The sequence below is a fragment of the Brachypodium distachyon genome, chromosome 2 (genome assembly GCF_000005505.3).
Source record: "Brachypodium distachyon strain Bd21 chromosome 2, Brachypodium_distachyon_v3.0, whole genome shotgun sequence".
Classification (NCBI taxonomy): Eukaryota; Viridiplantae; Streptophyta; class Magnoliopsida; order Poales; family Poaceae; genus Brachypodium; species Brachypodium distachyon.
Genome location: NC_016132.3, coordinates 25614227 through 25675174, shown reverse-complemented (window position 1 = coordinate 25675174; position 60948 = coordinate 25614227). Strand labels below are relative to the sequence as shown.

General features: G+C 43.5%; 7 protein-coding genes and 1 long non-coding RNA gene across 14 annotated transcripts; 2 read left to right on the top strand and 6 right to left on the bottom strand.

Annotated features, from left to right (window-relative positions):
• Positions 1-2177: 2177 nt before the first annotated feature.
• On the bottom strand, positions 2178-11824 carry LOC112271126. Its single transcript, XR_002964017.1, has 2 exons — positions 11106-11824; positions 2178-2562 (listed from the first exon to the last, which is right to left on the bottom strand). It is a non-coding gene; the product is annotated as an uncharacterized LOC112271126 (long non-coding RNA).
• LOC100841030 (protein N-terminal glutamine amidohydrolase) lies at positions 2976-10798 on the top strand. Of its 2 annotated transcripts, none has more exons than XM_003568508.4 (6): positions 2976-3181; positions 4280-4385; positions 4530-4607; positions 5206-5339; positions 6007-6131; positions 10385-10798. In XM_003568508.4, exons 1-6 carry the CDS (start codon positions 3057-3059, stop codon positions 10534-10536), a joined length of 720 nt encoding a protein of 239 aa, XP_003568556.1. In that variant the 5' UTR covers positions 2976-3056; the 3' UTR covers positions 10537-10798. The 2 variants fall into 2 exon arrangements, 1 of the variants encoding a protein (XP_003568556.1); XR_002964016.1 differs by having other exon boundaries at positions 3035-3181; positions 5211-5339.
• Positions 11825-11984: 160 nt separating the features above from the next.
• LOC100840422 (serine/threonine-protein kinase-like protein At3g51990) lies at positions 11985-16018 on the bottom strand. The gene is made up of 3 exons (XM_003568506.4): positions 13691-16018; positions 12415-13505; positions 11985-12292 (listed from the first exon to the last, which is right to left on the bottom strand). Exon 1 carries the CDS (start codon positions 15807-15809, stop codon positions 14034-14036), a length of 1776 nt encoding a protein of 591 aa, XP_003568554.1. The 5' UTR covers positions 15810-16018; the 3' UTR covers positions 11985-12292; positions 12415-13505; positions 13691-14033.
• Positions 16019-17284: 1266 nt separating this feature from the next.
• On the bottom strand, positions 17285-18828 carry LOC100842433 (outer envelope protein 61). Its single transcript, XM_003566255.4, has one exon. The coding sequence runs from the start codon at positions 18672-18674 to the stop codon at positions 17463-17465; it is 1212 nt and encodes a 403-aa protein (XP_003566303.2). The 5' UTR covers positions 18675-18828; the 3' UTR covers positions 17285-17462.
• A 4737-nt stretch (positions 18829-23565) lies between these two features.
• LOC100840118 (UDP-sulfoquinovose synthase, chloroplastic) lies at positions 23566-27375 on the bottom strand. Of its 2 annotated transcripts, none has more exons than XM_003568505.4 (3): positions 27099-27375; positions 24873-25966; positions 23566-24170 (listed from the first exon to the last, which is right to left on the bottom strand). In XM_003568505.4, exons 2-3 carry the CDS (start codon positions 25920-25922, stop codon positions 23769-23771), a joined length of 1452 nt encoding a protein of 483 aa, XP_003568553.1. In that variant the 5' UTR covers positions 25923-25966; positions 27099-27375; the 3' UTR covers positions 23566-23768. The 2 variants fall into 2 exon arrangements, with proteins under 2 accessions (XP_003568553.1, XP_010231460.1); XM_010233158.3 differs by having other exon boundaries at positions 24873-25957.
• Positions 27376-31537: 4162 nt separating this feature from the next.
• On the bottom strand, positions 31538-36199 carry LOC100839509 (UDP-D-xylose:L-fucose alpha-1,3-D-xylosyltransferase MGP4). Of its 2 annotated transcripts, XR_002963886.1 has the most exons (5): positions 35655-36199; positions 35407-35568; positions 35118-35333; positions 32544-33041; positions 31538-31948 (listed from the first exon to the last, which is right to left on the bottom strand). XR_002963886.1 is itself a non-coding variant. In XM_024459998.1 (4 exons), exons 1-4 carry the CDS (start codon positions 36120-36122, stop codon positions 32832-32834), a joined length of 1056 nt encoding a protein of 351 aa, XP_024315766.1. In that variant the 5' UTR covers positions 36123-36199; the 3' UTR covers positions 32207-32831. The 2 variants fall into 2 exon arrangements, 1 of the variants encoding a protein (XP_024315766.1); XM_024459998.1 differs by lacking the exon at positions 31538-31948 and having other exon boundaries at positions 32207-33041.
• Positions 36200-44122: 7923 nt separating this feature from the next.
• LOC100842122 (histone-lysine N-methyltransferase, H3 lysine-9 specific SUVH4) lies at positions 44123-58067 on the top strand. Of its 4 annotated transcripts, none has more exons than XM_024458204.1 (16): positions 44123-44838; positions 44960-45028; positions 47463-47555; positions 47674-47748; positions 47832-47886; positions 48032-48141; positions 49140-49319; positions 50832-50930; positions 51175-51273; positions 52093-52142; positions 52320-52408; positions 52755-52956; positions 53133-53238; positions 53332-53514; positions 53973-54203; positions 57743-58067. In XM_024458204.1, exons 5-16 carry the CDS (start codon positions 47832-47834, stop codon positions 57854-57856), a joined length of 1518 nt encoding a protein of 505 aa, XP_024313972.1. In that variant the 5' UTR covers positions 44123-44838; positions 44960-45028; positions 47463-47555; positions 47674-47748; the 3' UTR covers positions 57857-58067. The 4 variants fall into 4 exon arrangements, with proteins under 4 accessions (XP_024313972.1, XP_014753874.1, XP_024313973.1 ...); XM_014898388.2 differs by having other exon boundaries at positions 44923-45028; XM_024458205.1 differs by having other exon boundaries at positions 44123-44889.
• Positions 58068-58432: 365 nt separating this feature from the next.
• On the bottom strand, positions 58433-59422 carry LOC100841826. Its single transcript, XM_003566253.4, has 2 exons — positions 59029-59422; positions 58433-58938 (listed from the first exon to the last, which is right to left on the bottom strand). The coding sequence occupies exons 1-2, from the start codon at positions 59392-59394 to the stop codon at positions 58663-58665; spliced, it is 642 nt and encodes a 213-aa protein (XP_003566301.1). The 5' UTR covers positions 59395-59422; the 3' UTR covers positions 58433-58662.
• Positions 59423-60948: the final 1526 nt, after the last annotated feature.

Here is a 60948-nt window from a genome sequence, read left to right as displayed (position 1 = left end):
AACTCAATGATTTGAAGCTGGAGCCCGAACTGAGGACGGAGAAGTAGCTAGTTTTTCTAACCGAGGAAATTGAGTCGGTACATCAAACTTGTCAAAAACAAATCATTCATCTTCGATGACTACATAATTGAATTTCTTGGCAATGAAAAGTCTCCTGGAAAGAAAGCAAGTGAAGGAAGTCAGAATGGAACAAGTTGTACAAAACAGACCTTACCTTAAACTAGAAACTTTGGGTCTATGTATTTGCATGACCCCTGCGGATTTGACCCTACCTACACCCGGAGCCAATCCCCTAGCGGTCCTGCCACCACACCGCAGAACAGGAGCTCGTGTGGAACCTTGGATTTCTGGCGTAACAGCGGTGGAAGGTATCAAAATATTACGAATCCAATTTGTAAGAAAAAAGCCAAAAAAAATGTGAATTTTTACTCCTCATGCCCAGGATTACGTCCTGAGTCATTAGATAAGAATCCAAAGATAAAGAGGGAAACAAAGAATATCACTACTGTGTAAACAAAAAGTTTGAGAGTAAGCATTACAAAATCTTCAATATTTTTTTAAAGGACTAGATTACCAGTTTTTCCTTACCACACAGATCCACTAGGGTGGGTTTTGTTTATTTTGGCACCTAAAAATGCAAAAATGAATTCTTGCAATTTTTTTGCAAGAATTCATTTATAATAAGCACTCTTATCAATATAAAAAATAGGGTTAAGTATTGTGTGGGTACCTAAAGGTACCTGCTCAACGTAGGTGCAGGGGGGTAGAAAGGCTGATCCAAATTTATTGCTATAGCTATCCATTCAATGTAGAATGATTTTAATTTTAGAATCGAAGATTTATAATATAAAAATATAAAACTTCTTGGCTTTTACTGAATTTACTTTCGTTGGCATTACAACACACGTAGCAATGGTTCTGTGCAAAATTGAAGCTAATGTTGACGTATCAAAGACAATCTGACATAGCATGGCCTGCTGCTGATGCAGTCGACGCGTGTCGAAGCTATAGACACAACATGCCTAGCTGCTAGGACTTGGCGTGAAAAGGACCATCTAAGCTGACGCGAATTTGCTGGAACGTAGTGCGTGGTTCCTTTAGTGCGACCGTCGCGTTGCCTATAGTGCGACCGTCGCACGATATTACAACTTTATATATCGGAAAGTGACAACTTTGTATATTACATGGTGGCAACTTTATACACTAGAAGGTGGCAACTTTTAGCACAAATTTTTTTTTTGTCCAAACATATCAATATGAGATCTTGTTTCGAAGATCTCATCGTGACAAAATTAACCGTGAAGACGGATCATAAATCAGACGTACAGTTTGAGAGATAGAACATTTTAAGTGGCATTTTACAAAATACACATGCGTTGCCCCTCGACGCAGCTGCTCCTGCTGTGCTAGTTGCATGCATGCGGATTGTTGCGGTTGAGTGGGCTGCATGCATGCGGGCTACTGCCGCCGTACGTGTAGATGGACTAACGCGGGAACGTTCGCGCGTTATTCCAGCCTTCAGTATTTATATATTGATCAATGTCACTTGAATATTTCTTGCACAAAGCTGGAGAGATAATGGGCTAGTTCTTTTCGGCTTCCTGGACCGGCTTCTCTGAGAAGCTGCCTTCCCCCAGCTTCCTGGAGAAGCCGCCACCTAAATTTGATTAGGGTACCAAAATAGTTTGGCCTAAACTACTTTGAATGCATAGCTAAATCTGATACGGCTTCTCCAGAAAGTTAGGTGAGAGCAGCTTTTAGCAGAAGCCGGTTCTAAAAGCCAAAAAGAACGCACCCAATATTGCCGCATAATTGCACCCCTGGATGAGCTGTGGACGCATGGTATGTAAGAGTGCAAACGGGGTCGCGTGAAAGTCCCACTTCTAGTTCAATTCTCAAATCTCTTATTCAAATTCTGAGCAAAATTTTGAATAAAAGATTTGAAAAATGAACTAGAAGCGGGACTTTCGCGGAATCCCGTTTGCATGCCTGTGGTATGGTAGTAAAACAAATTACCCATAAAAGAAATTTGTTTGGACTTTTAACTCCGTATGTAGTTAAGTAGCTTTAGGTATAGCTGTAAAAAAGAGTAGCTTTAGGTATATAAGCTGACACTTGAAACAATGAAAAGATTCTTTAATATAATATATTTATAAACAGCACAGAATGCAAATTGATTATAAATGTAAGCTTATGATATATGCTTATCCATGACACAGCTTGTTTCCCAAGTCCACTCACGAGACATTTGCACAAAAGATGTATCAAGCATACAAAACGGCCAAGTGCTGGAAGTACGTCGGTGTCAAGGGCACGCATTTTTCTCTGTGACTTTCACCTCAGAGAACAAGGCGCATCTTATTGTCTATATCCGTCACCTCCAAGAAGAAGGTGCCGACAAGAGAGGCGTCCCGACGTGTTTGTGGCGTCAATGGTTGCCATGCCAATTCGGCAGGCAGAAGTGAAAATAAAGATTAGAGGAGACCAGAAGGGTAATTGAAGTGTAGCAAAGTGCCGCCGGGTACAACTTTTCTTCATATACATCACCCGTGAAGATGGTATCTGCGGGTAAAATACCATCTTAGATTTGGTCACGTGGTCATAAACAACATGATATTTCTCATAACAACATATTTTCTTAGGAGCAATGCTATTTTTCTCATAAACAACACTACACTACTTTTCTCATAAACAACGCTACACTACTTTTCTCATAAACTACATGTGAATATTGTAAACATCAACACATTATAAACCACAACATCACATAAAAATAACAACATATCCTGAAAAAGAATAACACATAAGTACGGGTTGGTTATGAACTTTTCCTCATTTTCGTACCAAAACTTGGGCCATGGAATTTTTACCTCGCTGGATGCACAGCTCCACGATTCCAAACTGAGAGGTCCACGGTTGTACGGGACCAGCACAGTCAGAAGGCCTGAGAGAGAGAGGCTAAAAAATAAGCCCATGGCCCATGCTTACGTTAGCTTGCCAAGCCCACATTTGACTGGCGAACCCGTCGCCTGGACAAGCAAGCGACGCCAATCGCCATGGCTGACGACGGAGCAGCCGCCGCCGGCGCAAACCTCTTTCCTCCCCCTCACCCTATCCATCCCGCGGAACCGAGCGATCCGCTTCATGATGCCGCTTCCTTCACCCACACCCCGTTTTACTGGTAACCGGTCCCTCTGCCCTTTCTTGATATGCAATTGGCACAATCCTGGCTCGACTATGTATACCTAATTCTTCCCGTCGTGCTCTAGCACGAGATTCTTGGTATGAGGTGATTTTTTTTTTCTGATGAGGGTAAATCTTCCCTGTCTGGCTGTCCACTTATTTCCAATAAAGATAAAGATTTTACTGAATCATTGTGAAGATACTTGAGGATGTGTCATTGATATGCTAAATAGGAATGGATACCAGAGATATAGGACCCTATTCGTGGTCTCAAACGCCATACCAGAATGCATTCGCTCTCCCTGGTTCTTGCCAAAAAAAACCGAACTATAAACAGTGGTAGCTAAATTGTTATTTTTGTAATGTAATAATGATAATGTTAAGTAAGCCACATTTTTCTACTTGTAATTGGTGACTGACTGATGGGGTTTTGTTAGTAATATATGGTGAAATGACTACTGTTTTCCACTAAATTTTCCTTTTTGTCACAGCAAGTAGAAAATTAAACTAGATGTAATATGTACAGTATTGATGTTCAGAAGAACTCAATATTGTTGCATGTTTTCAAACTATTGTGTGGGGTATCGCTGATTGTTAGCCATTTGCAGATAAATCATTGTGGCGAAGCCCACAAACCACTATAGAAAATCGCAGTGACTGTAACATCAATCACATGTTCACCATGATTAATTGACTTCCTTGAATGAAACCATTGTAGTCAAATTTGGCACTTGCTAGGTCCTAGGAATGAGATAATACAGAAATTTGTAGCTATAAAGTAACTACTAAAACATGCAACATGTCAAGAGTTACAGATGAGATCCTCTCTTGAGGGCCAAGTAATCCTCCTGTCTATAAGGGGCAGTCAATGTATCAATATGCAAGCCAGAATAATTTTCAATCTAGTATCTCCTGCCCTCTTTCCTTCTTGGTCCAGGGTTACCCCGTCCAGGCCCTACAGATTCCCTTATTTCATTCTTGTGTGTTGAATTATTGATGTTTATCCCTCGGGGTTATACAAATATTGTGATTAAAAAGCTATCATTTGCTATTTTTATTCACTGAATGACAGCTAGATTTCATTTCCACTGTGCAGTGAAGAAAATGTGTACTTGCTATGTAAGGAACTGATTAGAGCTGGACTTGCTGATCCTGCGGGCACTGACCTTTACGCTGTTTTCATATCAAATGAGGAAAAGAAGGTGAACTTATCGTGTCTTCTGTACTATGCTTCTACTCTTTTAGCATGTGAATTACTTCCTTTTGTTTTCAAGCTCCTTTTTCAGTGCAGTTAGCCCTTTTTTTAAGTTATTATGGTTTTAAATGTATTTTCTTTTCATTGCCAGGTTCCTCTTTGGTATCAGAAAGCAAGTCGTACTAATGATGGATTTGTCTTGTGGGATTATCATGTAATCTGTATCCAGGTAAAAGCTAAATTGGACTATTGTCACATTTTGCATTAGATTTGTTCTATGATTGAGCTGTGCAAGAATTTAATTCTTTTTTTATGAATTGCGTGAAATTTTACATGAAGCGTGAAACCTTAATCATGAGAAATAACTTAGGAGTAAGGGCATGTTTGATTCTTCACCACGCTTAGCCCCAACAAATTTTGGCTAGTTTGACTATTTGGGTAACAATTCGGTTTATGTCATCCGCCGCATGCTTGGCATGGACTCACCTAATTTATTGCGGTGGCCAACCAAACATCCCATTTACCATGTGTTGTTTGGTTTGACAAATGAAATTCATCCTGTAAGTATGGTAGACCTTTTCATCTAGATTTTTTTTTTATGTACGTGTTCCCTTCTCTTTTTTTTTTCTGTTATGCTTATTTGTGTCCGTAGGATGATAAACAGATGGTAGAGTGAAGATGTGATTGATGATGTAGAATTCTGATATGTCATTATTAGTGCTCAGGTTTATTATGGATCGAGGTTAAGATGTAATGGTAACATAAAAGCATTGTATTTTGTATGAACTATTATCTTGTGGTACCTACTTATTGCTGTGCATATGAAGTCTAGGCGAAACAAAGGAGAAGTTCCCGATCTTGTGTGGGATGTGGACTCCAGTCTTCCTTTCCCTTGTCCATTCATCCAGTATGTTTCTGATGCTGTTAAACCGCTATCATTTGGTGACTCCATCTATAGAAGGTAATTCTGTTGCTTTTGGTTCTACTTTTGCAAAACTAGGTAGTATCCAGTTATATAAAGCTTATATGTGTAGCCTTCTGTAAAAATAGCAACTTCTTGGCTATGTATGTGTTACACAGTTGACCAAGAAGTTGCTATTTTTACATGAAATATGTGTGTAGTGGATGGGGAGATTGTTTGAAGGTTTAGGAGTTAGGAGTTAACATGCATCCTTTGCAGTATTAAGAGGCCCTTGCTGATTTATAAATGCATCAGCATTGTAGTTGCATTCGTGATTGCAAATTGTTATAGCGTCCATGCAAGATTACATGTAAACTGTATCTCAACCACTACATATAGGTGGAATCGAAGTTATCACTGTTGCATACTATTACTACCACAATTTAGATTTATTCTTTTTGTGCGTGTAAAATAATACTGTGGTATCCTCTGTTTCAAAAAAGAAGTGTTATTATTGACCAATGGAGGACAGCATAGCCTATGTTTGTTACAGTGATACAAGGTAAAGTAGATATTGCTACTTATGTTCCCATCCTAGGTTAGATCAAACCTTCTCCATTGCTTTTCTCTATATCTAAATAGGGATTCGTTTCTTTGTGCGAGAGCAAAAATGCTTTGGCTGAAAATCAGTACTAAGTACTAACTACTTGCCATCTACTGTTTACAGGCTTTTCCGTGTAGTTCACTGTCCAGTATTTCTTCGGTCCTTTGCATCAGATAGAAGTCACATGAAGGACCCCATGGGGAATTGGATAGAGTTGCCCCCAAAATACGAACCAATTGTTGCGGAAGGTATAAAAATAGGTCGTGCATAGAATGTTTACACATCTGGACATACAATGAGAAGCAGTAAGAAAGTTTTTTTTTTCCCGAGAAAGGCAGGAGCTCTGCCATGCAATATTAGGAGAAAGAAGAAAGTAATGTACAAGAGACCGAGGTCTCAACACAAGTCAAAGCCAAAAACGAAAGAGAAACCGCCGCCCCATCGGAACAAGCGCAGTTGACCGATAGGGCGGAGAAAACACCGAACCGACCCGACTACGCTGTCAGGGGGGAGAAATCAAGCTTATGAGAGTCGATAGCGTCACAGGCCATCATGGCGACGACAAAAGCTGGGGCGGCCACAGCCTGAAAAATACGCCTGTTGCGCTCCTTCCAGATGTTCCACATGATATAAGTAGCCACCCCATTAAATTCACGTCTTCTGTTCTTGTCGATCGCCTTGGAGGCAGGAATCCACCACGCAATAGTGTCATTGTAGTCCGAGAGATTGACTTGTCGAAGGATGTTGAGATCGTAGTGGCCGAGGACAGTATGCCACACCTGGCGAGCGAAGGGGAACGAAGGAAGATATGCGTCCCGGTCTCACGAGGCTCGGTGCAAAGGGAGCAACCCGGAGTGTGTGGCCAGCCCGTAACGACGAGGTTATCGGCGATGAGAATCTTGTTCTGAGCGAGGAGCCATGCAAAGAACTTACACTTGTTTTCAGCCTTTGCTTTCCAAACAATATTAATGTGTTGGGCATGGATGGAGCCAAGGAATTGGGCCTTGTACGCCGAGCTAGAGGTGTAGATGCCATCGGACGTCCAACGCCAGTGATGGAATCGGGGGTGTCAGGGTGCAAGACCACGACCTGAAGCCTCTGCCAAAGGGAGACGAACTCGTCAAGCTGCACCTCGTTGGAGATCTTGCCCCTAAGGGCGTGGATCCAAGCCCCGTCAGTGAGATCATCATGAACAGTGCGGTTCTTCTTCCTAGTGATGGCAAAAATGGTAGGAGCGATGACCTTAGGAGCAACACCATCAAGCCAAGAGTCATGCTAGAAGGTGGCCTTACGACCATCCCCAATATGCACCACAGTGGAGGCAGAGAAGAGGGCACGATCGCACTTGTTCACCGGAGGGGGAGTACCAACCCACGGCTTGTTCGGGCAAGTCCACTCGAACCAAAGCCAACGCAAACGCAAAGCACGACTGAATCTCTCCAAGTCAGGGACGCCCAAGCCTCCGAGGTTTCTTGGCCTACAAACTTTTGACCAATTGACCAGGCAATGACCACCATTCGCCTCCTCTTTTCCCTTCCAAAGAAACGACCGAGTGATTTTATTCATCTTCTTGATGGCCCACTTGGCAATGGGGAACACCGTAATGTGGAAGATCGGAATGGCCGAAAGGACCGCCTTGGCCAAGGTAAGCCTGCCAGCTGACGCAAGCATGCCCCCCTTCCACCTCGGCAAGCGAGCCGCAAGTCTATCGATGAGGGGCTGGACATGGATCCGCTTCAACTTGCGAACATGAAGCTGCAGACCCAGGTAACGGCATGGGAAACCCATGCGGCTGCCTGGGAAAGGGAGGAGCAGCTGGTCAAGGTCCAAGTGATCGCAACAGATGGGGTGCACAGAGGACTTTGAGAAGTTCGTAACGAGACCTAAAATCTGACCAAAGGACTCAAGGATGCATTGGGTGGCGTACAAGTCCTGAGCGGTGGGGTTGATGAAGATCGCCGCATCATCCGCATAGAGAGAGACTCGAAGCTTTGCTGAGCGCAACGGCAAAGGAGAAAGAACCTGCTGCTGCGAGGTGAGGTGGAAGAGCCGGTGCAGAGGATCGATCGCTAGATGAAGAGCATGAGGGACAGCGGGTCGCCTTGCCGAACGCCACGACGGTGCGAAAAATTCTCACCCGGCAAGCCATTGAGGAGAGGGCGAGACGTGGCCGTGGTGAAGAGAAGAGAAATCCATTCGCGCCAACGACCACCAAATCCCAGAGCTGAAAGAGCCTCCAAAAGGTAACCCCAATTGACAGTGTCAAAAGCCTTAGCAATATCAAGCTTGAGAAAAAGAGCTAGTGACTTGGACTTTTGAAAGGACTGGACCATGTTTTGGACGTAGAGGAAATTGTCTTGAATGCAACGCCGTTTGATAAAGGCACTCTAGGCAGCGGAGACAAGATCGTCAAGTCTCGGAGTGAGCCGATTCGTGAGGAGCTTGGAAAAAATCTTTGCAACGGCATGAACAAGGCTAATCGGCCTGTAGTGGGAAATCGCAACGGCATCACAAGATTTTGGGAGCAAAGCAATATTGGCCGTATTTAGGAGATCGAAGCCATCGTACTGAAGAGAGTGCAAGCGAGAGAACGCCAATGTCATATCTTCTTTTATCACATCCTAGCAAGAGCGAAAGAATAGGCCCGTGAAGCCATCCGGGCCCGACGCTTTGTCAATAGGCATGGAAAAAATAGTGTCTTTAATCTCCTCCATTGAGAAAGGGGCCTCCAACTCCGAGAGGTCGAGGGGCTGGTAACCAAGGGCCTCCCAATTTAGAGCCGATCCACGCGGGGAGGTCGTACCCAAAGAAGCACAGAAGTGGTCATGAATGATCTTTTCTTTGTCTTCGCGCAAGAAGGCCGTACCCTGTTCGGTCACCAGAGATTGAATGTAGTTCTTCCTTTGTCTCGCTGCTGCCCGAAGGTGGAAGAACTTAGTGTTGGCATCCCCATGCCGAAGCCACCTCAGACGAGATCTCTGGCGGGCCTTAGCCCTCTCAACCACCGAGAGGCCAAGACAACGAGATTTAAGCAATTTTCGGAGCTCGTATTCCTCGTCGGAAAGGTCTCGCACCTCACCAGCAGTGTCAAGACGAAGAATGATCTCACGGGCAAAGGCCAATTGAAGCTTTGTGTTGCCAATCTTCAAGCGGTTCCAAGCTTTGAGAGCCTTCGCCGTACGAGAGAGCTTGATGTGAAGGCGGCGAATAGGATTTGTGGAGGAACACGGCTTGGCCCAAGCCATGGAAACCACCTCGGGAAACTCCTGCAAACTCGCCCAAAAGTTCTCGAATTGGAAACCGTGAAATCTCGAAGTGAAAAGGTCGGCATGGAGGAGCAGCGGGCAATGGTCAGAGATGTCAGTGTAGAGCGGTCTGAGGAAGCAGTGTGGGAACGTCGTCTCCCAGTCGACCGTGCAAAACACTCTGTCGATGTGAGAAAGGGTGGGGTTCCTTTGTTCGTTCGACCAAGTAAATCGACGGCCATTGAGGTTGATCTCCTTGAGCTGAGAAGCATTGAGAGCATTCCGGAACAAGGCCATTAGCCGGTGGTTGACATTGTTGTTGTTTTTATCCTCGCGCTTGTAAATGAGATTAAAATCTCCTAAACCCAGCCACCTAGGGGGGCATAGAGCTGGCAAGCAGCCGAAGCTCCTGCAGGAAGGCTCTTTTCTCGGCGTTGCCTTGAGGGCCGTAGACGCCCGTGATCGACCAAGACATGCCGTCCTCCCGAGAAGAGATGGTAGCAGAAATGGTGTGCGCAGTAAGGGTGACATCAGAAAGAGTGAAGTGATCGTCCGAGCAAGCAAGGAGGATGCCGCCGCGGGTTCCAACGGCCGGAAGGTAAGTGAAGTTGTCAACGAACGAAGGACCAAGCGTGCGTGTAAGAGTCGTACAGTCAATGGCATCGAGTTTGGTTTCTTGGAGACAGACAATGGTGGCAGCAACATTGCGGACCAGAGCACAGACAGCATCTTGACGAGCTCCTGAATTCAACCCACGGGGGTTCCAGGAGAAGATATTGCAATTTTTAGCAGCCATTGGGAAACCAAACAGACATCAGGATGCATGCATGCAACACATAAAAAGAGCTTTGACAGTTGATCACTAACAAAATAAGAGCAGCTGTGTCATCCCACGACTGCAAGTTGTAGCAACAACAATGTCTACAAGTGAAGAAGAACACACAAGGCTCATCAGCGGCCATGCCATCCCACGGCGACGAGCAACATACAGAACATAACCAACACGCTGGACTGAATAAAAAACATAACATGATGAAACGGCAACATTATCTTCTGCTAAAAAAAGTAAGAAAGTTATCAGGAACATAGCAACATTATCTCCGGTGGTCTGTTGAATTTATCATTATGACATCTGTACAGTCCATGCTTAATCTTGACTAGAGGACTTGTGTTGTCTGACTTGTATAAGAATTTATAACACGCTTATGCTGCCATGCAAGTCAATATTTTATTTACTTGGTTCCCACCTGTTGCAGATGGAAACACTAATAACCTCAATGAGTACATCTCCGTGTCTATGGATGATGTTGGGGACCTGGAAAATATGGTTAATGACGTCTACTCCAACAAACATGGTGTGGTGACAAATGAAACTTCGCTGCCCAAGTTCTTCTCTCGGTTGCCTTAATAGGAGCTCTACGAGTTATCTTGATTATTGCCTTCTTTCCAACACTTGAGTTCCTGTATTTTGTGAGATCTTATGAACGATATGTTATGCAAGTGCTATCTGGAGTTGTTAATAAATGGTATTGCACTTGCCTAATGATGTCGCACCAGGCTAAACAGATTGTTGCTGTATGGAGTAGTTGTTTTCTTCTTGTTGTTTTAATTATTGAACACCAAGGAGCTGTATCTGCTAAATTAGTTGATTGAGCTGTTTTAATATCTAAGTAACACTGCGAGAAACATGCATCTCAACTGCGCCAGTTGCTATTAGAAGTAATGGTCCAAACTACCCGAATAATAATAGCCTGTATTTAAACCACCAGTACAATAATGAAGAATCTGAAATGAAGAAGAATTCCTAGGAACAAAAAATAAATGAAAGAAGAAAACCTATTGATGTTGCCTCATTCCAACAGGATAAGCTGTCTACGTCATTTCAGACAGGGTTGGGTGAGATGAGAAGGAAAAAAAATGACAAATATAAGATACAACTCATGGATCATGGTTGAATCGAAGGACAACAAAACTTACCAAACAGACAGGCCAACAATTCACGCTGCCCCTAGTCGCAGACGATTCAGCATGACGGTCAGGCCCATGGTTTCCAAGGTGCTGCTTGCTCCAGCGCACCGGCAAGTGGCATGTCACGGCTTGTATAGAACCAACTGCAACGATACAAAAAGATGTGACCTGACGAAATTTCTAGGGCCTGTCGAGTTTTCTTCTCTTGTCATTGACAAACAGCGCGACAAGAGCACGGTAGCTGAAAAACATCTATATGGGTGATCGGTCACCAGACGGTCTCCTTTGGTCGAGTGTCAGCAGTACAATTTTTCGATGGACATGACCTACATGAGTGGTGATCTCCCAACTGCATAATTAAGAAGAAAAAAAGGAAGACTGGAAGTGATACAATGGTACAATACAAACTTTGATCTTCTTTTCTCATATTTTTTTTTCTCGCATTTTTTTGGTAAAAGGTACTCCCTCCATTTCATAAGGGCACGGCTTGAACTACTCACTCAATTCTAAAACACAATTCATATAAATTTTTCTCATTTGTTCCACGATACATCTCATTTTTTTCTTGAAACCCGCACCCGGCCAATAACTATTCACATCCATTTACTATTGAGCCAATATGAGTGGTCGGACACTAGAAACGAGAGCTGTCTTAATCCAAATGTACAAATTTATATGAGTTGTGTTTTGGATCGGAGAGAGATAATTCGAATCCGTGCCAACCTTTATGAAACCGAGTGGGTATTAAGATTTCATGCATAGAAAAAACAGGTCTTCGTATGAGGTGCGGAAAATTAGAAGGCAACAAAATGTCAAGTATGTTTTGTCTTTTAGGGGAAAAAAGGGGTCAAGTATGTAATCATGGACACGAGCACAGAAGCATACATATACGAGAATGATTCCGGATATATCATTTGAAATGGTGGTTACATACTGTTTTCAAGATTTTTTTAACGATAACTAATTATCTGAGTGGGTCAGTTCCTGCATGATCAAATGTCCGTACGAGTATATACATGATAAGGTATGGAGGCAATCAATCACTCAATCAGGGATCAATCTTCGACCATATTTGAGATTGTCAGATTGTGGATTGCTGCAGGAAATGCTTGTGTTATTGCCCACTTGTCTAGTTTCTTGATGATGCCGACTTGGCTGTAGCCTTGTAGCGTACTCACGCTCTATGCCAGGTTAACCTGCGTCAGGTTAACACATCTTAGTTATGAAAAGACAAGGAGTTTTGGAGGATTAGAATCTTATACGGACAATTCCGAGGAGCTTGGAATAAAGTATTGACCCCAAGAACTTGGAAACTTACATGAGGATTTTCCTCGTATTTGTTTGAAGTGCAAGTGCATTACACTTTCGAAGCTTGTTTTTGTGCGGTTCATGCAAAATCTCAAAAGGACAAGTCATTTAACTCTTGTGTTTTTCATACTCCTTTGCTTTGATTTTCCTGGATTCAACACCGCGGCATATTTACATTTGCAATACCTACCGCCAGCATGCATTGTCCTCCATGAAAGATGAAACAAAGGGTATCATGTATACAGTGTTATGGGTCAGAGTACCACGCATCTGCTTCCCATGTTCACTCTTACCTACTACTGTACCGCACTCCTAATCCATTGCCATTTTGAACGAGATGCAGATTTAAATCAAGCGAATATACTGTGATGTTCACAATCTGGAGCTCTCGGGCAGATCATGTCAGTATCCCCCTTCTGCTGGCTTACCAAGAATTTTTTTTCCCCTTCACTCACCCTTCAATGAACAAAGGAATAAACCACAACAGAGTGGCCATTTCCGCCATATTTTCTGAGAACTTAAATCGCAGAAATGTCCTACCATGTCATATTAAGAGAGTGCATTGAGTCGACGTGATGACGCAGGCCTCTGGGGACAACATTCATATGCAAGGACGGCAATGCCCAGTTGTTCCAGAGTCCATGTGATGAATGATATTGGCAATGAATGCACCATTCAAAATATAGATGAGAATGAGGCGCCCAATCGAAATCTGTCTGAACAGGACTCTTGCCGACCTATTGGTGCTCTTCAAAGCAAACAAACAAAACACTTGCAGTTACATTTGTGCCTGCTGCATCTGCGAAAACTGAAGAGAATGCCTCTGGAGCAAGAGGGAGAATGAATACCATGCCTGGATTGTTTTGGACAGTGTGATAACTGAGATTTAAACTAACAACAAAATGGACAGCTGCTCATCCTTGGTAGAGGTTTTCTTCAACACAGGCAATCAAATGAAGCAGTGCCAATGGCAGTATAACACTATAGCACGTCTAGCACATGGAGGAGTAAGAGTATAACGTGGTAGCAGTTCTTGATGTACCTTTTCAAGATGGAAATGCCAAAATAATTTCTCTCTTAATACCCACTCCAGCCGCTATCCTGTTTACATACGAATCATGGAGCACTTGGTGATTCTTGTATGCAGAAACAGGAAAAAAGAATCAAGGAAGCTCCAAAAAATCTACAACAACCTATATTTCAACTAAGGCATGCCTTCAACTGATAAAATTTTGGAGCTCCACAAGACTTGATTTGAAGCGGCAAAATGAATATCACTTGCTTACATGGAATGTGAGTGGCATTAACACAACCAGAGCGCCATATGATCTGATGACCTACCGAACTGTGTTCTTTTTGTTCAGACTTAAGAGTTTGGACATCACAGCTACTTTGTGAGTTGTGACCTTCATGAAATTGCCAGCAAAGCACCAACGTTCCAAAACCATGGATCACATAGCTAGGATATGAATTCAAGATCTTTACTGCCAAATCATCACAACCATGCCATTCTATTTAGATAGAACAGATATTACCATCACAGCACCAGAGGAATAAGATCTGTATCTCATCATCTTTGTCTCTGAAATCGGCTGCCAACAGTAATGCATTGACAACTGTTGTATAGTTTTAACTTTCTCCCATCTTGCATTGGATTTTCTCTGATTTGTCTTGAATATTCTCTGCATTGAGTTGGACTACCTCCGCGTTCTCTTTGATTTCCTTTGGCGTGTCCTGGATTTTCTCAGTTTTGTCAAGGATTTGCCCTGACTTTTCTTGAATATTTTCTGCTTTGTGTAGGATTTCCCGTACCTTTTCTTCCATTTTCCCTTCATTCTCTTGGATTTTCTCTGCCTTCTCTCGGACTTCATCTGCTTTCTCTTCAATTTTACCTGTTTTCTCTTGTTCCTTCCCCGCTTTATGCTTGATTTTTGCATCCAAACGTAAAACCCTTTCAGCTTTACCAAGTGACTCGGATTCAACTACTCTTACAGTTTGGTTTCTCCTCAGAATCAACACCGCATCCTTTTCAATAAGATCACTAGTGGCACGCACTGTTCTTGCCCGAGTGATGCCAAATCTTTTGCCAGCGACACCATCAATCCGAGCCATCAGCTCCAAGAGATTTCTCCTCTCTCGATCCCCTGCCTCTGAGAAAACCCTTCCATTGTTCAATGGCCGCGGTGGCTTCCTGGCACCCACCAATGGCACCAGCTCCTCCAAGGCTGCATCTGACTCCTTTTCATCATCATCAAATGCTAGTGCTGAAGTCGATTCCCTCTCTGATGCAGCAGCTCGCTTTGAGATGGTTTTCTGAACATCAACGATGGCGCAAGGGTTCCCGACCACTGCCATCCCGTTCCACACCTTGGCAGACACCGCCTTGCTGAGGACAATGAGCCGCTCAACAATGTCAGCCATCGAAGGCCGTCGCTCCCGGCAAGACCTCACACAGCTTGCGGCTAGCGCAGCCAGGTCCCTCCGAGTGACTGGGTCGCGGGGCGGCGCCACCCGTGGGTCGAAGAGCGCAACCACCTTCCCCTTCCGTAGCAGGGGCACGGCCCACTCGACCACGGAGGGCGGAGAGTACTGGACGTCGATGGCCTTGCGTCCGCTCATGATCTCCAGCAGCAGGATCCCGAAGCTGAACACGTCGGTCTTGGTGCTGAGGCTCTCCGGCGTCACGTAGGCCGGGTCAAGGTAACCCAGCGTCCCGGCCGGCGCCTGCGTAGCGGCATTGCCGGCGGCGTTGGGCACGCGGAGGGCGAGTCCGAAGTCGCCGAGGTGCGCGTCGAGGTTGGCGTCCAGGAGGACGTTTGCGGACTTGACGTCCCGGTGGATGACCGCGGGCGCGGCGTCGTGGAGCGCCCGCAGCGCCCTGGCCGTCTGCAGCGCGAGGCGGACGCGGCGGGGCCAGCCGGGGGGGCGAGGGTTGGAGTGGAGCAGGTCGTAGAGCGTGCCGTTGGGCATGTACTCGACGACGAGCAGGCGCGGGCGGCGGTGCGGGTCCGGGCCGGAGTCGGAGTAGCCGAGGAGGTTGACGAGGCGCGGCCCGCGGACGGAGGAGAGGATGCGGATCTCGTTGTCCACCTCGGCGCGGCGAGGGGACGGGCGCTTGACGGCGACGGCGCGGCCGCAGGGGAGCACGGCCTTGTAGACCGCCCCGTGGCTGCCCCTCCCGAGCAGCGCGGCGTCGGCGAAGTGGGACGTGGCGGCCTCCAGGTCGTCGTACGCGAAGCGCTCGATCTCCGGCGCGGCGGCGGCTGGAGGCAGCGCCGCGGGCCTGGGCCGCCTGGGTCTGGTGCCGCCCCTTCCAGAGCGGCGCGAGATGGGGAGCGGCGAGATGGCCGTGAGGGAGCGGCACGTGGCCACGGACGAGTCCGCCTTGCAGGAGAGGTACCCCATTCAGGCCGAGCCGTCGCGTCCGCCGGCCGGGGCGAGGCGGAGGGGGAGAACTGCAAAAGGGGATCCGAAGAAGAGAAGAGGGGGAGAAGAGAGAAGTGGAGCCGCGGAACGGCAGCGCGGAAGGCTGCGGGCGTGTTTTCTGGTGCTTTTCGGGGGCGTTGGGTTGGGTGAAGGGGAAATGGAAAGGAAGGAAAGCGGGGGCCGGGGGTCGTCGTCTCGTCTCGGGTCGGCCTGCTGCCCAGCCAGGGCGGTGGTAAAATTTGAACCGAGCGAGGGCATTGCTTGCTTTTTTCCCCTTTTGAACTTAGCAACGGCGATGCATTGCTCAATGATGGACGTGTGGTGTGGGGTAATAATTCGTAAAAGGTGTCCGACGAAATTAGAGTACTCCAGTTTGATTTGGTACGGGGAGCGGCCGGCCATGGCCATGGCCATGTGATACCGATTGGGGTAATCGTGCTCTTTTTCGCGTCGACGACGAGTCGTTGCTGCTCGTGCAGCCAAGATGGGCTGGATGATCGTGGTACCAGGTGTTGGGTTTCTGTTTCTGTTCGCGTGTCCGCTACTTGGGGCAGGTAGGTGTCAAATTCTGTGGTACCAGCAGCACGCGATCTTTGCTCTTTTTTTTCCAAGTAGCCATCCAATCCAATCCCTACCTGGCAACCTGCAGCGTTTATACTACTACTACTACTGTTATGCACACAGAAAGAAATTATAGGGGGCTCATCAGTCTCAGTCCACGGGCGCGATGTCAAATGTTACTCCTTCCGTTCTAGTAACTGTTTGAAACGCTGTTTTCCGGAAACGAGTAAAGTGGTGCTCTTTCGCAGTCACGAGAATGTGGTTGTTGGAGTAGTGTCCCTGCCCGGCATTTTTAAGAGCAGAAGCTGGACGGATCGGAACGGGGTACTGGCATTCTTTTATTTATGTTGTTGGTGGAGGACACATAACCAATTGGCTCATGTAATCTCAGTGCCTCCTCCATGACGCATGTGACAGCAACCGTACTAGTACAGTATAATACTGCTCCTAGCATATGCTATGCTCCATAACACAAGAAAGGTATAAGCTAGGATCAGTTTGTTTAAGCCTACTTTCTTTAAACGTGGGGAAGGGGTGATTTAGCCGGCACGCGACGTGCTACTCGTTGTTCCAACTCCATCTGGCCACCGATCCCAACACTTTTGTGTCCTGCATACAGTTATATGTCTGGAAAAAGAAAAGAAAAAACAGCTAATCTCATTAGTCGCTGCGTTTTTTTTACTCCATCGCTTTCATAACTGTACTGCGCTATCTTGGTCAAAAAAAAAACTGTACTGCGCTATTAGAAATCGTGACGAGAGAACGTCATGACCAATTTAGATTTGGAAATCATATGATGACTTGAACAAGGTGTAAACTTGGCAACAAAAAATTATCAAGGTTGCATGCATATGCACGTGTTGTGAAGCACAAACTAAATGACTCATCATTAATTAAGTTCCCTGTGTGACAGTGAATCAACAACACCAGAATCTTACTAGTACAACAAATACTTTCCGTGACTTTACAAATAAATGCCTCATGTCTTACACTTTTGTAAGAATAAACACGGGTACAAGAAGAAAGCAACAGAGTTAACTAGATTGTCTACCCGCAAAAAAGAAGATCGATCTAGAATCCAAGCCAATGCAGAATGAAGGCCACGGCGAGCATGGCAATAGGAAGGACCAATCCTTTCCTGCCAAACAGCCAGTTCTTTGTCTTCTTTGCTATTTCTACTCCTTGCTGTGCTCTATCCACCAAATTCATCATTCTGTCTAAATCGCCCTGAGATAATGAAGACATAGCTTGTTGAGCCTTGGCAGCGTCCTTCTTCGACAGCTTCATACCAAACTGCTCGCTCATCATCTCCAGCAGATCAGGACTCATGTTCTTCATCGTGGACGCCATCATCTGCCGCATTGCAGGGTCTTTCATAGATTTTCTCATGGCTTCTTGCAGATTGACTGTAACAGGATCATTTCTTAAATCTTCTAAAGACTCCGATTGTGCTGAGTTTCCTGCTCCTTCAAGTGGGTCTGAAACAGAGTACCCACTAGATGAACTCCGTTGATCAGTGCTTGACGGCTCTGAAGCATCTTCTTCTACAATTTCTTCAATCACAACTCCTTTACTTGGCAGGTTCGCTTCACCCCCTTCCATTGCAAGTTTTTCTTCAGCGTCTCTCAGAACCTCAGCAATTGTTTTATCCTCTGGACAAATTCCCTGGGCTTTACTCAAGTCGGAAACAGCAGCTTCCAGGTTTCCTAGTTCTTTGTAGGCCTGGCCCCTCCGGTAATACGCTTTGACATTGCTAGCGTCGTAACTCAGAACCTCTGAACCTTCATTTACACATTCCACAAACTTCCCTGTTTTCAGATAACAAGCCATCAAGTTAACGGCGCACTGCGACTGCAGAGTCTGCCCAGCCGCCGATGCCAATGGTATGTTCTTCAAGTTATCCTTGGCGAGCTTGTACTTGGCTGCAGCATCAGCGTACCGCCCGCGGCCATGGAGCTCGTTCCCCTGCTGCTTTAACATCTTGGCACCAGATACCGCGTATGACATCTGGGCGTCGGCCTGGGCCTTCATGGCGGCGAATTCCTCGGGCTTAGCGCTGGCGATCTTTGCGATCATATCGAGCATTTCCTCTGGGCTTGTTTGATTCAGCTGCTGACCGGCTCGTTCGAAGTCCTCGGTTCTCATGTTCTTGATGTTCTCGGATGCTATCTTGATTAGGTCAGGATTGGCCATGATCTGCTGCTGCATCCTGGCGAGGACGGAGGGGGACATGCGGCTCATCTGCTCCTGCGCCAGACGCATCAGCTCCGGATTCATCATCATCGTGGTCTCGTGGAGCCGATCCCGATCGATCGACCACCGAGTCGATCGAAGCTGCTGATGGAACTCGCCGGTTGTTTGGGGATTAACTCGCTCTGGTGTGCGTGTGTGTGTCGCTTTTCGATCTGCGGTGGCTGATCTGTGGATCTGTTGGAATTTATTGGGTTTGGGGCTTAGGGGAGAGGAGAGTGCACAAAACGGATTCGGGGTCTAATCCGAAAGGGACTACGAGCTCGGGCGGAGGACCCAGACAGCCAACGGGCCCGCAAAACGGATTCGGGGTCTAATCGAGTCCAGACGGGCCAACCTAGGCCCGGTAAGCCCAACGGGCCCAGCAAAAAAATAAAAATGGACCAAAACTGGTTGAGACGATGGCCAAATGTATAAATGAGTTGGGTTGATCAAAATTGAGAACGTTAATGGGCCAAACGTATTAATCTAAAAAAAGAAAAATATATAAACGGTCCGTGCCGTGCCGGGCCGGTCCGAGGGCCTGAGGTTGAACCCTAGCACGGCCGGCCTGGCCGATTATTTTATACACAATACATATATTATTTTATACGTTTTATAGTGTTGTTAATGCAACAAAATATCTTTGTTGAGAAGAGCCTCGTTTCTACAATAAAAAATAAAAAATAACTATATATTAACAGTTATAAAAATCCGAGTTAACAATCCATATCTATTTGTTATAGGCCTCTATGAAATATTAGATTGCCAAAATACATAGCACACAGATCGTTACAAAAATGCATACATATTTTGGTGAGGCATATACAAAAAATATAACTATATATTTGCCTATGCTTTTTACTCTATGAGACTTATTATAGGCGCCTGCTTATGAGCACTCGTAAATATTAAATTGATTCCCAAAATTAATACAAATTCACATATTCAAATATTAAATATTGAAAAATACAATGTCATAAAAATTATTAAAAACTAAAAAACAAATACATCAAATATGGATAGTAGTTTGTCCTACCTCAAAATTTGTCCTTCGCCCATGACTATGAGGTTTAGCGAGGGCCGAGGGGAGAGCTTGTACAAAACGGACCCGGCCGGAGTCGAAACCGAAAAAGAGAGCTTGTTCTCCGAGCCCATCACGAAGAACAAAAATCAGAAGTTTTTCATCTCGGGAAAAGAAATGAAGAGACTTCATTGTTCTTATTGTACTCCGTCTGTCCTAAAATAAGTGACGTGGATTTGTATGAATTTTTAATCAAATCCACCTCACTTATTTCCGGACGGAGGGAGTACTTCTTAGGAACCTCTTATTCTTAAAAAACAAGAAATATAAAACCTAATTCGTCTAAAAATCATACGTACTATAATGACCTTATACACATGATGATATTTCATTGAATAAATCACACACACATTCCATCTAATTCTTATCGTAGATAAGAAGGTGAATTTTATTTTTGACCCCCCATTGTCAGTTTTTTTTTAATAGTATGGACGTCATTTAGTGATATTTCTGTTTTTTTACCCCATCTAGTAAATTTTTGCACAAATGATCCCATTTAATTTTTTTCGTAAATTGAATTCACCAAAAATGAAAAAAAAAATGGAAATCTCATTTAAGCTTGGAGAGTCAGGACCGCTTAGTGCAACACCTGCATCCTTCAAAGAATCCAAGAATTAATCTTCACGGCCAAAACCAAGAGAAGAAATTAAGAGAGATCTAATCCAAGCCATGAATGGATGGATTGGGAGGCCATGAGACGTCTCAGGACCGAGGCACGTCGGCGATCAGCAGCCGCCTCAGATTAGGTAGCATTGACGACGATGGGGTGGAACTGAATTGCACAATCCACTTGTCAAAACAGAAAGGAATTCAGATTAAAAGTTTAAATGGCGTCATTAGTGACGGAACTTTTGCTAAATGGGGTAAAAAAACAGAAATCTCATTAAATGGGATTAAAGCTGTCAACTGAAACTTGAGAGTGCAAATTGGAATTCACTCTAGATAAACTTCCAAGAACGGTCAAACATCAACTTGTCACTAGATCGGTTCGGAGTCTTCAGACCTCACCTCCAAAGTAGCAGCAAAGATGAATTTCTCTTTTCATGCAACAAGAAACTGCTAGAAGAAATCGAAGATTTGGAAGGGGAAATGCTGCCAAGTAAAAATGCAACTACACTCGAGGAATGACACTGACTTTAACACTTGAACGAACTTGACTATCTTCAAAGTTTTGAGAAAACCTTTGAGTCGGCCGTCTAAAAAGATTAGGAAGTCATGAACGTTGAACGCACTTTGGCTGAGGATAATTCCCTATAAGTATAGGTCCTCGAACCACAAGATCTTCGTCAAAACACTAGAAAAGGACTGAAAACACACACAAAAAAATGTGCCAATAAAACCATCAAGACACGAATCCAAAATTTGCAAGATCGGACAGAGAAACTCTCTACCTTGGCACTGCATGGACAAGGCATCTCCACGGAAAAAAAGAACTAGAAAACCTTTAGTCTCAATGGCATCGCAACCTCTGCCGTAGCGTTGCTGACTAGAATCACATGATTCATATTACTAAAGACTTCTAGATATGTCTAAGAGACCGAAGGTCCCCCCACCGACACAATGTCCAACACCATGCACTGTGAAACATTTATAACCTTAGTGTCCATGACAAAATGACCATGTGTACAATTTAGTGAGAGGATAAAAGGGTAAGAATCTCTAAATCACCAAGGGACACGTCTTACGTTCAGTTTTACATTGCTGAATTTTGCTGCGCTGAACTTACTTTATAATCTGCTGTGGAGAAATATACACAAGAGCAGAGATAAGTTGGTTAGTGAAACACAAAAATATGCAAAACCTGGTTGGAAAAGTTGGATTGTTATAATCCACCTCAATGCTAAACTCACCCTTATTCTTCTACGCTTGAGTGTTGAATTGCTTGACTAGTTTACTTTCTTAGGTTGACCAATCCTTGTCGACATCTTGACCAGATGAAAACTTGTCGTGGACTCGGTCGTTACCATACAGGATTAGAATTAGAGACTGATGAGGACATGGCCACTTCTGATACAGCCACACCTCCTATTGCTTCAACTCCCCTCCAATCTGAATACGAGGATAGACCAGCATTCACAAGTTTTACATAAGAAGAGAACACAATGTGAATGTGGTAAAAATGAAGGTGCAACTAGTGAAAAATCTGCTAGCCACTAGGATTTAATGTCCACTTTTGTTGACTGTCCATATACATAGAACAACCTCCTTTTCAATAGTATTTCTATCTAGTTGCTGCTAGCTGCACTATAGCAGCGTGCACTATAGCAAACCGACCTAGTAGCAGCCATTTAGGCTATAGAAGGAGGGGTTCCATATGTAGGAGTTTGGTTATGTTTAGTTCAGTTTAAAATTCCTAGTGAATCTACTGCTTGTGGTCTGCTCTTGTGTTGGATTAACCATAGCTAGATCTTCTATATGTAACCCCACATATTGGCTTAATAAAAATCTACAACTTTTAGATTGCTTGCACCATTGTTCTTGCTGGATTTTCTTCCATTCTTGCAGGGACGGACCCTAGTGGTCAGGTCAGCTTGGCTTGGGCAAAACTAATAACACCTCGAAGCTGTGGTTCAGCGATCACTTGGTTAGTTGGTCCTAATGGCTGTTATCCTCAATTGTGAGAGTCACATCCCATTGGAAGATTTAGGAACTCACCGAAAGATCAAGAAAAGAAGTCTTCATCAGAGACCCATCCATATAAAGAAATTATTACTATTTTCTAACACCTATAAAGCCACATAATTTTTACCTTTTGCAATTAAAACTGTTGCTCTGATTCTGTGCAATCAAACTACTCCCTCCGACCCATTTTACTTGTCTCAAATTTGTCTAAATATGGATGTATCTATGTTTCAAAAGCGTCTAGATACATGCAATATTTCGACAAGTATTTCCGACCGGAGGGAGTACTACTTTTGCCTTTATAGGTGTTAGAAAAGGTGCATTTCTCGGTTCCTTGTCCTTGTCTTGAGTCTAAGTTTTGGTTTCTCGATGCACCGAGGTCCCTCAATAGTTAAAATCATTGACTCCCTCCGATCCATATTACTTGTATCTAGACATTTTTTAAACATAGATACATACATATTTGGGCAAATTTGAGACAAGTAATATGGATCGGAGGGAGTAGTTTATTTACCTCCAACCAACCGTTGACTTTTTCTTTGAATTTCCCCTGATTATTTCTGTATAAAGCCGTTGACATGTCATGATCAAAACAACTGCAAGCGAGGTGAGAGATCAAATCATTAAGTTGAGTGACCAAACTTACACTCGTCTATTGTTCAGCCACTTTTTTTTTTCTTTTTTCAGAGAACAGCTATCTGAACTTCGATATCAGGGTTATTTGTTTTCTTCACAATTACGATGCCATGGCCGATAAATCATTTTTCTTTTCTTTGGCACCAAACATGGCCGATCATTTATCCAATCATCACTCAATTTATCCTTTTTCTTTTGTATACCTTGCTCGTGGGGTCGTGTCATTTCAGCACCAGGTAGGCTATCCACATACAGACAGGCGTGCGTGGCTAAGCTCAGCCACCAACAAATCCATCGACACAACTGTGCTCCAGCCGCCTCAGCTAAACCGTGGAGAAATACGTGCACACGAAAATGACTAGTTGACTACGCCTACACCTCTCATCGCATTGTCCAGCGTGACGGTTTCTTTCAACAACCTACTGTCAAGTCACCAGAACTGAACCGACACACAGCCCTGTTCACTTCTCCCATGTAACTGGTAGAGAAAAGCAGAAAAATTTACCGTCTAGATTCCATGAAGAGATCCGAATCTCCAAGTGGTTAGAGTAATTTTCCCGGAAGCAGAAACTAAACAGAATGCTCTTTTCCAACACAAAAAAAGAATGAAAAAAGAACAAATGCTCTTGAATTGCAGTTCTCACCCGAGGGGCAAAAATGAAATCTTACATGGTAACAGCAATTCTCACACCTCCACTACGGCGTGCTTTAAACTAACGCACATTATTATTGCTACATTACATATAATGTCAATGTCATAGTTGACACCATACGCTATACAACAGGGAAGCTGCCCACTCTCTAGACTAGACAGAGAGGGTCTTCGGTTTTGCACCCATCTTCTTCCATGACACACTGGGCATGATCTGCGCTGTGTCGACCCTGTCCTTGTACTGGACAGCGAAGTTGAGCAACGAGTCGAGCAGCGAGTCCGACAGCAGGTGGGGCACCAGCCCAAGCTCGGAGAGCCTGGAGTGCTTGGCGTTGTAGTAGTGCTCCTCCGCTTCGACACGCGGGTTGGGAACCGACTTGGTCTGCACCTCCAGCCCGAGCTTTGCTCCAGCGGCTGTAACCAGCTTGGCTAGCTCGTTGACGGAGAACTGCTCTGTGAACTGGTTGAAGACTCTGAACTCACCTGGTTTTGCTGGGTTGGCAATGGCGAGCTCAACGCATTGCACAGTATCTCTGATGTCCAAGTATCCACGGGTCTGGAGAATATGTGGTTCAAGAACTTTGATCAGTACATTGTATGTCAGATGATGATGACATAAAAGATTTGTTTTGAAGTCATAACTAGAAGCACAAGATCAGAGTTAAAATTTGTACCTACTACGTACTTGTTCATTTTGCGCAAAAAAAAACATAGTAGTTCATAATCCATTGAATAGTTCCTTTTGAATGAGGTACTCCAATTACAGTGTGTGCGAGTGAAAGAAGATCTAGCACCTTAATTTTTCAACAGTGTGGTTGACAAAATTAGACTAAGAAAAAACTCCAAAGCTTAGCTGCAGACTAAAAACAGTCTCCAGCCAACACACAAGTTGCAACAATTATGTGTTCACGCAGTTGGGTTATCAGAAAATAAAAATAATGTAGTATATGCACGAGCATGATGCTCACTTTCAGTACTCACAAAGGTTATTTAATTCACTCCCGATTTTTGAGTTCATGAAAGTTATGAGAAAACGGTAATTGGTGGCCATGAGCTGACATGCTGAGGCTCCAAGGCAATAAAAAGGCAAAAGCTACTTTACTAGCATTTTAACTTCCAAAATAAAATTATACATTAGGAACCAAATGCATTAATTCTGAAGGAGAAGTTTTAATACAGAACAGTACATATAGAGCAAGACAAACATCAAGTGTGAAATTACATTCATTGCACTATCGACTAAGACATAATTACATACCTGACCACCTTTTCCGTAAACTGTAAGCGGGTGACCTACAGCAGCCTGAACACAGAACCTATTTAGCGCTGTCCCAAAGATTGCATCATAGTCCAACCTATTGGATAGCTCTTCATGCATAGCAGTTTCATCTGTTCTGACTCCATAGACGACGCCTTGGTTAAGATCTGTGGCCCTTATACCCCAAGCCTTGCAAGTAAATGCAATGTTGTGAGAGTCATGCACTTTACTTAGATGATAGAAGGAGCTGGCTTGCTTTGGGTACGGTAAGGTGTCAGTTCTTCCATTGTGAGTAATAGTGATGAATCCCTCTTCAATGTCAATATTTGGAGTTCCATACTCACCCATAGTTCCTAGTTTGACCAGATGACATTCTTCACTAAACTCCTTCATGGCAAACAAGACGTTAAGTGTTCCAATAACATTGTTGTGCTGCGTGAATACTGCTCGTGAACGATCAATCATAGAATATGGTGCTGATCTTTGTTCACCAAAGTGGACAGCAGAATCAGGCTCAAAAGACTTGAAGGCTTCTGAAAGGAATTCAAAGTCACATATATCACCAATGAAGAGCTGAATTGTCTTGCCAGTAAGAGATTTCCATCTGCGGATGCGATTTTGGATGGAAGCTATGGGAGTAAGTGAATCAAGGCCAAGTTGATGGTCAAAAAGGCGTCGAACAAGATTATCAACAATAGCAACCACGTAACCTTTGTTCGAGAGATGAAGAGCAGTTGCCCAGCCACAGTATCCATCTCCACCAATAACCATAACTTTTTTAGGTTTAGAGGATGAATGTGCAGATGCTTGCTGACTACCAGTAAGAGGTGTTTGTGTTTTATCTGCAGGTGCTTGTACAGAAGCACTAGCATGAGTAACAAATAACTTCTTTGATCTCTTGGAACATGATTTGGAAATCAGACTTGAACTTGAAGATTTTGAATTTTGGAATCGGATGCCATTGTGGCCGTAATTTGGTGATTTGGGGTGTGTCTTAACAGCAGGAGATGGGCTGAAACTACAGTCAGTGACCAAATGTGCCATTCTCATAATCGTTTCTCGTCCACTATAATAATGCAGATACCCTACAAAAGCTAGCATAAATAGTTTAGTGATCAGTAATGGGAAAAAAACAATGTAGTACTCCCTCCGTTCCATATTAAGTGACTCAAAATTGTCCAAATATGCATGTATCTATATCTAAAAAGCGTCTAGATACATGTAATATTTCGGCACTTAATATGGGACGGAGGGAGTATATGATATATAAATTCATCCAAGATGGCAATAACATGAAGAGCACAAAATTACAAAGTAAATAGGGAAAAGGCAACACAGTGAATTAATCAGGTTCCTGAAAGTGCAGTGTAACTATAGACCATATCTAACTGGTGTCTCGTGTTGTATCTTTAACCAGACGAGGTAGTGAGGAGAGGCAAAGAAATTAGTCATATTGTTATCATCTAGATTTTACATTCGATGAAGCCAGCAACTCTGTCCACTTATAGTGACAAGCAAAAAAAAAAATGCAGGATATATATCTATCAGCTACTTGATTTCTCCACAAAAGTAGGTATAATGTCCAGCATTGCTCAGAACTCGGTCAATATTTTCCACGAATATACTCCCTGGATTTTTGTGTGCAGTTCCGCTCCACATAACAACCAGCGAGAATAATCAGAAGCCGGACAAAGATTTCTAAGTAAGGCAAGTGGATACTTATTTTGAAGATACAGACAGATTTAAGAAAGACATTGACAAACAATCATAATTCGACCATTTCTTATATGGCTACCATGCAAACTTGATTGACCTTCATTCTGAATACACGCAGCATAGTAAAATGATGGATCTTCATTCTAAGGTTTCATGCCATGTAGTTGATTTCACCTAATTGAATTTTTTTTCCTACGAATTTGGTATAAGTAAAACAAAACTAAGACTGTAAGAGCAACTTCAACAGCCTCCTTATTTTTCACCCCTCAAAAGTCAAAACCTCATACGAGGGATCTCCCTAAATTAGAGAACCTCCCATGTCTCATACCTGTCCAACAAACCCTCAAATCCCAGTATCCCACCCCCTATAATCTACTTTTCTCGGAGTTGCTCTAAGACATCCATTTTTCTCCCCTTCGTACATAGCCATCAACTGCGAGCTTCCTGAGCTCTTGACTCAAACAAGAACGTATGAAGGAGAGGAAGACCGGGAAGGGATAGAGTTCTCACCTAAATTGCTCGAGGAATCGCCCGCCGCCGCCTTGTTCGGTCCTGCTCGGCACAGCCGCCGCCCTCTGCTCCTGCTCGCAACGCCTATACCAGCGAGCGAACAGCCGCGTTCAACCGTGCAACGCTGCTAGAGAAGAGGGCGAGCGGCAGACCCAGCCGTGGTCCGTGGAGGAGGAGAGGGAGGCAAAGAAAACAAAGAGTGGCACTGGGAGAGGGGGAGGGATTGGATAGCAATAGCAGCGGGAGGGTAGTGTGCTGTGTGCCGTGTGCGTGGAAGCGGGGGATATTCGGGCGGAGGGATTCGGATCAGCTGCGGCGAGCGCGCTAAAGAAAAATTTCGCTGGATTCACCCTCACCATTTTATTCATGCCCGTTGGGCATTTGGGCAATCAACGATTCAGAACAGGTTCAGGTTGAGGCGAGGAGAAGCTGACGGCCAGCACTGCCCTTCTCCGATCCAGACCGAAGGCACAAGTTATAAATTTATAAATTTCTTTAAGTGATTATAGGTTTCACTTTGCATCTAAACCATATATTTAAGATCTAATGACTGGCATTGGAAGTTTTTCTGTTTGCACTAAATAGATGTTTTCACCTCATACGTCGTCATAGTTCTATACCGGGTAACTTACATATTTTAATGACGTGGCAAGCATGTGTTCCTTTTTTCACGCATACAACCAGACTCAGTACTTGCCTTTTTTCAAATAACCCCTCCAATCATTTACCCTCACATTCCTCTAATCAGGTTATAACCAAATTTTTGCACCAAAAAATATATCAGGATTCAAAGGAAAACAGAAATGCTTTGTCTCTGCAGACTACAAGAACAGAAACATAAAATTATTCTACAATAACAATATGGCTTCTTTCAGTGGTTTTGTTGCACTTCTTCTGATAGCACCCGTGATAGTTTCTGCAACATATACATAAACATTTAATACCAAAATGTTACTATGAGTAAAATACACCACTAGTCCATGAACTCGACAAAAATGAACACTTTAGTCCACGAACTCGAAAAACGCGCACTTAAACCCCTAACCTGGGACTACTGTGTCATTTAGTTCAAAAACGGTTCGTCGAGGCTTAAATACACCACGTGGCCGCCACGTCAGCTTCGGCCAGGACCGCGCACTGCTACTCAAATTTCTCAGGATTTTGTTTTTGCAAAATCACCATGCGAGTCACTCGCGAGGGGCAAGGCGGCCGCGCCCAGACGGGGATCCCGGGGCCCTGAGAACCACACTGTTGCCGCCGCCTCGCCTAAGGTTGCTATCAAGCCCACAATGCTCAATTTTCACGAGAGGACGCCGGTGAAGGGGTCGCTGAAGCCGACGTGGCAGCCATGTGGTGTGATTAAGCCTCGCCGAATCGTTTTTGGACTAAAGTGTCACAGTAGTCCCAGTTTAGAGGTTTAAGTGTGCGTTTTTCGAATTCGTGGACTAAAATGTTAATTTTTGCCGAGTTCATGGACTAGTGGTGTATTTTACTCTGTTGCCAAGAAGGACAAATGCTTGCCGCCATTTGTTCCCCTGTGCAACTCTTGGTGGCAGAATCGCCGAGCAGAGGGTTCCGCAAGAATAAAGGAGGAAACTGCTATTGCCATTTGTAAATGCCATGGTGAATCTTGATTATGTTTGTCAAACAAGATGTCCAGCACCGCGTTCCGAGTGCAAGCTCTGGTCATGCGGTCTGGGCGTGAGAGAGTGGTCAGTGGTGGCTAAGGTTTCTCTAAACCAAAAACTTCTCTAAGACTCAACTCTTATCAACGTGAAGTAAGGCCTGAAAGCGCCGACTTAAACACGGCATCTCCAACCTTGCTACCTTGAAGCATAGAAGAGATTTCAAGGAAATTCCTAGTTGAGCCTCAAGCAAGTTCTCTCTGCCAGCAACACCCTCTCAACCCTATTTTATAGTTTGGTTTGTCCTGTGCTCAATGTAAATCTTTGATCCACCAAAATTCTTGTACATTGTTTCTATACCTGCGCGCTAATACATGAACACCAGAATTTGCTGGATCTTTCAGAAAATATATTTGTATACTTCGAGAAAAATACTTGTACATTGTTTCTATACTTGCTATTACATTTTTTGTGACATGACAAAGTATCTTCTTTTGACCAATAACATTTCAGTGACACATATTCACATGATTTGTTTCAAGGAAATTGCTCTTAAGTTCAACAGACTTTATAGCGTGACACATATTTCTCCTGCATAGTAGGCGCACGCACATACACACATATAAGAACATAGGGAACTCACACCAAGTTTCGTTACCGTACGTCTTTACAATCTGCCGGATCGATGCAATAGAGCCACGACACAACGACATTCTTACGATTCAGACTCCTTATTTCTTCCTGTGGTAAGTTAATTAGCAGCAACACTACTTGCGCCCAATTCAGAGCTTGTTCGTCTTGGCAAGGTACACAACGGCGCCGGACGTGGCGACTGGGATGACGACGTCGTCCGAGAAGGATTTGAGGCCAGGGATGACCCTCTTGATGAAGAGCGCGCATACGGGGGCGCCGAAGAGGACCATGAGCACGTCGATGGCGGCCTTGCCGAATGTGAAGCTGTCCACCTTGATGATGTTCTCGGTGATCTTCATGAACTCCTCCCTTGTCAGGTTCTTTCCATCCTTTCGGTGAACGTTCTGCAACGGAGGGAAACTGAATCAGCTTATTCTACCGGTTTTGCTATTTCTCGATCGTCTGATATTGTTGTAAATCTTAACCCTCAAATTGAATGTCTATTTAAATTTTGCAGCATTGAGAATGTACAATAGCAAAACCAAGTGCAATTAGATCTATATGTTCTATGTGAAATGAAGTCGAGATGAAGATAGACAGAAATACTAATGCAAACACGGCCATGAGAGAGGAGTTTCAGTTCAGTGCCTCCGCCAATACCGTTAGATGCAAATACTCCACGCCATTTTGCTATTATACAAGTAGTACTCACTTTCCAAATATACAAGATCAAGACAGGATTATTTTTGTCAAACTTCGACTGACAAAATTAGAATAGTAGTATGAGGTTATTGTGACAAAAAAAACAATACCATTGAATTTGTGTTATAAAAAATGATATAGGAGTAACTTTTATATGCACATAATAATCAGTCAAAGTTTGACATAGAGTTATGTTAATCTTGTCTATATTTGGAAGGCAGGAGCATGCTTTTAGTTGTAAAATCGGCATCTCGATTAGTAGTTTGTTTTACCTAGGTTCTTGTGCACATAAGTAATTATACTATTTTCGATAATTTCTTAGTGCGTACATTGCTATTTTTTAATGTGCAGTGGCACAAATCTTTGATGAACCACAGCCTTAATAATCACGGTGAGTAGGTGTGAACTTCTGGTTCTGGTGCATTTCATGTCGGATCGACAGATTTGTCAGGGCATCTAATGGGGAGTACGATTTTGTAGCTATCTCGGAAGATTTGAAACGAAAGAAAGATTCCAAACTCTGTTTAAGGAGCTATGCTACAGAAAGCAGAGGAACTTCCTTTATTCTGAAAGGGCATGTCTAACCTTGTACGCACGCTCAAGTTCCTCTCTTGGTGGTATCTTGTACTGCAACTGCCCACGTTCCTCGCAGAACTTCCTGAAGAAGAATGCAATAACAGATAGAGACAATTATGTAAAATGGCCGAATAAATTGGAACTGTAGGCCGTAGAGTATAGAAACCATATGGAATGATACTAGCTAGCTGTGGTGAGAATAGATCAAGGCTTACTCAACCATATCGTGAATTGCGTGGTAGAAATCGTCGAACTCTATGCCAGGCTTGATTTTACGGTCGTAGATCTGTTCCATGAAATTGATAAGCTCTTTTGCATCGTTAGTTTTGCCGGCAGCCTTCCCGTCCTTCTCATCAGTCTTCTGCGTCGCCTGCTCTGCTGCCCCTGCGATGATAATCAAACTAGCAACAATTAACAGAAGCCAAGCTAGCAAGCCAAGGATGAGTTTTGCCCAGCTCCGTGCAGGAACAAGAAGGCGATAAGAGATGGAGGTGTTGGTCATACCTTGCTTCGGTTTGGCGACGGCCTGGCCCATTGATCCTTTTTCGACGAGGGTGGCTGGGTTTCTTCTTGTGGTGATCAGGTGATGTGAAGAGATGCAAGCACGGGGGGCAGGGGGCATATATGTGTGGGACGTGCCTCCGGCTCTGGTGTTCTTTGTGTGGGGCGAAGGCAATGGCGTTGCTCCCAGGGAAAGCAAAGCTGAGGGGCATCAAGTAAAGGCTCCGAGAACAGTAGCCACTCCGGCCCCCGGCGACGCTAGCTTGGGATTCCGTTCTTCTAATTGCAGGCGTTTTTTTATGAGATGATTAGTATGAAAAGCGCACTTATTTGATGATGGAAGTTACTTCCACAGTTCCAACCCCCACCCCCTTTTCTTTCATTAATGAAACCACACAAGCAGGCACATAAGTTTTTTTTTCCGAAAAGAAGAAAAAACACGGCCTCTACTGTTACATAAGTAAGTTCCTGACATAACACACACACTCTGATCCACACAAACACAAAATGAACAACGCCACGCCAGCAAAACAAGTCCAGCACAACGAAAACTGGCCTTCATGCGAGACAACATGCAAAACACTGTTACCACAAGCAAGATCAAAAGATAGACTGCTGAAGCAAAAAAAAATAGCAGAAACAATCCAGCTAGCTGAAGTGCTGAACTCGAAAACCATAGCACCATCCATTCTTCAGTCTGCAGCTTCCAGTCGGATGGCACACCATTATAGATTTCAGTCGTTACTCGCCACAGCCGTCCTGTACCTCAGATCCTCTGGCAGAGATTGTTTCCACCTGCGTTTGTCTGAAGACCTGGCCAGAAGTCAATGATTGAGCAAATAGCGTACATCACTGCAGTAGGATCACTGGAAAAATGTCTAAGCACGCTTTGATTCTTATTTCCAGAGTCCACTGAACATCCGCAATACCAGCGATTGAACATGGTCTCTCATTCCTAGAAAATTTGGACAGCCAGCTATCCGACAACTCCTGAATAAACATATCTATGATAAAAGTTGTGACCACGATGAATTACATTGTCTGCTACATGCAACATTACAATTTCCAGACTTAGCAAGAATTTTTGAACTAACATTCATAAGAGTTCCTTCCACATGTAGTGGAAGTGAGTGTCATCATCAAATTGCAAAGGCAAAGGCAAAATAAAAGGAAAAGAAACAAAGATCGAACATAAATGTAGCAACTGTAAATATTAGCTACTGCAGGTCAACGCAATTAGTAATAATTTTGTTAGCATCCATAATACAGATGACAAATCAATAATACAAAAAACTGTCAAAAAATGCTTTGCAATGATCCAGGTTAACAAAACTTCTAATCTACACAATGGACAAATCAATGGACTGGCAGTGTTTGCAGCCATTAATTCATGCCTTTAAGATCTTACCTGGCTTCTCAAACCAATCAGTTTTGTTAAAATGAATTGCAATTTGGAAGATAACCTTCATGAGAAAGGTAATTCTCCAGGGTTTTGATGTACAAACAGGATCTTCGGCACACGGATATGGTATTCAACTGTACATCAAGCCCCTGAAGTACACTTTCAACCTGTTGAATTCCATGTGGTGGATGGAAAATCATCCAACAGCTGATTCTGTAGTCCTTGCCAGTCAAATACGAGCTAAAAAATTGTGATGCTCTAGCAAGAAGATGTACTTTAGCCTTTACAGCTTGCTCATAATTTACCAAGTGGTGACTCATCACTGTGTTCATCCACCAGCCAGAGTTTATGATCACGAAAGCGTTTTATCTTCTTCTCAAACCCTGTTATGTAGTTGTTATGTATAATGACATGCTTGCCCTTCGTCTCCTTGACCCATGTTTTATTCTTGAAATAGAGACCACCAGTTGGAAATGCAGATTGCGGTAGTAGATACACATCCACCTGCAATATCTTACTTTATTAGTTTTACAAAGGATGAAACGACATTATCTGTTTGAAGGCAACAATCCAGGAAAATATATTCCAACGAATCAGAATGAAAGCCTTTGTTTCCATCTAACCTCCATAAGATACTAGCAGAATGTAAACTAAAAACTAAAATGCAACATGGATATACAAGAACGGTAAATATGATACTTCATAGTATTTCATATTAGTATAAAGTACAGAAACATATAGGAGGCAACAGTTATGGATTTCCTTGGAAAGGTTACTACTAAATACTCCCTCCGTCCCATATTTCTTGTCTAAAATTTGCCCAAAAAATGGATGTATCTATTCCTAAAAAGCGTCTAGATACATGTAATATTTCGACACGAATTATGGGACGGAGGGAGTAATATACATTATACACTTTACAGCTTACAACAAATGCACATCTATTGAAGTCCATACTAAAGGCAAAAGCTTCAAAACTACAAGTCAAAAACCAATACGATTTTGGTACAGTTAATCCTATAAAACATGATCTTGAGAGACTCACACAGGGATGTGGTAGGCCTCATCCAAAATAGGCCATGATTGTTAAGAGAAAATATTACCACCTTTAGAAAATAAGTACTAGATTTGACATCAAGGTATTAATAAAATAGACTTCATACAACACAATAGCAGTACAGGGCATAAACACTACTGGCTCTAAGTATAAGTAGCATACGAGAAAAGCATATCAGACCAACATAAGATCCTGCTAAGTTTTTTTTTTCAATCCTGCTACTGTGGACCGCTACAGCCCCTTTGTTCCGGTGCTACCAAAATCTGGAATATATATACCACAGAATAAATCAATGTATTTCACACAATGTACCAGAGAGATCAAGCTGAAAGTGTCAACAATTTAAATAGGAAACAAAATCTAAAGCCTCATCAGGTAAGTTCAAGGTCTCGTTTGAACTACTTTATCATGCATGCAATGAAGTAGTAATGCAGACTACTGTTACATGACTATCGCTGCTTCCACGTTAAAAGTTCAATGTATTTGGATTAGGTGCCTTTCATGCTATAGATATCATTTTGTTGTACCATGGTATAGGATATATAAATGATTAACTCAAAATGGTGAATGTTTCCTAAATTCACATAACTTAGAATACTGTTTCCGATGTATTGTCCCATATCCACCGTACCAGGTCCAATCTACAATGACCCCACTATCCACTACCTAATAACTTGCTTCACGTACATAGATAAGCGGTTGATATTTATAAAGAGAACTCTTATTATCATAACCTTGCACAATACAAACTTTAACCCATCATGAATGGCCTAGAGAATTCATAGGATAGGGATTGAGCCCTTCTTGACAAGCCTAATCCAAAAGGACTTCAGCCCAAGTCGAACACGACTCCGCTCCTCTATATGTCCAGCATGCTACTGCTAAACCATGTCTCTCCTAGACATGGCCTCCACAGCATCGGTACAGGATCCCCCAAATGATCGTATTCATATTCACATGATAACAAACAATCTGAACAAAATAAAAACATACACAAGCAACAACCCACAACAATACAAGTACACAGATGACAGAACACAAAGAATGCACATGTAGAGGCAAATCCAGTTTTTGACAAATAGTATAGCGATACTGTGATAAAACGAAGTAACAAAGCATCATATAATATTTCACAAAAAAATCACATGACAAAATTTGAAGTGTCAGTGCTGTTCCTTAGAATGTTCAGGGAAGATATTGGCAAAGAACTTGAACAAACTAGTGTTATTCTTATCTGATTGAACAAAGTGGCATGGGGTTAACTGGTCAATATTTATATCAAAGTTGAGTTTCCTTGGTTCTAACCGACCTGAACCATACATGCAAACATAGAAATAAGCCGTTCTGACCCAATTGACCAGTTAACCCCATGACCCAATTGACCAGAAACAACGCCTATTACAGTACCAAATACCGCAAAACATAAGTTGAAATTCAATCTTTGCATGCCCAAAGAAATCTTAAGTGTCCTTTCACTGACTAGTTTTGGTTACATATGGACAAGGAAATCTAGCAGCCCATACCTGCCCGACAGTCTTTAGCAAAGCCCAATTGAATGCTGGCTGATCATTTGATTTCACTTTCTTCGACCAGGGCTGCTCCTTTAGCTCCTCGATCCACTTCCTCATCAGCAGTTTAGCCCCTTCTGTTGGCTGCAGGAAGATCATACAGCTGCAAATGTATGGCCGCCCTTTCTTACCTGGCGGTGGAAGCTCATGCGAATGATTTAGTGCCTTCACCTGCACCAACAATCCCCACCTCATCAAGCTCTCTTCTAACAATCCCAATGACAAACACAAAAATTATACATACATCAGTCATATCGTCCATAAAGTACACGTCATGATTGCCGACAAGATATGGAAACGGGTCGGCAAGCCACACCATGTCAACATCATTGTACATGACGCTGTAACCCAGCTCAAGAATCTGCAGCAGGTGCCGTGGACGCCGTGAGGTGAAGTTAAAGAATCCCTGCACACAATGACACATAGGCAGGCCCAATCATGCACATGGAGATTTCATCGAACAGCTCGGGGGTAAACCGGAATTTCTCCCACCTGGGATCCAAACTTGTGCGCGGCCTGGGCGTCGGGGGCGGGGGGGATGAGAACGGCGTGTCCCGGCCATGCAGCATTGATGCGCTCGAGGGTCTCATAGTCCTCGGCGATGACAAGCACCTGGTCAGCGCGGCCAGCGCGGCGTACGCTGATGAGCCAGTTGGAGAGGAAGGGGAGGTAGGGCCCGGAGACGGCAGCGAGGACGATAGTGCCGTTCCCGGCCGCTGCGGCGAAGGCTGCAGCGTCTTGGAGCGTGTATGCTCGCCACGGGGAGGCCGGAGAAGAGTGGCGGGGCGGCCCCCAGGGGAAGAGGAGGGCGAGGAGGAGGAGGAGCGCGAGGAGGGAGAAGAGGTAGGGTAGCGTGAGGAGGGGAAGGGGCCGTGAAGGGGCGGAGCTGGCAGGGCCGGTGGATACGTGGAGAGAATCGGCGGCCAGCGGCTTCTGGTGCGGGCGCTGGTGGAGAGACATCGCCGGAGATCAGGGTTTCAGGGAAGGTGGGACACTGGGAGCCTGGGAGGAGAGTGTGAAGTATCTGGACTAGGAGAAATATCCGATGAAAACTAAGCGTGTGCAAAGTTTTCCCTTTTCGAAGCGTAACAATTCAAATTGATATGAACTACACTTTCCTAATCAGGTTGTAACTACACTTTGGTCTTCACTAAATTGTGGGTGATTGCTGATCATGTCCATTTGCTAAAATCATGCTTCGACCGAACTATTTTTATGTTTACAGTCTCGTTCAATTGTTCTTTCTGTCTTGGCGATGCATATTTCTTGGAACCCACTATTTTTGAGCAAATATCATGTGACAACACATAGTGCATGTCATTTGTCTCGGACTCAGTTGACTCGACTGAGGTTTAAGAAAATACCCTTAAATCCCAGTCATCGAACGATAGCCGAACAATCTCACCATTTTTCTATGTCCCATGTGATCCATGTTGACCGGTTCTCTCTTTTATTCGCCCATGTGCATGTTCCTCTAAGATTTGGATTTTGTTTATAAACTTGTGTTGGACAAAATTCTTATAGAAAGGAAAAACGCCGACCGTGCACATGAAGAAAGCAATGGTTGTTCTCCTCTTTTTCCTTCCTTTCTACCGAAAAAATTTGAACAAAAAAGGACACTACAGGAGAAATCAAAGCCATGACAAGATGGAAAGAGATTTGAGTACATGTCCGAATACAGTACACCTTAAAAGAGATGTACAGGGATAAGTTGTATGTGAAATCTTAAATCACATGCATGTGTAATTCAATAAAAAGAACTCAATTCGACATCAACAATCTTAATATGCAACCTAACTCACAAAAAAACTAAAATTGCACATCAAAAGTTGTCATGGCAACCCCCCTTCCCCCACCCCATCTACACACGTATGCACAAAACATCTATTACACGACTAACAAAACAAAACTCAATTGCACACAAACACATCTTCAAAAAACAAGGCAAAATCCGCCACATGTGTTTGACAGGGATACTAGGTAGCAAGAAGAATAAAACAAAGCTCGTATCTATACCAATATATTAAATTGGAGTTGGTGGCGATTGTACGGACGTCGTCGCCGTACGTCACTTCACTAATCTATACCAATAAATTAAATTGGAGTTGGTGGTGATTGTACGGGCATCGTCGTCGTATGTCACTTCACCAAAATTATGGATATGCCACCACGCACGATTAAAAAACAGTCCGAACAAAAATCATGACCGACATCGACCCTTCAAGCCTGTTGTCGATGCCCATGGCACCCTTCCCCGACTTGCCTCCCCTGCCCACCGCCTCATCTCCCTAGCTCCCTCTTCCTCCGCCCCGCCACCTCCTCATCGTGTCCGTCGATGTCTTATTCCCACGTCAGCCACCTGACCGAGCTCTCACCGCATCGCCCCTCGCCGGCCTGTTCTGGCGTCACCTCCGCCTGCCGACCAACATCGCTCCTCCGGCGCACCGCACTCATGTCGCTCGCCGCCTGCTGTCGCCCCTTCTTTGTTTCCATCAACGAGCTCGTTCAGTCCCGTTCTTTCCTCTAGATCAAAAAAAACAGCCCCCCACGTACGCACACGCGATGCGCCTCCTCCATCCCTCCTGGATTAGATCGCATCCATCACCAAACCAACCTGCTCTCCTCGATCCTAAAACGGTAAGGGGCTAGAGGGGTCTTGCCGGGCATTAATGGCAACAGTTTTCAAAGGAAGATCAAGAGGATGCCAAACGAAGAATTTATGGACAAGATTGGTTCGTCAATCAGTGGGGATTAGTTTCCCAGTTTTAATTCGGAGAAAAACTACCAAATTGGTGGGATTCAAACCTGCGACGACATGGCTGCACCCGCATTTGCTATGTTCGTGGTCGTATGCCAGGAGGAAGATGAAGAGAAGCCTCGTGCTGGGTTGCGCAGGAGATGGGCCAGAGGGAGAAAGTCAGAGAGATGGGATGAGCTAAGATACCAGAGCATAGCCTCATGACAGTTAAACAAATGGTAATCGTTCTAGGCATGTGTGTTCATGAAACGTCAAACTTTAAAATTGGTATCTTAATACATTTCTCGTTGTTCCGTAGCAACGCACGGTTTTTTTTGCTAGTATTGATTACATTGGTTGTTGTTAAACGTTTGCTTCTACAAACTCTTGCTTTTCGTGGTCAGGACATGTCTTCTATCTCAAAATATAAGGGTAAGTTTCTCGATATGTTTGACTGGTACAAAAAGAAAGATCCAAAGTATGGGTGGGCGTTCGGTTAGACCGAGCCGATCGGTTCGGTTCTTCAAATTTTCGAAGAATTCGGTTTCTCAAAAAACGCTAACCGACCGGTTCCTCTCAAAGTTGCTGACCGAAAATTTGGTTCCGCGGAAGTTCGGTTCGGTTCTCAGTTTTAACCGAACAAAACCAAAATATGCAGTAGAGAGGAAACGTGCCTCCGTCGCTGCGGGCGTGCGGCCACCCTGCGCCGAGCGGTTGGAGAAGGGAGGACGACCGACGGCTGCGGTAGTCAGCATGGTGCCGCCAGCAGTTCCTGGAGTCGGCGTGGCACCAACGGCCGCCGCTCGCGGGGCCCGGGTGAAAGAGCATTCAGATCCCTAATGAGTTTTGGTGTTAATGACAACATAACATGTGGACTAATCGTGCACCAAGTGTTTTCAGATTTGATAACTAGTGTTGTGACACGATTCATCGCCCTCAAAAAGGAATGAAGCGTATTAGGTTTTACGCCTTTTTATTTTATTGAGTCGTAGAAAAATCCGTACTATAAAGAGAGAGTCCATTTGAGAAAGCTTTGAGTGAATCAACTTCACGTACACAAATGTACTAGATTGCACCCTCATAAAGCCTACACTACTACAAAAACAGTTATCAGTAACGGTCGAAAAAGTATATCAGTAACGGGCAGGCCGCCCGCCACTCACTTCTTGCCAGTGATGAGTTTATCATCAGTGACGGGCGGCCCACCTGTTACAGATGTCCACCCATCAGTGGCGGGCTGTCGAGCCGTTACTGATGTCGATCACATCAGTGGCGGTCAGCAGGTGAGCAACCGACAGTGATAGAAGTTTGGCCAAAAGAAAAAGGCCACAGGCCCGAATCTTCTATTCAATAATCACAAATCAAATAAATTAATCTAATCACAAACCAAACAAATTAATCTGATGAAGCAACAAATCCGCTGCGTACAGATCATGTATACAATCACAAATTTCTATACCAATAACAACAACCTAAATCAACAAATCAGCGGTGGCGGGAACCCACGGGCTTCGTCTCCTCGGTGGTGGCACCCTCGTTGACTACAAGGGAGAACAGAGGGGCAAGGGAGTGAGAAGGGAGCGAGGGAGAACAAAGGTGCAAGGGAGACAAGAGAGAGGGGAGAACGTACCGGCGGCCGGATCCGGCAGAGATGGCGGGGGCGGCCGGCACCGAAGGTGGCGCTCGCGCCCTCCTACGTGGCGGCGAAGGCCGGGATCCGAGGCGGCGAGAGAGAGAGAGGGAACGGGAGAGAGGGAACGAGAGAGAACGGGGGTGCCGGCCGTTGGCGGCGCGTGGAGGCAAGGGGCCGGGGCCAGCGTTGGGGCTCGCGGCGGACAGCGGAGGCTCGCTGCTGGCTGGCCGGGTTCACGGTGGGGACGAGCAAAAGAGAGACGGGGGAGAGAGAGCAAAGGGATAGCAGTGGGAGAGGGAGTTCGAGGAGAGAAATGAGGTGGTGGCGGTGGCAGTGGGAGAGAGTTAGGGACTGGGTGGGGATTTGGGTTAGCCTAGGGTTTTTTATAGCCGAAGGATTGAGTTGGGTCTTAGATGGGTTGGCCGGCCCAAGAAAAGGCATCAGTGGCGGGCATGAATTTATAGCCTGTCACTAATGAGGCCATACAAGATATTTTTTCTATTTTTCTGTTTCATATAATATATAAATATTTTGTATAACTAAATTGGTCTACAAGTTTATAATAATGTTCAAGTTTGTGTGAAAATTGGATAAAGGCCATTTGGAACCATATTAAGTGTACTTTCTTCACAAAATACCCCTTTTTTGCATTTCAAAAATAGAAAATGATTTTTTATAACCAAAAATTTGTATAACTCTTTGGCAATACTGTTTGTCATGACAAGATGCACTTTTATGCAAAAACGGATACATTATCATGAACTATGGCATAGAAATGGACAAAATTTCTGTCATTTGGCACAAACCATAAACTTGAAGTGTGGAAAATAACAAGTTTGTACTACATAGTTCATTTTTAAAATGCTAAGATATGATATTATTGTTCCATCATGTTAATCAAGAAAAAAAAAGACTTTAGCAAAAAGAATCACATTTTTCTGATTTTTTATGAATTAGTTATGATCATTTCAATCTTTAAGGGTCATCAGTGGCGGGTCTAGATTTAAAGCCCGCCACTGATGTGTGTTTTTGTGATTTTTGCATTTTTTTTTTACATTGAACCTTTAGTGACGGGCCTCCCGCGCCCATTACTAACGAGTGGTCATGAGTGACGGGCATTGGACGCCCGTTACTGATAAGGGGACATCAGTGACGGGCGAGGTAGGCCCGTGATTGATGATGGTCATTAGTGACGGGTGTGAAAGGCCCGTCACTGATGACTCGTCACATATGTACTGTTTTGTAGTAGTGTTAAACCCAGTTTTGAGTTGAGAGTTGTTTTACACCTGCTAAGTCTATTAGACAAATTCAGTTTTAGGCGGTACTATCGCTTAATTAGCCGGACGTTCCGGTGGCCGGAAGTTCTGCCCTGGTACTGGTCAGGTACTGAAACGCTACTGGAATCCTACTGCGTATAGCGGTAGGAGACCGGTAGCAGCGCAGAAGTTCTACCCCCTAGAACCCTGGTACTGGTGTAACTGAATTTAGTTGTAACGGTTGGATTTTGAAGGGGTATAGAAGGGGCTTCGTCCCCAACGAGTCAAGAAGCCTGAGTACACCCAGTTCATCCCCTTTCTCTCACTCAAGAACACCAAGAGTTTCAAATCTCGAGATCTCTCTCCCTAGTGCATCCCTCAAGGCAATACTTTGAGGAAGGGTTGAGAAGAGCTCGATCTAGGGTTTCACCAATTCAAAAGTTCATTCCCCTCGTTTTCCTTGGTGGATTTTGTTACCTTTGGGATTTTGGGATCCCTAGTCGACCATACCGATCTTTCACCGGGATGCCGGAGGTTGGTAGACGGGGAATCGGGAGAGGGAACGAATCGACGCGGAGCGAGAGGAATCGGGAACGTGATAGGAAGTGGGGAATCGGGAGATTAGCAATGGAGGTCGCACGTTGTGTCATTAAGGCCCAAGGAGTCGTGCGGTTGGAAGCGGATCAGCGGAGTGGGCTTGACGATGGGGTTTTCTACAAGGCCAGATGGGCTTAGTTAGATACTGTGGGCTGGGCCACTTACAATTTGGTTAGTTCGGGTATTTCGGTTAACCGAGGACAGTGACCGAACTGCCTGATAAAAGTTCGGTTTTTTAGATCTCAAACCCGAAATTTTGAACGGTTTTTCGGTTTCGGTCCAATCAGCTTCGGTTCTCGGTTTTTTGGTGATCGGTTTCAGTTTCTTGGTTTTTGTGCCCACCCTGAATCAGGAGGCAGGAAAGTTGCTTGGTGATTTAGGGTGTGTTCGGAAGTGGGCTAGCTTCCAGCTTTCCAGAAATCCACCATGGAGTAGTGCCGAACGCAAAAACTCCGCGAAGCTGGATCTGAGAAGCCCACCCAATTCTCTGTACAACACCTGTTTTGAAGATCCCCGGATTTGCAAAACGTGAAGCAGACTAAAATTACGGCCATATTGCCACCGTCGAGTGAAAAAAATGGTTCGTTTCCTCCCCTCCAGATTCCTTTTCCTATCCCGACCCCTTCCTCCCGACACGCTCCTCTCGATCCCCTTCCATCGTGCCCCCACCCACGTTCGTCGGCGTTCTCCTCCTTCCCCGTTCTCCGATGAGGTGGCTGTTTCGACTAGACATCCACCCCTGCCTCGACCCCGTACAGTCGCCTGTGTCGCCGCATCCAGATCGAACCGCGAGCAGGCCATCCGGTGGCCTCCTCTACTCCGTTCTCCACTGAGTAGATCCCCTGAGCTCGTCGCCCCATATGAGATCTCGGCCACTGGTCACCTACCTCGACCCGTACGCGTTTGGACTTGGAGTGCGGATGTGGAAGGACTCGTCCTTAGCAGGCCGGGCCAGCGAGAATTCGGCCCAACCGAAGTCAGGAGCAGCCAAACGTTTCGTGCTCCGATCAGGACGCGGGAGTCACTGCGGGAAGCTGGATCGCAAGAGTTTTGTGAAGATCGACCGTTACCGAACATGCCCTTAGGAGCGAACCATACTATGACTTCACATAAAATGCAATTGCAGCTGTGCAGAGCTTGTGCAGAAGAGAGTAGGAAAGCAATTATTGGTGATACTGAACATAGTAAATTGAGGAACAAGAGTGATAATTTGATGAATCATAGAATGATATGTCAACTGAGCGAGATGCATTTGTTAGCACTAAAGAGTCAGATCATAGAGTGATTTCAATGTTTCCGTTCGGTCAAAGGAATTTTACCTCATCCTAGAGGTTTGTTTTCAGAATCTGTATTCATTGCTGTCTGTTTTAATTATTGTTTTAGCACTGATTTTAAATTTCTTTCTTTTCTAGTCTAGAGATGTAATCATGTGATCCTCAAATCAATTAACCTTTTAATTTGGTACTCCCTGCGATCCATAAAAAGTGTCGCTCACTTAGCACAAAATTTATATTAACTTAGTATAAAATGGGTGACAATTTTTATGGATCGGAGGGTATCTTTTGTATCATCTATTATTTCATATGTTGTCTTTTGTTATGTATTACCCTAGTAGTTGAACCATTAAAAATTGTGTCCAAATTATTATCAACTGTCTTGGAACTTTTTTATTTCAAACTATTTTTGCCTGCGGCAGGAGCAACTCCTGGCTCTACCTTTCTTTGTAAACAGGAGAAGAAGAAAAAGGGAATGATTGGTTACTCCCGAGCACACCGCGCCTCGTTCTACAGTGAAGTGAGAGAAATTTTACGCCCGCACAGAGAGGGGTGGGGGGTGGGGAGCACGTCGTTTCCATGTGGCGGTGATAGCGATGGCACGAGAATGAGGTCGGCCGCCACACACTGCAGCCAATGAATGAGTGTGGCTGCCGCCATCTTCGAGCTGTACATGGTGCAGCAACATCGAGACAAGGCCCCACAAGGAGACGCGATATGGAGCCTTGACGTCGCGCCGCTGCCATGTGCGAGCTCCACATGTTCCGCAGTTGCTCCGCACATGGTCTGCCCCAGCACCAACGCCAGCACCTGCTCCGCCGCTGCCCTGCAACCCATCGTCGGCGCAGCTGCTAGACAAGTCGCTGCCCCGCCACCTCGGGGGCAGGGGGACGTGATGCACCAAGACGAGGCGGGTGATTGTGGGACCCAGGCTGCAATGGGGAAGCAATTTTATGTATTTGGGGGTACAAATCTCCATACAAATTGAATGGTGGTGGACAGAAGGAGCGGTGTGCTCGGGAGTAATAAAATCGGTAAAAATCTTCCGGATGGATTGAATGGAGGTTGTTAAGTAAAAAATATTTTTAGGACAAAATATTAAGAAAGGAAGATTCCTGATGGATAATTCATCCTCGTAGGGCAAAAATCACCAATCGAACGACAGAAGGAAGAAAATCTCTAATTTGCGTTTTTTTTCCTGGAGTTTGGGTGTATCCTACCGGAAGCCGGCCACCGCCCAGCTCAACGTAAATCCACACATCACTACATCAGCTCCGATCGACCTAACGTGGATCCGACCAAAACGTTCCGGACCATTTCTGCGTCGATGAAGAGAACGGCGGTGCCGAGCTGGCTGCACCACCGTTCGAGCCACAATATGCTGGAGGCCGTCTCCGAAAATCTCCCGTTATTTAAAAGGCATCCATAAATGCAAGGGTAGTCCGGTAAAATCTCCGACCCATCTTTCCCGCAAATGGTAAAAGTGCAGAGCCCCTTCACCGACCTGCCCTCCCTTCCTTTCTCGGCCCGTAATCTTGTCGTCTCGTGTCGTCTCTTCCTTTCTCTCCCAAAACCCACTCCACCTCGTCTCCCCACGCCGCCGCGGCGGAGTCGGGGGGCGCGTGGGCACGATCCAGCCGCCGCCATGGAGGTGTTGGGCGTCGCCGATTCTCCGTGCCGCCCGAGGAGCGCGCGATACGCGGAGAAGGGGTACCCCAACTACGCAGAGGAAGAGCCCGACCTCTGCGCTCCTGCCTCGCGTTGCCGTGCACGCAGCGCGCGGCACGCCGAGGACGGGCACCCCGACGGTCCCCGCAGGCACAAGAGGAACGAGGGATCCGTCGCGGTGAAGAATCCGGTGGCGCAAGACGGAAGGAAGAGGCGTGGTAGGCCTCCCAAGGAGTCGGCGACGGCAGTCGACATGGTCGTTCCGTTGCTTCGGGGCGACGAGGCGGTGCCGCTGGACGGGACTAAGAGGCGCAGGACGGTCGCCGCACCCATGGCCACGGCGATGACGGTGGGCAAGGTTTTTCCGCTGCCCAAGGACAACGAGGAGGTGGCGCCTGTGGATGGTGGGTCTGATGAGCACGAAGGTGCTGAAGGTAGCGGCAAGAGCTGGAGTTTGCGTGTGAAGGAGACGCTGCGGGCGTTCAGCAGCAACTACCTCCACTTTGTGCAGGTCGCCTTGATTACTTAATCTTCTCGTCGAAGAGATTTTTTCCGATCGGAGGTTCTTAAAATTTTGCTTCTCTGTTTCTTCCAGGCAGTGTGTTTATGGCCTGACATCGTTTGTGTCACAGGAGGAGCAACAAAGAGCATAGGCTATAAAGCAAGAACTGGACGAAGCGGCAAGGGCTCAAAAGCGTCAGGTGTGGCGGACATTTTGTGTTTCCTAAGATCAACTTACAGTTTGAGCGGTGAAACTGCTGTCTGTTTATTTGTGAAAGAATTATAATATGCATTGCTTCAGTTTTTTTTCCCACGTATTCAGTTAAGTAACCTCTCCTAATGTTGGATGCTGGATAGAAAGTAGTCCTGCAAACTGCAACCCTAATTATGATAGATTAAAAGGAAGCCTGGCAAGTTGCATTGCTTCGATCCCTTTTTTTGAAGATGGGTTGGTGGGAGATGGTGGCGGCTAATTATGGAGCGTGAGCAGACGGCACGTGCCGTGGATTTGCCTGACCGGTTGTGCCTAGTGCGGCCTCCGGATTTCGATGTTGGGCGGTGGTTTGCGGTTACGGCATACGGCCCTGATAATGGCCACCCCTCTTCATCAGGCTTGTAGGCATAGATTGGTGGCTTTGGGGTTGTTTGATCGTTGTATTTATTTTGTCAGGCTCGTTAATAAGGCAATAAAATGTGGTTGTCTGCATCATTTTGATGCAGAGGCCGCGGGTTTCTACCTCCTTTTCGTAAAAAAAAATCTGGAAAAGGAAGCACACTAGGTGCATGAACTCGCAGTTCCTGGTTTGTTTCCCAATGTCATGAACTCAAGATGCTATCTGATTGCACAAGTATATTCTGATACTGGTTATGTGTAATTTTATCATATTGTTGTTTGTATTGACAGGTCTTTTCCTTGACATGGTTTTTGGGTGCATCTGACTATTATTTTTATACTATTTTTTTTATCATGACAGATAGTTATGAGCGTTTGAAAACAGCTTTTGAAAACATGCTTTATTCAATTTAATGGATTGTGTCGTGTGGTTTGTGCTGATGGCTTTTCCTTCTGAAAAATGGCAGGAGCTCTGCCTTTTCCATTAGCAAGAGGTGAAATGAAATAGACTCAACAAAATTGTTTACTACGTAGATGGCCGACTTAACCCAGTCTCTGAGAGCTGGGATTAGTTGCAAATACTTAAATCTCACGAATTCTGAATCTGTATGATCGCCATTTTATTAACATGCTCCTTGATCCTTTATTCAGTCTATGGACCTAGTAGGGATGCAAACGGGATCCCGCGAAAGTCCCGCTTCTAGTTCATTTTTCAAATCTTCTATTTAAATTTTTTCAGAATTTGAATAAGAGATTTGAGAATTGAACTAGAAGCGGGACTTTCGCGGGATCCCGTTTGCACCCTTAGGACCTACTAGGCTTTGTTGTTGAAAGGTTCTTTGGTTTTAAATGGCTTATTAGACATTTTGTAAATCTCAAAACCTAATTATAATATACTAATTGTACCCTAGTGCATCTGTGGTATATGAAGGTGCGTGATCTTGTGGTTGTTATTTCAGCACATCTTCTTAATATGAGACGGAGGGAACATGTCAGATGATCTTATTTGTATATGACCTTGTGTACACCTTGATTCCTAATCATACTGTGCTCGTAATAGCAATTGTACATATGGGGATTATAGTGTGTTGAACTCATAGATCACTTGTTTGTTTCCTTTGTCTCAATGATACGCAGGACCTTCACCTGCATGCCATTGGCACATCCAATGGCATTCTTTCAAAATAAACTTTGAAGTGACAGGGTTCCAACTTTCCTTATCTTTATACCTCCAAAAACATAACAAGAATAGCATAGTTGTAGCCTCTATGCATATTTGAGGAGTTTATATCTTAATTTTCTGCTTCTTTCCTGTCTAAGGGGACCATCTAGAGTGCAGACAATTGGAAATTATGGAAATTCCAGTCACTTATTGTGCCCCAACATAAAAGTGCAATTGCAATCGGTGCAATTATAGCAAATTCAAAACTAAAAGAAGTGCAATTTCGCAAAAGAGAGTGCAATTGCAACAAATACAGAAGTGCAGCTGCACAAAAAAGAGTGCAAGTACAACAAATAGAAAACTAAAATACTAAAACAAAATATAAAAATAAATATCAAAAATAAAAAAGTAACCGAAACTTCACAAAAATAGTTGAAAACACCATTGAACAAAAAAGTAGCTGAAACATCAAAACAATTCAGGTGCCCGCATTTTTTCAATTCCATTTAACTTGATCATGTGTTTGTTCAGAATGTGCCATGTGTAACTTAACAAACTTTGTACTGTTATTCATGCTATTAAATATTTCCACTTAACTATTTTTGTATGCATCGATTTTTGTTTCATACTAGTGGCACCCTTATCATGATATACCAATCTAGTAACTAAGCATATTAATCGCTAGTTCTTATAAATGCTTATTGGTTTCCATTTTACGCGAGCTCTTCATTCTAAACCGTGCTTATAACCATGATATAGCTAGAGTTTTATTTCGCACACATAATTTACTTTTAATAAGTGGGTCTGTTGATGAGTTTTTGCAAACATATGTTTGATTTCATCACTTGTGGAAATGTAGATTCTGAGTAAATATGGTAAAACCAATACTTCAGCCAAGCAACAGATCAAGAGAGGGTCAAAGAAAGGAAATGCTAGGGGTTGCAAACGAAAGGTTGAAAAATATAAAACCTCAAAGTATTTCCATATGTTTGATTCCTTCCAATTTTGTAATTTGATACTGATCTCCTGTATGATTTCCTAAATTTCTTTCCCTATTGTGAATATGAAAGTCTATCAAAGATGACAAAGGCTTCCAAGCGGTCAAACGGGCATCAAAACGCCCTGATCTGAAAGCATTAACAAAGGTATGTTCTTGTCGATGGTCCTTCCAAAATTATGTTAACTGAGTAATATTGCAAATTTATGTGAACCCTGTAAAATAAAACAGATGCAAGCAACTAATGCCGTACTTTATCCAGAGAAGAGGATGGGGCATCTTCCTAGTTAGTCTTTGTTCATTTTTAAGGAGAAAGTCTTGTCAGAAAATCTGCATACTTTCTAACTCACAATTCTTATCGGGTCATCTGCATACTTTCTTACTCTTTATAGAAGTAACAAGATGAAGTTGTTGATTGTCTGCTTTCTTAGGGGTGGATGTCGGTGATCAGTTCTACTCACGTGCTGAGATGGTTGCTATAGGTCTACATGGCCATTGGATGAATGGTATAGATTATATGGGTACGAAATACCAAGATGAGGTAAGGCTAGTACAATGGATATTTAAAGTTCAGCTGATAACACAATGCTTTCACTGTTTGTAAATGGGAACACATAGGCTAACCTTGCCCCACGACGGGCTTAAGTTGCCACCCCCACAGAACTAAAGTTGCCACTTCTACTCCACTAGAGTTGCCCGTAGAACATGGCGCGATTGCAGCCACATCGTCCCGATCGGACGATGAGCAGAGTGTTCGCTCCAGGAGACAGAAGGGCAAATGTTCTCTCCTTAGGAATTCTGTTTGTAAATACATGACTTCCTAGAACCATGCAGTCAAACATTTCTATCTTTCACTATTAATGTATACAATGAAATATTTATATCGGTAAAGTAAAAATAGTACTCCCTCTGTCCAGAAATAAGTGACTTGGATTTGTATAGATTCTTATACAAATCCATTTCTGGACGGAGGGAGTATAATTTTCTACTAACATATACATGCCAAAATTAACAATCAAATATAAATGTCAAAACTCTTTAAATATCTAAAACATCATATATTTATGAAGGCAAAATATTGGGTGAAAACCACCCCTATGGTGCAAACTCCATAGAAACCATGTTTAGAAGTTTCAAAAAACTCCTACAGAAATAGCATATGTTGGTGTGATGTTCTACAAGCCTCCAAAGTTTCAAATCAATACTCAGTTGAATTTGGGAGGAATTACAAGGAGAAATATACAGATGGATAGTGCCAAACTGTGAAGAACCACTATTCATGCTGATTTGTTTTCCTGCTACTGAACACAATTGAGTTTGGACTTGAAATTTTACACATATACTCTAGAACATCACACCAACATATGCTATTTATTGAGTTTGGACTTGAAATTTTACACATATACTCTAAAACATCACTTCCCAACATACGCATTTTTTTTTGAATTTTTTGAACTTTTGAGCAAGTTAATGCTAAGTTTCTTTTAGTTAGCAAGATTTGTTAGCAAGATTTTTAGTAGCTGTTTTATGATTAAACAGGCAGGGTATCAGGGTTTAATTTTCCCACTTGCCACCTGCATTGTAATGTCGGGGGCATATGAAGATGATTTGGACAATGCTGACGAAATTATTTACACCGGTGAAGGAGGGAACAATCTGCTTGGCAACTGTCACCAGGGGGCTGAACAAACATTGGTTCGTGGAAACTTGGCACTGATGGTGAGTTCTCGTGGTTGCTTTTGATGTTATATGTTTGTAACCCATCTTGTTGTTTTGGATTTGTCTTTTTTTTTTGCCTTTGTGTATTCTAGAGCCACAGTCGAAATAAATGTACCTTGTCTTATTGCTGTCTTTATCCGTAAAATGTTAAATTTGTTTAGATCTCGTGGCTACGCCGAATCTTAGAGTCCGCTGAACTTTTGCATCACTAAGTTAAGAAGTAGCTTCTCCTTTTCCTTTTTGATGTCACTGATTACTTCTCTTCCAAACTTGGATAGTTATCTCCTAGTTCTACTAAAAGCTGGATATTATCTATCGCAGTCTTTTTTTTTAAACAATGAGCTCCTCCCATCGATTTCCATTAGAGAAACCGCCCCAGTTATCAAAGTATTACAACACAGCAACCAAAAGAAAGGTACTGCAAAATGGAAAACAAGTCTCTGAACTTCACAAGTGCACAGCAGAACACATGAAGTATAGCACCAGCTACAGAAATATGCTCCAGCAAGGACAGAACTCCCTCAGCTTGCAATTCATCTCCCCATCAGAGCCCATCCCTGTCGGCGAGAGAACGCTTCATTCATGGCCTGTCTGATCATCGTGCTCCCTGCCTCCAGCTTTCGTCTGTTTGTTTCGATCTGCAGGAGAGCCCAAGAGTTCAGATGACTGCAAAGACTGAAGATCATCGTTGCCGGATCTTCTGGGAATTGTTGCCTGAAGCAAGCATTGTTTCTTGTCTTCCAGATTGTCCAAATCACTGCAGCCGCACCACTAAGTGCAAGCTTACGATGGACAGATGAGAAGGAAGATCCCCAGGCTCCTAGTATATCACTAATGGAGCTAGGGATCCTTCTAAGACCTAAGGCACACCCAACCACTTGCCACACAAACCTGGCAATAGGGCAATTGCACAGGAGGTGATCCACAGTCTCAGCAGCAGTGCAGAAATAACACTGAGCATTGCCAGACCAACCTCTTCTGAGCAAGTTATCTTTGGTTAGAATACTATTTCTAACAGCCAGCCAGGTGAAGATTTTTATCTTGAGAGGGATCTTCAGGTCCCACACTCCCCTGTAATCTACCAGAGCTCCAGCTTTCAGATGCAAGTAAAGAGATCTAACTGAGAATTGTCCAGACTTGCATATCTTCCATCTCACAGTGTCAGGTTCAGGGGACAGAACAGTCTTCTCCATCAGCTCAACAATCTCCTGCCAGCACTCTTCAGTTTCTCCATATAGAGTTCTTCTGAACTTGATTATGTCCATCCCTTTGTCTTTCACCTCTTTGACAGTCACATGTTTTGTAAAAGTCAGGTTATATAGCCTGGAATACTGTCTAGCAAGTGACTGTTGCCCAGCCCATACATCTTCCCAGAATTGAGTTTTGGCCCCATCTCCATTATCTATTGCAGTCACCAGTTCTCTTTGGAAATCTACTTCTCTTGACTTTTTTTCTTCATATTGTTTAACCTTTTCTGCTGGCCCTCAAGTGACATAATTTACCATTCTGCAGAACAGCAAGGATAATGGCAATCCTATACGGGTTGTTTGTGGCCATATTGAAAAGAGAAGCTACACTGGAAAAGTTTACACCTATGATGGACTTTACAAGGTTTGAAGTTGCACTTCAAACTGCCACTCAATGTGATCTTATTTTGAAATATATGCACATCTATTCAAAGATTTGTTACATTAACTTACGAAACTAGTCTGAAGTAAATTAAGTATTGCATCACTGAATAGTTGATGTAAATTTTGCATCTTGTCATAGATATCTTAACCTTTGCTTCTAAAACTAAACATGGCTCATTGTTTCACCTTGAGTAACTTTTCTTATGACTACTAATGTTACATAGGTAGTAGATTGCTTGTCAGAGAAAGGAGTGCGGGGGCATTTGGTGTTCAAATTTAAATTGAAGCGTATTGAAGGCCAACCACCTTTGACAACTTCTCAGGTAGACTTTACTAGCTGAGGCTAATTTCAGCTTTCTTATTTCCATAATCTTTGTATTCTTCTTCTTCTTGCAGTGTAAGAGCACTTGTATCAACATTACAATCTGCTGTGTGTTGACTGGACCAGGGTTCAAGAACCTAGTTGTAATTAGATGTCCAGTTCTGGCTGGGTTTTAGCTGAATCGCTTTAGAAATTTACTCCATGTGTTATGAAATATCACGCAAAAAAGGGTAAAGAAAACTGGAGAAATACGAGTTGACCACACTCTGAACTACTCCCTCCGTTCCATAATTCTTGTCTCAAATTTGCCCAAAAATGGATGTATCTATTCATAAAAAACGTCTAGATACATGTAATATTTCGACAAGAATTATGGAACGGAGGGAGTAGTTGGCATCTGGGAACTGTCTGGTTTTTGTAAAACAAGATGGTGCCCTTCTTTTGTACTGTGTTTTCAGAACCCTGGATTGCACTTTTGGTTTTTGTTTTCCTTTATTACTATTTGTATGTTTCGCAGGCAAAACTTAATGATTTGCATGGATGATATTCTGCAAAAATAAATAAATAAATATCTAGATTGCTGTTGTATGAATTAATCTTTCGGTTTAATTATTCAGCAATTCTTCTAGAACTTCATGCTGCTGGACTATATGCTAGTTAGGAGGATATTATCCTTAAATCACATAATATGACTCTCTTGACTAACTGCCTGTTGTGCTTATGCTTTAAAACCTATATGTGTGGCCACTGATTTGTGTTCCACTTAGTTTGCTTTGATCCTTATGCTTGTCTTTAGTATTTTATAAACACATATGTGCAGGTGCTGTTTACTCGTGGAGGTATTCACATGCCTATTTCTAAATTACCCAGGTATGTAGCTCATGAACTGGGCATATCTATTTCATTGTCTTCGATCTTACACTTAATATATAATTTTATATATCCCCTGCAAAAATACTTAATACTGTTGTGTTTTGTGTTCACATCTTTAGGTTGCCCCTTTTTTCTCTCAGAGTCTTACTATTTATCTTTGCGTTTGTCTGATAGGTTGGTTTGTCCGGACATCTCATGTGGGCAGGAGAACCTTCCAATTCCTGTTACAAATTTAGTTGATAATCCTCCTGTTGCCCCATCTGGTAAGTTCAAACTTCCACCGTCCATTTTAATTGCTCCCTCCGATCCTAAATTCTTGTCGTGGTTTTAGTACAAATTTGAACTAAAACTACGACAAGAATTTAGTATTGAAGGGAGTAGCTGTCATGTCCATTGTTTTACCTGTACTCATGTAATTTTGGTTCCTACTCTGCTTCTTATCCTAGAGGATTGCTAATCGTTTTTGATGTTTGGAGTTAGCAGATTTATTTACCCTTTTTTACGCAATTTTAAGTTTTGGCAATGAGCATTCTTCTGCTCTTACAGAATATTGAGCAAGTACACTTTCATGGTTCATTTTTTCTGCCCCATGCCATGCATACTTTGTAGGCTTTGTGTACTCGAAGTCACTACAGATTCCAGAAGATATCAAGATGCCAGCTGACAGTATTGGCTGCAATTGCAAAGGAGATTGTTCTAGCTCTGCACACTGCTTATGTGCTGATCACAATGGTTCTGATCTACCTTATGTGTCCAGACAAAGGAAAGTGAGTGCTAAGAATCTGGATTCTACACATAAGAATGTTGGAAGGTAAATTTTGCTTTGAAGGTCATAGAATTTTTTAATGTCAAAAACATGTTTATGCTAATACTTACCAACAATGGGGTGGTTGTGGCACTTCAAGTTTCAAGGAATAAAGAACAACGTTTATCATCATGCACACTTCTGTGGCTACAACTATTCTTAATCATTTGCTTAATCTTTAGGTTAGTGGAGCCCAAAGCAGTTGTGTTCGAGTGTGGTCCTAACTGTAGCTGCCAATGCAGCTGTGTAAACAGAACGTCCCAGCACGGATTGCAGTATCGCCTGGAGGTAGAACTTTGTTTAGACTCCAATTTTGTATCATCTGATATCCTTGTAGTTGCCAGTTGGCACATACATTAAGGAATCAAACCGTGAATTCAGGTATTTAAGACAGTATCAAAAGGTTGGGGGGTAAGGACACGGGATACCATTCTTCCGGGATCTCTGATCTGTGAATACACTGGGGTGTTGAGAAGGAATGCGGAAGTTGAAGGATTGCTAGAGAACAATTACTTATTTGATATAGACTGCGTTCAGACCATTAAAGGCCTCGATGGAAGGGAGGTATTGGAATTTTTTTTTCCTCTTCTATTTTTCTGGTTTCAACTTTGGAGGTGGCATTGTTATATGCTCTATTTGGTGTTATCCCTCTTAGTTATAATAAAATCAAGGATGCATTACTGTGGTACACTACTTCCAATTCTCAATGTTAAAAGGGCATCATGAAACTGATCTTATCATGACTAAGGGGATGTTCTCTCATTCAGTAGCACAAAACACATGTCTTTGAGTAGTATAATTGGTTTCAGTATATTGGCCTTTTATTTGCATTGTTGCTGGAACATTTGATATGTTCATCTTTGGTGAACAAGTACGTCGACTTATTTGCACAAATGAAGCCGCATGCTTTAAAATAGTGTACTACATTGTCCTCCACCTGAAACTACCATTTTCTTAACTTGTGTATAGCATCTTAACTCTTAACACATAAGTACCATGTTATTTATTTATTTTTTCTACAGCAAAGGCCTGGCTCGGAACTGCATATGGCATCTCTTCATGAAAAGCATGACCCAGAGACTAATCAAGTCCCAGAGTATTGCATCGATGCTGGTTCAGTTGGCAACGTTGCAAGATTCATAAATCATAGCTGCCAACCTAACCTTTTCATACAATGCGTATTGAGCTCACATAGAGATATCAAGCTAGCAAAAGTTATGCTTTTTGCAGCTGATACCATACCTCCTCTTCAGGTGAGTCTTCAACTCTTCATGACAAAAAATAAACAAATGCAGTTCTTTCTTCAAAGCAAAAGTCTGTAAAATGTTACTCCCTCCGATCCATAATAAGTGTCTCAGGGTTAGTACAACTTTGTACTCCCTCCGATCCTAAATTCTTGTCATGGTTTTAGTTCAAATTTAGGATCGGAGGAAATTCTAAGTTAGTACAAAATTCGAGACACTTATTATGGATCGGAGTAGCCATGAAATTCAGTAAGATAGTTGAATTAATAACTGTTGAAGCTTTGTTCACTTATTTGGCCTGTTAGGTGCATTAGTTAATTAGTAATTCATTCATTCATTTTCCCACGTACATGTTTACTACTCAACCATGTTTTCGCTGGTAATGTTAAGAAAACTGATGTTCTCTTACTCGTCACATGTGCTGTTATTATACTAATGAACTGGCAGTGTGACCCATGCATTTGCGTGGCTAGATTTAATTCATAATTTAGTTTACTATTTTTTTTTCAGAATTTGGTCCATAGTCAACTACTATTCAGAATATTAGAAAATTAAGCTAAATGTACAACTTGTGGACATATAATTGCACTTCCATAAAAACTTTCATGTTGACGTATTTTACACTATTTGGTTCTGTCACTTGCCCATTAATTTAAGGCAATGAAACTATTGGTATATTTTTTAAAAAATTGCAAACTATTCTTGACAAGTCAGTACTCATCATAGGTTGTTCTTTTTACTTCAATTGTAAGATTTGCGTGATTGCAGTCCGACGGTATATCGATATTTAATTTTTACAAAGTGAGACACCAAAGTGCGACCTTCAAGGATCGAACTCTTGTGGGCTGCCAGTATACCTCGCTAGCTGACCACCGAAGCTATGCTTGGTTCTCGTTTTAGCACATTTAGAATATCATGTTACAAATCTAGCATGATTTATTGCTCACAGTTTTTTTTCCGCTAAAACATTCTCCGACCCTTACCATATAATCTTTCATTCCAATCTGCCTCTTCTTTTTGGTTCTAGTAATTATCAGCTATGCGAGTGCCTGTCAATCTGCCATGCTTTTCTTGTCTAGCGCCCTTTGCTCGTCTGTGTTCTAGTCTAATCAACATGTTTCCTGATATGTAAAATCATTGCATCAAATATTCTTACTCTTATCCCACTGGTAGAAGCGGCATAAACATGTTGATGATTTGTTTTCTTCAAAAGGGAGAAGTGGGGAAGACCCATGGCCTCTGCAATGGTTGATGCACATAGCCATATAGAACATATACATGTTTAAGTATCTAATATATGTTGTTACATTGACATTCGTTCTTGTACACTGCGTATAGAACACATCAAATTGCTAGATGCAATTTAACTTTTATTCCGCATTGTAGAATGCACGATTACATATCTATCATTCCAACATAAGTTTAGTTAAAATTTGCACACCAAGCCTAATTTTTTTCTCTTCTGAAAGTAGTTTCTAAACTATTTTCTTTTCTTTCCCTTAGCAAAATATAAATTGTATGGCAGCAAAACAACATAAATAGAAATTAGTATTACAGATCTGAGTCATGCATGGTAGGAAAAACATGAAAGGTTGGATTATAGAAGTCAAGAATAAATGCTATGAGCATTACGAAGATAAATTAACTTACGAGCAGTTCTGCTCCCGATTTGGACATATAGTTGTTTGTAGTGTGTGTGCATAACTGCATATATTCCAGGCAGCAGTGGCCCCTTGTTGCATAAACTCTGCTTGGCGAGCTGATGGTTGAAACCACCAGTAAATTGACGTCTACCATGGTGCAAGCTAGGCTAAACTGAACACTGCTCCATTCATAATCTTTACTCTTAAAAAACACTCAATTGCTGGTGACGGTCCGTCACACATTAGGCTCACCACTTGTTGATTTGGCACAAATCAGAACAAATATGGATTATAAGATCTAAGATAATAGTACAACATTTCTCTTTAAAAAAATTCAGTCCGTAGCAATGCACGGGCTTTGTGCTAGTGCTAATCTAATATTTCAATGGCTCCATGGATTAGTATAAGCCATCCGAGAGACTTCATAGGGCTCGCCGGTAGGGTACGACGCTTAACTCAATTGATTTAAAGCATGAGCTAATACTGTTGCACTGATTCCATAAGTCAATTGGATATGTGTTTGTATCAGAACTCTGTCAACCGGGAACCATACGGTGCATGCAAAATATACTAATTTAGTTGAGGAACTACACGTGTTTCAATCTACCTAATTTATTAGATACAATCTCAACCGTTATAATTAGGACCCACGGTGATTTAAAGGTGCAGATTATTTAGTCTATGTGGACGAATGTGGTGGCTTCTTGTCCTCCTGTTTTAATTATATATTTCCTCTGATCCTAAATTGTTGACTCAAATTTGCTCAAATATGGATGTATCTATTCTTAAAAAGCGTCTAGATGCATGTAATATTTCGACAATAATTTAGGATCGGAGGGAGTAATAGATTGCTATATCTTCTGTGTAAAAGATACAATATCCTGAAAAGATTGGGCAGAGGAGGTGGCTGCGGCGGCAATAGTTGCTGGGGGTAGGGTAGGGGCTCTGGCCCCATGGGCAAGATAGAAGACTTGTTCTTCTGTTTCTTGCTTGATCAATTCCTCATTGAGGGTCCTCTCTATATAGAGGCCTAACAACCCAATCCCAGTAACAAATCATAGAACTTATCTGTAATTGGCTCTGGCCCAAGCTAAAGGATATCTTCCTAGTTTAATGATAAACTACCTAACCGAGGGATTTGGGATCTTACCCCATAATTGGGGGCTGCCATGGTGGGCCCCATACCTAACAGTACGATTGTTGAATCATGTCTTTATTACTCAATTATTTGGCGAATTCGTTATTTTGTAATTCATTCGTTTTCTATTTTTGTTTACGGGAAACTGTTGGGGAGGCTCAAATAGTATAAATATATAAATAACAAGTCATGACTACAAATGTACAAGCATGCCAAGCCAGACCACACAAGAAAACATTCATTTACAGTATAATTTTAGTAATTCATTTAGTTAGTAATTCATTCATTTTCTCAAGTTACATTTACTGCTCAACCAAGTTTTTGCTCAATCATGTTAAGAAAATTGTATTGCTCTTGCTCAATTTTGATAATTGCAATCTACCTTACTAAAGAGTTTCTACCTCTGTTGTAAAAGATGAACGTCTTAAGGTGATCATGAGTTTATGATCACTGCTCTTGTAATAATGTGTTCGACTCAAATTTAGGATATCACTTCCATATTGCTGACCTAGATATATTTAGATACACTAATAACACTACTGACCAAAATTGGATGGTTATATGTTGTATAACTTTTTCCGAAAACGGGGGCGAGTAAACCTGGCCTCTGCATCGGTTGAAAGTGTCCAACAAGTCTCTTGTTACAGCAAAAACAAAATAAAAAAAGAACTCAAGAAAGGATACAACAGTACAAGTGTATTATATGAATTGGTTTTCCTTCTATTTCACCTGCCTATGGATTGCTAACTTGCCTGTGCTTGTTGCAGGAACTATCGTATGACTACGGATATCCCCTGAACAGTGTCGTTGATATACATGGCACTGTTGTCAAGTTGGCTTGCCACTGTGGCGCCTCTGACTGCCGAAAGCGGTTATATTAGGTTCTTTAACAGTGTCATGGTGCTTGTGAGGAAACTCTTAACGTACTCTTAATTATTATGCTTCGTAGGAAGCCATGTCGTGTGGCATAAGGAAACTAACCATGGTGAAACTTCTCATTTTGTGTAGCTTGCTGCAATATTTAGCTGACATTCAGCCCTTAACATTACAATATACATTTCTGGCATTTCTGTTTTCCTATGCATTTTCGTATTTACTGTTTGCATTTTTTAAGTGTGTGATATCTGTGATAGTTTTCTTTGCTTGACATGTTTATGACTAGCCCATAAGAAGAAAGCCTGATGTCCTGTTGTTTGATACAAGCAGGAATACTTTTTACAAGTAATGTGGACTTACAAGTTCAACATATTTTATTTTACCTACGTGAACAGTTTTTATAACTGTCCAAAGCATTTTAATTAAGGAGACGTGTGGATATTTTGAAATAGTTTATTTTTCTGTCAATTGAACCATAAGCTTTTACACTTCTGTTTTGTGCATTATTATTTCAGTTTTGAATTTTCAACATTAGTGCCATTTTGGTTCCAGTTATGTGCCATCTCCTTTGTGCTCCAAAATGGCAATCAGGAACATAGTGTCAGAATTTTACTACCAATGATGGTGTGCATTTCGCAGCCGAATCAAAGACAAAAGTGGAAGAGAAGACCAGCAGACCAAGACACAGATGAAAACAAACACAAAAGGCTGAAAGGCACCAAATGCCCAGTTTCTTTTTGACATAGATTAATTCTAGAGCGGGCGCACGATTACATTCTGAAGAGAAATCCGCAGGGCACGAGCTGACAATCTACACGAGGTGAGCTGTTTCTCCCTCGCCGGTCTTGGGCAACCGGGCGCCGGTCGTCATGGCGTTCCCCTCAACGTTGCTGACTGCCTTGGTCACGACATCCAGGAACTGGCTCAGCACCGGGTCTTGGACCGGCCTGGTGGCCCGCACGCAGTAAACCTTGTCGATGCCGACCTGCTCCAAGCCACCGGCGCGCGGACCCTCCGTCCACCGCACCGTGAAACGGCACGCGCACAGCTCCTCCCCGTCCACGGTTTCGTGCTTTGCTGCCGTTACCTGGATTTTAGTCGGCGCTTAATAAATGTATGAAGCATGTGTAACGAACGTATAGTGAGGGCAGCGAAACGGAAAGAAGGACGGACGTACGGAGTCGAGGACGGCGTCGTAGAACTTGAGTTCGCCGACGACGATATCGCAGCCGACGCAGAGCCGCGCGCCGGGGCGGAGGTCGCGGCAGCGGGCGCCCTCGAGGGCGGTGCTTACCGCGCGGAACCTGGCGCGGAGAGCGGCCACGTCGCGCGGCGAGGCGAGGTCGCCGCCGGCCGCGGGCGGGTCGTACCACTCGTCGGTCGCCTCGAGGAACTCCTCGTACATGACGCGCAGCGAGCCCTCCTGCAGCGCCAGGCGCACGCTGTACCACGAGCCGTCGGACTTGGCGCGGTACTCCAGGCCCGGCGGCCGGCGGCGCGGCGTCGGCGGGGCGCGGGTCTTCCGTTTCCGCGCCGTGGGCATTGCCGCGACGTACACTGGGAATGGCGGCGCTTCGGGAGGCGAGAGGCTGAGTCGCGCCGACACAGGAGCGAGGGTTTTTTAAAACACCGGAAGAAAGATGATGAGGTGGGGCGGGCCGCGGCAGCTGTGGCTTAGCTAATTGCTGCGCGTACTGGTATGGTATACAGCTGTTGCCCGATGTACTGCTATGAAATATTAACACTTGCCATGTTTGGATAAAAAAAAAACTACGAATAACATTTCGGGTTCAGAGATACTATCTCACCACTTGCCATGTTTAGTATTACAGTATACGTGACGTATTTTTATCGGATATAAACGAAGAAGGCTTCCAGATTGAGAAAGAAGGCAAGAAGACGGTAGATCTTTGTTAGCCACACATTGTCAAACTTTGCCATACATGGGATCAGTTAGATACATTACACTTTCGTGGCAGCACATTCGACATGTATAAACTCGTAGTTTTGCCAGACTGTCAAAGTTATGTTAGGGTGACCAATTTTCTCTATCACACTTTACATGTCCTGCAGTAGTATAGCAAGAAAAGTGTGATATAAGTGGGGGACCGTGGGTAGAGTTACGCTTGCATGCTTAAGGACGAGTGTTCGATAGCGTGCAAGTCCTACGTACGCCATCTTTGTACCGAGTGAATCTTTCCATCTGAATTCAGTTTTTTTGGTTAATTCCAGCATAAATTCTATGAAACTTTGAATCAATGTGGCAACTATAATTTTCAACAGAACTACGACGGCAAAGAGGCCATATATATAGGGGCTGTTTGGTTGGTGTCCTGAGAAATCAATTGCTAGCCTGGCCTGGACAACGCGGGAGCATCATTAGCCTGGCTCAGGCGTCGAAATCGGAGGCCTGGCTCTGCACACGCGCGCCTGGGATGCTAATCACTTCTAACAAGAGAGAGGATTCAGTGGAGAGGAAAAGCGACAGCATAACGGCAAGGTTAGCTCGCCACCGCGTCGCCGGCGTCAGCTACAGCTGCCGCAGCCTTGAAGCCTCTGTACAATTTCAGCGGCCGCCGCGTATGAATCGTAGGACTGGAAGACGAGTTCGCTCTGCGTAGATCGCCGGCGGACCTTGCTCCAGCCGATGGGCTTGCCGGCGGAGCAAGATGATCCATGGATCCTCGTCCCTATTTTCTCCAGCCACAGGGTTTGCCTCTCCTTCCATGAAGTTCTATCTCCGCTAACTCCTTACGTGCTCACATGCATCTTGATCTGATTGTGATTGATTTGGGTATTAATTACTTGATTTGTTCACGGTACAAGCAAGAGAGATAAGCTAATGTTCAGACAACGGTGTATTCTCTTATAGTAATACTCTATCAGGCCAGGACAGGAACCAAACAGTCCTGTTGCAGGCTGCCTGAGCGGCAAAAAACACAAAAAATTCAGGCGCAAGTCAGGCGCTGCTTTTCTTCGAGCATGGAGCTCAGGGCATCAACCAAACAGGCCAATAATGCAGCTGGATCTACTATGACTTGTCCGCTTACATGGATCCATTAATAAGGATTGTTTTCATGACTAGCATTTTATAATG

Excerpts from the sequence above, each read along its gene's own strand:
- LOC100840118 (XM_003568505.4), bottom strand. The coding sequence starts at position 25,922 with ATGAGAATGGCACATTTGGTCACTGACTGTAGTTTCAGCCCATCTCCT. Across the intron at positions 24,171-24,872 it reads TTTACGGAAAAGGTGGTCAG|ACCCGTGGATACTTGGACAT; the intron begins GTATGTAATTAT and ends CATATTCTCCAG.
- LOC100841030 (XM_003568508.4), top strand. The coding sequence starts at position 3,057 with ATGGCTGACGACGGAGCAGCCGCCGCCGGCGCAAACCTCTTTCCTCCC. Across the intron at positions 4,386-4,529 it reads TATCAAATGAGGAAAAGAAG|GTTCCTCTTTGGTATCAGAA; the intron begins GTGAACTTATCG and ends TTTCATTGCCAG. Across the intron at positions 4,608-5,205 it reads ATCATGTAATCTGTATCCAG|TCTAGGCGAAACAAAGGAGA; the intron begins GTAAAAGCTAAA and ends GTGCATATGAAG.
- LOC100842433 (XM_003566255.4), bottom strand. The coding sequence starts at position 18,674 with ATGATGATGAATCCGGAGCTGATGCGTCTGGCGCAGGAGCAGATGAGC.
- LOC100842122 (XM_024458204.1), top strand. The coding sequence starts at position 47,832 with ATGCAAGCAACTAATGCCGTACTTTATCCAGAGAAGAGGATGGGGCAT. Across the intron at positions 52,143-52,319 it reads CCTATTTCTAAATTACCCAG|GTTGGTTTGTCCGGACATCT; the intron begins GTATGTAGCTCA and ends TTTGTCTGATAG. Across the intron at positions 54,204-57,742 it reads ATACCATACCTCCTCTTCAG|GAACTATCGTATGACTACGG; the intron begins GTGAGTCTTCAA and ends TGCTTGTTGCAG.
- LOC100839509 (XM_024459998.1), bottom strand. The coding sequence starts at position 36,122 with ATGTCTCTCCACCAGCGCCCGCACCAGAAGCCGCTGGCCGCCGATTCT. Across the intron at positions 35,569-35,654 it reads CGCACAAGTTTGGATCCCAG|GGATTCTTTAACTTCACCTC; the intron begins GTGGGAGAAATT and ends CATTGTGTGCAG. Across the intron at positions 35,334-35,406 it reads TTATGGACGATATGACTGAT|GTGAAGGCACTAAATCATTC; the intron begins GTATGTATAATT and ends TTGTTGGTGCAG.
- LOC100840422 (XM_003568506.4), bottom strand. The coding sequence starts at position 15,809 with ATGGGGTACCTCTCCTGCAAGGCGGACTCGTCCGTGGCCACGTGCCGC.
- LOC100841826 (XM_003566253.4), bottom strand. The coding sequence starts at position 59,394 with ATGCCCACGGCGCGGAAACGGAAGACCCGCGCCCCGCCGACGCCGCGC. Across the intron at positions 58,939-59,028 it reads ACGACGCCGTCCTCGACTCC|GTAACGGCAGCAAAGCACGA; the intron begins GTACGTCCGTCC and ends ACTAAAATCCAG.